Here is a 55287-nt window from a genome sequence, read left to right on the forward strand (position 1 = left end):
TCACTTCTTCCCTCCAGGGACACACTTAATGAATCAGTCCGCTGGCCACCTGGGACCTGAGCCCCATCGCTGGCTGCCCCACCTCCACCCCAGTCTCTCCAAACCCCGCCAGAGCTCAGCCGGTCAAGGAGGCCAGAGACAATTTCCCTTCTTTTCCATTCTTATTATCTGCATTTGCTAGCTCCAAGGAGCCTGAGGAGGGGGAAGGGGGCGAGGGCAGTCAAAGTACAAGTCCTGTGAAGGCCAGGAAACAGGGACTCACCCACACTGAGCAAATGTTTGGAAAGTCACTTGTTTTATTAGTGGTCAAAGATCCGAGGGTGGGAGGAAGCTAAGTTCTAAGGGAGAGGAGACTGGAAGAGTGTGGGAGAAAGGTTCTCTTCAAGGGCTCTTCAGTCTCTGAGCCCCATCCCCGGGATCAGAGGGGTTGGACAGGAGATTCTCTCACAAACACGGGTGGGCAGGATGGGCACTGGTCCAGGAGAAGAAGCTGCTGTCTCCGCCTTCGGCCCCCACCTCCTCACTATACGGTCACTTCCAGGCCACAGCTGCCTTTCTTCTTGCAGCTTAGCTTGCCATTTCTACCGCCCTCAGGGCCCTGGATGACCTTGACAGTCACACTGCTCTCCTTGAACCTCACTGAGAAACTGGAGGGGGAGCAGGCAGAGGGGCAAAGCTAGTACCCCCATCCCCTCACCCTACTCCCGTATTTTCATGATGGCCTCCCCTCCCCTTCTTGAAGGAAGCGCATCTCTCCTCCCCTTGCATCAGAAGACTCAGGGCCCCAGACAGCTTGGGTGGGGAGACTAAGAAGACCTTCGAGGCTTGCCCTGACAGAGTGTGCTTCGGTTTCTGACTACACGGATTTTTCCGGTCACAATGACCAACAGCTTGGTCATCTGCCCCCAAGATGGCCCTCAGCCCCAGCTCATGGCCTTACTTCTCAGTCACGGTGACTGGAAGCTGCTTCTGTGTGGCATGCAGCACAGCCCGGGACATTCTGGTTAGCAGTTCAATCACATGTTCGCTGACCAGCAGGAAGTCCCCTTTGGAGCCCACTGATGATATCTTAGGAAGGGGGAGAAAGAGTGAGGACGGGATTCCTTTTTCCTCCATGGGAGCAGCCTGAGAGGCATGGAAGGCCCAGAGTGAGAGGTCTGGGCCCCATCGCACCCAGCCCACCCCAACTCCATGATGCCCACCGCCTTCTCCAGCCTAAGGGCCTGCAGCCAGGGAGCTCTGATACCTCACTCAGATGTAAGCTGAAAAGCCCATCCTTGAAGCTGGTGACTGACACCCCGGCCACACTGTCCAGCCCAATGACAATTTTGGGCTGGGACTTCTTGGTGTCTATGAGAATCACATGCCCCTTGGTCAAGAGAAGAATTCGGGAGGAAATCTAGGGACAGAAGAGGAAAGTGTGAGGAAAGGCAAGGATGAACCCCCACCCTTCCAACTCTGGAGCAAGCTCCGGGGAGGGGTTCAGGATGCGGGCCTTCACCTTGCCATTGCCACGATTGACCTTCTTCACAGTCTCTGCCATCAGAACAGGCCCATCTGATCCGTTCGTCAGCTTCTGCAGCTTGGGGTTCCCTTGCAGCCCAATGTAGTCACCATGGAATGGGATGGGGACACTGAGGACACATAGGAGGTACATGGTGGAGACCAGGTCCTTATCACTGACCCCCAAGGCCCTGGGCCTCCCCGCAGTGAGTTCCCCTCTTAGTCCTCCCATGCCCCTTTCCCCATCCTCCACCATATCTTCTCTCTCAGTGGTTCTCAGAGCGTGGGCCACGACCAGCAGCAGCGTCCCCTGGGTACTTGTCAGAAAGGCAAATTCTTGGGCCCACAGCCCCAGACCTGCTGAATCAGAAACTCTGAGAACAGGGTGCAGCCATATCTGGGTGTTATCAAGCCTGCCAGGTGGTGCCTACGCACACCCAAGTTTGGGAACCACTGCCCTATCCCACCTGGGGGATGCTCCTTTGCTCGTGATGAGACTGACTGTGTGGGGTCTGAGGGGCTCTCACCTCTGGGGGTAGGAAGCCTTCTTGCCCTTGAACAGTTCACTGGCGCAAAGCTTCTCCCTCAGAATCTCTACCTGCTTCGGGGACAGCCGGTCCCGGAATTTCTTGCACTGTGGGGGGAGGGGCAGGGGCTAAGCTCCCGGAGGCAGGGGGCAGGCCTGGGGAGGGTGGATGGGAAGAACACTGAGAAGTGGAGAAGCAGAGAGACAGCAAACAGAACAGGCTGGAGGCACTTCAGAGAGGGCAGGGGCTGGAGGAGCCCTGGGGCCTGAGGGCCTCTGGGGGAGAGGGTTGGAAACAATCAAATGCCAGCCCTAGGAGGGAGGGCTATATGCCCAACACACAGCGCAAGGCCTAGTCTAAACAGGTGGTCAGTAGGTATTTCCTGAATGGAAGAACACTGTGCTAAGTGAAATAAGCCAGACATAAAAGGACAAACGTATGACTCTACTTATATGAGGCCCCTAGCACAGTCAAATTCACAGGGAAAGTGGAGTGGACATTCCGGGGCTGGAGGAGTGGAGAGCGGGGAGTTATTGCTTAATGTGTACAGAGGTTCAGTTTGGGATGATGAAAAAAGTGTGGAGATGGAGATGATGGTCTTACAACGATGTGAATGTGCTTAATGCCGCTGAACTGTACTTTAAAAATGGTTTAAACAGCCAATTTTGTTATGTATGCTTTTCCCAATTAAAAAAAAAGCGGGGGACGGTGACGGGGAGTGGAAGAGGAGGCAGACGAGGAAAATCAGGAGGAGGAGGGAAAGAGAAATGAGAGGTGCCACGCTGGGCCCCGCTCACCTTCCAGCGGTAGAAGAGCTGCCGCAGCTCCTGGTTAGCTGCGTGGAAGCACCTGTAAGGGGCAGCCGGCCACGTGCTGTCCAGGACGTTGGTTGATGGCAAATTGTCCTTCAGCCCCAGCAGGAACTTCTGTGTCTACGTGGGGAGGGTTGGGAGTGGACTGATAAGAAGGAAGTTCTCCCAAGAGGCAAACTCTCCCCTAGATCCTGCCACACAAGAGGAGGGAGACCCCCCCGCCCCCAGAGCAAGAAGCACCAAGTGGAGTGAGGAGATGGAAGGGAGTCCCCTCCCCGATCTCTTTTGGTGTCAAGTGTAGGCTGGAGGCTGGCCAGTAAGAGTGTGACCGGGAGACTGAAGGGAGGGAAGGGTTGGTTCCAAGCAGAGATTTGCTGCCCAGGGTAGGAGAGGTGAGAGGAACCAAGGTGAAAACTGGCCTCCATGTTTTGACAGTTCGCTCCTGTACCTTCCTGTTGTCTTGGTTCACAACTGCCTACCGTTGGCCACCACTATCAGCGGGGGCCGCCTCCCCTCCTCTCTGATCAGTCCAGCCCAACACCTCCACTTGGCATTCAAAGTCTTCCACTTAGAGCCCAAGCTCGTGCCACAGGATCCCTGCACTCTGCTGGCACACCTCTCAGACAGGACTCCTTGTCACGCCCTCTGCCCATCCCACGTGTTAGCTCTCTGTGCCTTAGTCCATGCTGCTCTCGGCTCAGCTCTGCCCACTCAGACCCTACCCATCCTTTGAGATGCACCTCCATACCTAAAAAGACTAACATTAATTAGATACACTCATCCAACAGCAATGCATACTCAAATTTCTCCTAACGTCCTTTATAAACTTCTAAAAATGTTCTTTTTAGCTTTGCTTTTATTTTTCCTGTTCTGGGATCCAATCAAGTTTCACCCATGGCATCTGTTTACTCTCCCCAAATAAAGAACAAGGATTTTCAAGTCTTTATATCCGAGGGAGCACCGAGCACCCTGTTTGTTTGTGGGGTAGAATTATTGAAGATATGGAGAATGGCTTGATGTTGGGGTGCCCAGATGGCGCCATTGGTGAAGCAGCTGACACCAGCTCAGGTCATGATCTCAGGGCCTTGAGATCAAGCCCCACATCGGGTTCCTTGCTCAGCTTGGAGTCGGCTTCAGGATATTCTCTCTCTCTCTCCTTCTGTACCTCCCCTGCCCCCCTCCACCTCACTTGTTCGCACTCTCTTCTTCTAAAATAAATGAATCTCTTTAAAAAGATTAGCTTGATTTTGAGCACTTCTAAGTTTTCAGAATATTTTTTTTAAGATTTTATTTATTTATTTGACAGAGAGAGATCATAAGTAGGCAGAGAGAGAGAGAGGAAGAAGCAGACTCCCTGCCAAGCAAAGAGCCGGATGCAGGGCTTGATCCCAGGACCTTGGGATCATGACTGGAGCCTAAGGCAGAGGCTTTAACCCACTGAGCTACTCAGGTGTCCCAGTTTTCAGAATTTTTATGGAAAATTTTTATTAAGACATTAGGTTAGAAAAATTTAAATAGGAAAAGGCAGTGTACTCAGTATATTGCTGTAACTCTGCAGGAATTATCCCAGCTCTTTGATATTTCCACCACAAAGGTCTAGCAGCCTTGGTCTAACCGTTAAGTTCCCGGTCCTTGGTCAGGTCTAGTTTGATTTAATTCAATGAACGTTCCTAAGCATTTCCCACAATCCCCCATGTTCTAACTGATGTGGAATCTCTGAGTATTTTCTCTTTTTAATTATTTTTCTCTAGATCTAGAAAGTCTTGCCTTTCCCCTTACAGCCCTCCTGCCCTGGGTAGGCCGGGGACCGTGTGGGGAGACAGTCTTAGGCAGGCATTGAAACTCTGGAGACAAACAGTGTGTATCCCAGCTCTCTTGCCCTTACCACCTACAGGACCCCTCACGAGTTAGTCAGCCTTTCTGGGCCTACCAAACACAGGAAAGAAAAGGGTCTACCTCAAGAATTTTGACAGCATTAGAGTCAATTCATGTAAAGGGCCTAGGGCATAGTAAGTTTTCAAAAAATAGTAGGTATTCACATTAGTTACAGGCAAAGCAATAGCAAAATACAAACTCGTCAGAAACACTGAAGGGATCCATGCCATCTGGCCCTGTACACATGCTTCTGTAGGGGCTGTGGTTCACTGAAATACTGGTCTAAACCCAGCAGCTGCTGGGGTGACATTCAGCAGATGCCTGATAATATGCAGATAAAAGAAAAGGTAGAAGAGGGGCCAGTCAGGAGATAAGAGTTGAATCAGATTACTGGCCTCAGGGATGCAGCGAGAGAGCACGTACTCTAGGAAAGCAGACAGTCTGGGGCCATCGTGATGGAGCCCCTCTAGGGCAGGAGAAGGGGGACACAGCAAGGGCTCAGGGAGACAGTGAAGAGGCCCAGTAAGGATCCCACCTCTCCAACAACAAAGGGGAGCTCCAATGAGTGTATCCCAGAAGCATAATTAGTAAGAGTCCTAACTGTCAAAAATGGAATCAGCAGAGGTCAACTCTGCTTTACCCCAGCCCTCTGTCCAACATGTCCTGCTCTCAGTCCCTCTCTTTGGCTTTTTGCAAGGCGTCGCTGGAAGTGCTACTCTCTCCCTGTCTGCTTTCCCTTGCCGCTCCTCAGAAGCACCATTGCTGTTGGATGGACGTCTCTGGAAAACACTCTCCTCTGTTCACTTTCCTCTCCCTGGAAGCTGCCCAGAGTTTGAATGTCCTGGCTTCTTCCTGCCACCTGGACCCAGATCCTCCAGAATTAAGATCTCTCCTGAGATTTAATTTTGGACTCACTTGCTATGGTTTCAGAAGAGGTGGAAGGGAGGATTCCTCCACTTTCACCCCAACCCTAAGATGGATCTTGGAAGGCTGAGTTAGTTAGCCCTGTGTGTGTCCTCATGGTGCTCTTCCAGAAGGCTCAGCCTCTTCCACGGCTGTTAACCACCCAGCCCATCTCTTCCTGAGCCTATTCACCACGGATCAGTCAGTGAGTGTGCTGGGAGCCCTTCTGGCCACAAGGTTGCCAGCCGTGTCCGCTCAGGCCAGAACACCCTCCCATTCTGTCCCTGGGCCCTGGGACGCTGGGGCCTGCTTCCTGCTGGTGGCTGCCCCACTGTCTTTTACCCCCCGACTTCAACACTAAGTAGGAGCAGATGGAAGAAGCCCATTGGGGGGCAAGCCTTCTCAAACCACTCATCTTCCTTTTCCAAACCTGTGCCCTCCCCACAACCCTCCACCTTCCACCCCCAAACCCACCACTTACTATGCTGTTATAGATGAAATTTGACAATGTGAGGGCAGCCCCTGACCGGAAGTACTTTCGATAATCCTTGCGGGCCTGGCAGGGACATAGGAGAAAGGAGTCAAAGTAAAAGAGAGACAGTTAGACCTAGATGATAGAAGACAGATCTAGAAGAGGTTCTATATTTTTCTCCCACACAAAGAACACAGTAAGATAGAGCTGCGACTGTGCTGCAGGGAGAGGCAGACGGGTTGGCCAAGAGGAGGGCCCTCCAAGCTACAGGCAGAGCTCTGTTACTAAGTCAGGGACACACCCCTGCACACAGACACAACCCCCCCTCCCCACCGCGGCCACCCTTCCAGACCCACGGCAGCAGATCGCACAACGCGCAGGTGCAGACCTGACCTCACAATGCACTCCCTGCTCCACTTTCTGCCCTGTGCTTGGCACAATCAGGGAGAAAGCATGTGGGGAAGGACCTGTGTTTGGGGAGGAGGCCCCTCTGCCCTTCCTGGTTACCTTCCACCCTCTCACAAAAGCCTGGATCAGCAATACCGATGCCTTTATCTTCCCGTATTGTTTCTTTTGCTGCAGAAAACAACAGGACTGTTAGAAAGAAACTCCATCTCCTGAACCAGCTGTCCCGCTTCCCAGTCTCTTATAAGAGCCAGGGGGTGACCCCTGGGGAGGGTGGTGGTAAGCGGTACCCTGCTGCCCCGAAACCAGGCGGAGATGACGATCTGACTCTTGCGCATGAGCTGGTAGTGGGCCCGGCAGCGCCAGCCCCGGTAGGTCTTCTGGATGAGCGTAGCGAGCTGCTGCAGGCGCAGGCGCCGCTGCTCCTCCAGGAAGAACAGCTGTGGAGAGTGGAAGGGGGGTGTGTGTGGCGAAAGGCTGGCCTGGTGGCACCCAGGGCACCTGGCCTTCCCAGCCAGTGGTGTCCTCATTGCTCAGTCACTCCCCGAGCACCTACTGAACTCTATCTCAGGCCTATGCTAGGTTTGGACGATTGGACACAAGGGGCACATCCCCAGGACCCCCAGGAGTCCCACCCCAGCCAGAGGCACTCGGAGTGGGCTATGCAGGCCCCTATCTGCCAGGGCTCAGGACAGGGGCGTAGCCCAAGGATTCAGGTCCCAGGCATGAAGTCCCGGCTGAGAGCAGACTACCTTACCCACCATCCGTCCCTAGTTAGGGATGCTTCCCTAAAGCCCGGCCTCTCACTGGGGGGCTCTCCAACCCAGCTGCCTCCCACCCCCTGCCAAACACAACTGCCTCCTCCTACTCACAGTCTTGGGGCTTCTAATGAAGATCTTCGTCTTCCCAAAGGCCAGCTCCTCTGAGGACAAGCTCAGCTCCTCCACGACCTTCTCAACCCCCTCCCTACAGGAACAGATGGGGAAAGCTGCCCAGGTGCATCCCAGGGAGGGTCTTCTTTTACCTTTCCCCAACTCCCTCTACCCAGGGAGAGGAGCTCTGGGCTTGCACAGATTTCAGAGCCCCTGAAAAGTGAGAATTCATTTCCCCAAGTATCCATTCATGGACCTTTGGGGATTTCCACTGTCTGCTCCCTCCCTGGCCCAGATGGTCCTTGGCTGCCCTTCCCTGCTCCCCTGTCTCCCCTAGGGGTCTTACCGGTCTTCCCCATTCCAGCGAGGCCAGGTGCTCCGGCTCAGCAATCGGTATCTTTCCAGGAAGGGCCCGTACCTCTGGCGGTAGGCGTAACCTGCCCGTCGCACCCGCACGTTCTCTAGCAGTCCCAGGTACCGAGTCTGGATGGCCACCAGCTCCGATGAGAACTGACCTTGCTGCTGATGCTCATTGGGCTTTATACACCTTGGGGTGGAGGGGTGCAAGGCACAGGCTTCAGGAGCTTCACCTTTGCAAGTGTGACCCATTCTGGTCTCCAGAACCCTGTTCTGCACACATTCCCCCGAGTAGAAACATTTCAGAGGAAGTGAACACACTGGCCTTCCCAGCTTCACTCACTGAAGCACAGTTCCTACCAAAGTCTGATGCTCTCCCTGCTCCAGGACTCTCAGCAACTCATCTGACTTTGTTTTTTATGAGGGAGGGGCCTCTGACAGCCCTATTCCGGAGATACCCCCCAAAAGGACATTGTGCATGGACACTGCATGTGTCATCACATACAGTGCATTTCCTATGTGCCCAGCATGTCACCTGATGTAGTTGGGGTTTTTGGAATACAGGTTCTTCATGAGTATGGCCACAGAATTCTTGAACTGGGCCCCAGCAGTTGGGGGGCGTTTGAGAGATGTCTGCTTGGGATCTCCCTCAGGGAACAAGGACCGAAGGAGGGGGTGCCGGGCCTTCCACATGGCCTCAGACAAGTCCCGGAAGAGTAGGTCATTGTTCTTATCAATGAAGCTGTTCACGTTGTAAGTCACCTGTAGAGAAACAGCTGTTGGTCTGGAGGGCCCATGACCTTGTCCCAGCAACTGGTGCTCCCAGTCTCAGCATGACGTATTCCCAGATCTCATCTCCCCGTAGTTTCTCCCCCATTGCCTTTCACCTACGCCCAGCCCTGGTCTCTACCCTCCAGCCCTGCCATGTCACCTTGCCCGCATAGTGGCAGATACGGAAACTGCTGAGGCCCATGGTGTGGTCATAGTGGCGCTGGGCGTTCTGGGTGACTTTGCTCTCATAGTGATTGTGCTTGGAGAAGAGCTGGTTCAGCTTCGCTAGGAAAGTGGTGTCACTGACCACCCCAGGCCGTAGGCACTCCTCGTCCAGCATGGCCAGGATGCCTCGCTGATTCTGGTCAGGGAAACAAGATCAGCCCAACCTAGGCCAGGGCCTCCAATATGTCCACATCCTCACTGCTGTCCCTCTGCCCCTCATCCTTTGTCTTGTTTACCATCTTTACCAAGTGGGGCAGGGAAAGGCAGGTGGGAGAGACAGGGCAAGGATATTCAGGCAGTCTGGAAGAGGAAGGAGGTCTCAGAGATGAGAGAAGAATAACTCACATGCTCAATGAGGTTGCAGATAATGCCATTATCAAAGTAGTCCACCTTTGTCCACGGTATGCCCTGGCAAGAGGTAATGCGACAGGTCATAGGAGCAGGTCCAAGACAAGTCTCCGAAGAACTCATGGGACTCAGGCTCCCTTCAACCCATCCCACAAAGGACTCAGAAAGCCCCATAGTTAAGGGGGTGCCTGGTGTGATTTCTGTTTAGGTCCCCATCCCTCCAAGGTTTTGATGGAGAATTTGTGGGGTGGGTAGCTGGACACGTGGGAAGACCCAAAGCAGCTGTGAGGGACAGGGAAATGCTTCAAAGTGCCCTATAGGCACTGTGGGCTGGAGAGGGAGGTGTCATATGTTGAGTGAAGGCTGGGCTAGGGGTTACCCCACTGTGGCAGTAGGGAAGGGTCCCCGAGTATGTGGAAGAGAGAATGGCTACGCTGCTCTCACAAAAACCTATAAGCCAAAGTGCACAAGCCAACTTCATCAAATAGCAGACCTAACTTAATACATCTTCAAAGACTTACATCAGTGCTTCCCGAACTTGGATCGCAGTCATCTGGAGGGCTTGGGAAAACAGACTGCTGGACCCCACCCCCAGGCTTTCCGACTTAGCATGTCTGGGACAGAGCCCAGGAATCTGCCTTCCTAACACCTGATGCCCCTAGTTTGAGAACCACTAATCTACCTGATACTTTGGGATTGGGTAGTTTTGTTTTTGTTTTTGTTTTTTAAAGCAAGAATGGGGGTGCCTCGGTGGCTCCATCAGTTAAGCTTCTGACTCTTGATTTCTGCTCAGGTCTTGATTTCAGGGTCACTTGTTCTGTGCTCAGTGTGAAGTCTGCTCGAGATTCTCTCTCCCTCTGCCCTCCTCCCCACAGCCCCCCACACACGTGCACACTCTTTCTCTCAAATAAATAAATAAAATCTTTTTAAAAAAAGATTTGTTTATTTGAGAGAGAGAGGAAGTGAGAGCAGGAATAGGGCAGAGGAAGAAGGAGAAGCAGACTCCCTATTGAGCAGGGAGCCCAACACGGGGCTCGATCATGACCTGCGCCAAAGGCAGACACCCAATCGACTGAGCCACCTAGGCGCACCAGTAAATAAATCTTTTTTTAACAAAGGCAAGAATGGTACAGAAGAAGACCCAAAGATAATTGCTCCCCACCCATCAGGTGTGGCTCCTGATTCCAGGGCCACACCTCCCAGGCTCAGGCCATTCCCGGGTATGGGCATGTGGCAGAGGAACACAAGCCTCTCTTTCTTTTTAGGGATCCTTAGGGAATCACAGATCTTTAGGGAACGCGTAGTAGAATTAAGTAGAGTTGCCCTCGTACTTCATCCCCAATATGCCTTCCTCAACTAGTTAAATGAAGTATGAGATCCTTACAATCCTAGTAGCAATAAAGATGCTTCTTTGTTTACCGATACAGAAAGATCTCTTGTCAACTGAGAGCACGATGTGCAGCAGATTGTATTCACTGCCATTTGAATAAATTCTGTGGGCAAATGTACTTATGGATTTGCTTGATTACATATGAAACACCTGTGAAAAAAGGGCCCCTTCAGTTGGCTCTAGATGGTAGGAGTTCTAGGAGGCTGGGGACAAGCTGGGAGGGAGCTGAGCTCTTCTTTATGAGCTTTTTAAAGAAGTTTTTGAATTTCGAAGCATGGGAATGTGTTCTCCATTTGATCATTAAATTTTTAAAATAAAAATATACAAAACAACTAAGAAAAAAAAATAAAACCTTTCCCACACATTGTGGCCACATTGCCTGAAATTCTGCCACAGCGGATCCCTGACGGCTCCCGGGCAGCATCCCTGGGAGGGTTTTGACGAGTGAGACTCTCAGCCATTCACACTCTGGGGTGGGTTAGCTCAATCAGATAGCTTTTCTCACACCTAGCCACAGAAAACAAGGGTTCTGGGCAAACAGGGGAAGGAGTGTGGAAATGTTGAGCCATGGGGCACTTCTGGGGAGGAAGTCTGGGATCAGAGTGCCACAAGAGGGGAGAGTGACATCAGCCAGGGCCCCAGGAGACAAAGAATTCTGAGATGTTAAAGAAAAGCACCAAAAGGGATGTGGTAGGGTGATGAGGGCAGGAGAAATGGCCCTTCTAAATCTGGTTCACAGTGCGCTGCAGGCCACGCACAGTTGTCACCGCACCCGCGTGAGGTCTCCCCACACACACCCCTCCATCCCTCTGCCCCTTCCCTGCATGGCCTGGGGTGGGGCGCAGGGGGCCTGGGGGATGGAGAGCAAAAACCAGGGCTTCTCGGTAATGCTGGACTGCACCTGTGCAAGGGATACTTGTTGTCCTTTGTGTTCCCATCTGGGGACAAGTGAGAGGAAATTGTGATGGGGGAAAAGGACAGATCGGGCACATGCCCAGAAGCAATTTCCGAGAGGGTAAGCAGGGGAAGGCTCGGCGTACCTCCCTCTCATACTCCTCTTGCTCCTCTTTCAGCGTCATCTCGATGAACACCTGCTGCAGCTTCTCGTTGCAGTAGTTGATCACAAACTGCTCGAAGCTATTATCCTGAGGGAGGGGCCCCGGGCAGAAAGGGAGCCACTCAGCCCAAGTCCCTTTCTGCCTCTCTGCCCTACGCCTCCCCTCTCTCACCACCCCCTCCCCAGCCCCGAGTCTACGTGCCCCAACCCCGGGGAAGCAGGGTGCTGTAGTTGGGCAAAACTCGCTCACCTCTAAAATTTCAAAGCCATAGATATCCAGGACCCCCATTACCTTCTTCTTCTCCCCAGTGCCCACCTGAAGAGGAGGAAAAGAGAAGTCTGAGGACGAGCCTCCTCTGCAAACCAGGCCAGGCCCTTCTGGGGCAGAGGCAACTGGAGCAGAGGGTGAACAGAACTCAGGTGAGCTTGACCATGCTGGGAGAGGACTGCTGTGATTTTATCCTCCTTCCTCCTCTGCATGGTAGAGGACAAGTAGAGGGAGGAATTGAGGGAGGAAGGGAGAAGTGAACAGATTCTAGGCTGGTGCTCCCAGGGAATGAGGCAGGAAGACGGTAAGATCCTCTCTGGACAATAGCCATCTCCTAGATTTGTAGGGCATTTTACAAAAAAGTCTACGTTCTTACTTCAAGAAACCTCACAATAACCCTAGAAGGTGTGATTATTCCCATTTTACAGATGAACAAATCAAATTTCAAAAGAGCTAAGCATTTACCCAAACCTAGATTTAAATCCTATTTTTCTCAGCTGCCTTTCAGTAATAGCTTCTGAATTGATGGCATTTCATGTACAAAAAGCTTTGAATACTAGCTCCATTTTGATCTAATTCACATTCCATAAAATTTACCCTTTAAAGGTGTATGATTCAGTGCTTTTTTTTTTTTTTTTTTTTTTGGTATATTCAAAAGGTATATGACCATCCCCACTATCTCATTCCAGAACATTTTCATCAGCCCCAAGAGGAATCTTGTCCCCACACCCATTAGCAGACACTCCCCCCTTCTCCTCCGTCTACCCCAAGCCCCTGCTAAACATTAATCTGCTTCCCATCTCCATGGATTTGCCTATTCTGGACATTTCGTATAAATGGAATCATACAAAATGTGACCTTTTGTGTCTGGCTTCTTCCACTTGAATGTTTTCAAGATTTGTCCATGCTGAGCATGAATCAGTACTTCGTTCCTTCTTAATCTCCCACTGGATGAATATACCACATTTTGTTTATCCACTCATCAACTGGGGGACATTGGAGTCGTTTCCACTTTTGGGGTAGTATGAATAATGCCTCTCTGAACTTTTGGGTACAAGTTTTTATGTGGACATCTGTTTTCAAATCTCTTGGATCTATATCTGGGAGTGGAATTTCTGGGTTATATGGTAACCATGTACGTAATTTTATCCAGTCCTCACTAAGCCCTGTGAAGCAGGTAGCCATTAGTGTCCAATTTTCCAGATCAGGAAACTGAGGCTCAGAATCTCTGAAACAAAAAGGTCACACAGGCAGTAAATAGGGGATCCAGAGAGTCAAACCCAAAAACTAGAGATGTTTCCACAACAACACACTACTGGAAGGAACTGGACCCTATGCTTTTTCCTTCTTCCTCTGCTCATCTCAGAACCTAAAGTATGGGGATGGTGACCAGGGCAAGAAAGGTGAGGCAGACAGGAGAGTGTTGGGAGCAGAGAGCCACCTCTCACCTTGATGCTCTCATTGATTCGATTCACGATCCAGTTGAAGAGGCGGCTGTAGATATTCTTGGCCAGAGCATCGCGAGCATACTGAGCCTGCGGGCAGGGCCAGCTGGTTAGGGGAGTAGCCACAGAAGAGTCCCCAGGTCAGACTCACCCCATAGGGCTCTTACCTGAATGACATTCAGTGCAGTGACCACCTTTTCTTTGGCTGTTTTCATGGTCCTTGAGCACAAAGCTTTCTCTAGTTCCTCTGATTTCAAACCCATCATTTCCCCAATCTCCTGAATTCCTAGAGTGAGGAGGAAAACACAACATGGCCTGAAAAGAGGGCTTTCCTCCCAGGGGAAGAGGGCTGAGAAGTGACACTGCTGGGAGACAGGGGTCCCTGGGTCTTGCTGGGGATATCCTTATAGCCCATCCAGAACACAGCCCAGGAGGAATTTCTGGGGAGGAGGAGGAGGACAGAGGGAGCTCTGGACACTTTGAATGCATTCTTTACTTCAGTAGGACAATCTCCCGAAATGCTTTGTAAAAACTCCACTGAGATTCAGAGAGGTCCCAGAATCTAGAACTATCGAACTTCAAAACCTCATTCCAAAGTGTCTCACTGGGAATCTCCAACAGTGTGTCTAGGGAAGAGCTCGGGAATGGGCAGAGGGGGACAGAATCAGAGTGAAGTAAGTGACATGGAAGTTGATGGAAGAACAGAAATCGTAGTAGAAGATTTGGGAGCTGCTTGGGGTTACCAGCAGGGTGATGCAGACCTCTCCCATCCCGAATGCCACTTGCTGATATCCCATTGGCCTGGAACTCATCTGCCAGCTCCACATTCCCCAGCTTCAGCACGAGGGCCGTCACCTCAAGCACCTGATGAATCTCCTCCTCCGAGAACCCAATCACAGCCATTGCACTCTTGATGAGAGAGCAGAAATCAGAAGCTGAACGGTGGTGGCAGTTCAATGCATCCCTTCTCAAAGCCAAAGCCTGGGCTCAGGGGCTGACCTAAGGGCCCGCCCCGGGCACCCACCTGTACGGCCTTGAAGTTGGAGGTGTCGTCCATGCCGTCCACTCTGGACACTTTCTGGTTTAGATAGGTGTATCCACTTGTGTCCCGCTCGAGCTTCAGGGCCTCTGGGAGGGCCAGTGCGAGGGAAGAGGGTTAGTACGCAGGCTCCCAGGAGGCTCTGGCCTTGACTCTCACAGCCCCTGACCTAGCTTGGTATACTCATTAATTCAAAAGAGCCATTTTTGTTTTAGACTTTTCCCCTGCCTCCTTTGTTTGGGGATCACTAATTCCCATGAGAATAAATGAAAATTTTAAGCAGTATTTAGGGTTTGGGTGTTCTTAATCCAACTTTTATGATTTTATTTCTTTCCAACTTTTATGAAAGAAAAGACTCACTCCATTCCTCGTCTCACCCTCAGGGTTCTAAACAATGAAAACAAGCAAACTCTCAATCCTGCTCAGTTCTCAGTGTCTCTGAGAGGACAAAGGTGAGGAAAGAAGGGTGAGCACCTATGTCCCACCCACTCCAAGCCTCAACACCTCACCTAGGCCCGAGTTGGCCCATTCATTATTTGTTCATTCAGCACGAACAAAGTGTCAGATGCTCTGTTCCCCAAACCTGACCCCTCTTCTGGACGCTTCTCTCTGACGTGGGGCTGAGCCAAAAGTCTCTCTTGTGTTCCCCCCATGGTGAGCCTCTATCCCAGCCCACAACATATGGGCTAGGTTTTGCTTTCTTCTGTCTCTCCCACAAATGAACAACTTGTGCGTTGGGACTGTGTTTTTCATCTTCATATCCTGTGTGCCTGGCTGCCATATACAAACTTTTTTCTTAAGAAGAAATGAATCAAGGGAATGGTCAAAGCTGTTCACCTGAGGCGGGAAGGAGTAGGTTAGGCATGGAGCTTGAAAGATACCAATTAGCTATTATTTACCCGATCTGAGAATCAGGGAATATCCCTCAAACCAGAGTGTAAGGGCAGCTTCCCCTGAGATACAAATTTTGAAACAGGAACCTGCTAAAGAGGGGTGTCTGGACAAAGAATGAGTCAGAAAGGCCCTGGGATGATGACACCAGGGAGGCCCTGTCCAGCCTTGGCTTCAATCAATCGTTGAACCAACCAGAACAGGACACTAGTGCCTATGATTCAGACAACCCGAACACAACCAAGACTATGGAGCCAGGAAGGAAGTATGTGAGCTATAGGGGCTCTTGAACCAGGGAGACCTCCCCAAGGGGTAAGGAGAGAGTCACAAGTCGAGTGGAGAACAACCAGAAACCAAAAGGGTAGGTCCTTGGGGGCCAGACACCCACAATGCTCACAGCTAGAGGCTGGATTGGGAGGCAAACACTGGCAAGGCCTGAAGTCCCACCAGACTCCATGGTGCTCCCCACCCAGAGCCACCTCGGGTCGATCTAACAACCAGGGCTCCCCTGGACAAGGCAGGGTACTCCATGACTAGTGCTCTGACAGCCTCCAGCACAGGCCTGTGACACTGATCACACTATATTTTGCTGTGTTCCTGTTCAAATAGCTGTCATCCCTGGGAGACTGTAAGTTCTTGAGGACAGGGTCCATGTCATCTTACTCAACTCTGCACCACTAGAAGCCAGCACCATGTTCGAGCACAGAGTTGTTTGATGAATGAATTCATCAAAGTTCAAGAGTTGTTTGATGAATGAATAAGTGAAACCTCCATAAAACCATCTAAGAAGAATAAATCAAGGACAGGGCCTGGGTGAGGCAGATGTAGACCCAGAACAGCTTCTACTACAGCTCATCAAACATTCTTGAACACTTAGAATATCTTGCCGGATTTTCTGCTGAGCTATCGATAAAGCCCTTTACACTGAAGATAGGAAAGGATGATAGATGGAAATAAGTGTTCCATTTTTGAAGCCAGCCTGGGGAAGCAGGAACCCAAGCAGGACAGAGGAATAAGAGGCCAGAAGGTTTATTCCTAGCAATACAATCCCAGAAAAAGAAGAGAACATAGAGGTCAGGAGATTGCTCCCAGCAACGAACGAGTGGCTGAGATTCAGAGTGAGGAATGCAGGGAGAAGAAGCCTGAGGGCTGCAGAAGCCCAGAGGGGATGGAATGGAAGTTGGGCTCTTCGGCCTTGTCTCTGGGACAAACACATACTCAACAGATGGGCATCTGCTCCGGCCAGTAGCTGATAGAAGATGTGGAAGTTCCTTTCTCCTTCAAGCTGCTTCACCACTCGGGATTTCTCCAGCAGATCTGGCAGCAGATTAGAAAATAACATCCTGAGGGGCTGGGAGATGTCACAGCTTCCCTCTAGGTCGACCCTCATCACTGGTGTTCTGAGGACTTGGGCAGTCTCAGTGGCCGACTATTCCTTCCTAAGGTAGCAAATCAGCAGAAAGGGACACCGTGGGGTGGGGAGGAAAAAGAGGTGGTGAGCAGAATGGGGATACATGTTCGGGGAGCCTGGGTTCAGTCAGTTAAGAGGCTGCCTTCAACTCAGGGCGTAATCTCAGGGTCCTGGGATCGAGTCCCACCTGCTCAGCAAGGAGTCTGCTTCTCTCTCTCCCTCTGCCCCTGCCCCCAGCTTGTGCATTCTCTCTCTCTCAAATAAAAAAAAATAAAATCTTAAAAAAGAAAAAAAGGAATAGGGAGACACGTACAGTTTGTGATGACGCCACCAAGGGGGGATCCCTTGAAGTCGAACTCGATATCCATGTATTTTCCCTTCAGAGACCAGAGAGAGAGAGAGACTTGGCTTCCTCCTCTTCTCACCACCCTGTCCGGCAGGGGTCTGTGCCTCATTCCTCCATCTCAAGCCCCCACACCCTCTCCTCCCAGGCCAGGGAGATGGTCACTCACAAATCGAGAGGAGTTGTTGTTGCGAATGGTCTTGGCATTGCCAAAAGCTGCAGAGATGGGGAGAGGGGAGGGGAGGTGACTGAGGGGAGGAGAGGGGCTCTTGAGAAGGGGAAGGAGGAAGGTCTTCCAGCCATCATGCCAATCCCGGACTTTTCAGGGTGAACAAGAACAGGGTAAGAGGGTGTAGGTCCAAGTGTCTCTGGGGCCCGTGGGGAGGGGGTGCGGGGGCAGAGAAGGCAGAGACCGGAATCCTCACCCTCCAGCACCGGGTTTGACTGAAGCAGCTGCTCCTTCACAGCGTTCACCTGCTCCCCTTTCCCACAGACAGCCGCCACATAGGACATCACCAGCTTGCTAGCCTCTGTGTGAGGGAAACCTTCACATGGATCCCCACCCCCCCTTAACTCCCCTCAAGTCCAGCACCTCACACCCCTCACAAGCAGAAAAGCTGGGGAGGCATTCCTGGGGTGGGGCAGGGCCTGGCCTGGCTGGGAAAGAGATGAGCGGGGAGCTGGAGCAGTGACTCCACGCCCCCTCCACCCCCCCCCCAGCCCCCAGCCAAGGCCCTCACCGGTCTTGCCGGATCCGCTCTCGCCGGTGATGAGGATGCACTGGTCTCGGTCTCGGTCCCTCAGTGACTGGTATGCCACATTTGCCAAAGCATAGCTTCGGGGGGGAGGAAGCAGGTGATGACTAAGGTGGGGCTAATCCAAGACCCAAGAAAGATGGAGAGATCTTTCTCTCCATCTCCAGCCCCCACAGTCATCTGCCCTCCTCACTTGGATTAGACTGAGCAAGGGATAGGTCTAGGAAGGGGCTTCCTGGGACTGGGGTGGGTGGGGGGTAGGGAAGCTGGAGAGCCTCCTTCAGGAGAAAGGATAGAGGAAATCAGGGTGTCTCGCTCTCAGGAAGTGGGGGCCCTCTCAGCCTTCCCTCGGTCCCTTTACTTACATATGGGGCTTCAGCTCATAGAAGGTATAGTCCCGGTATTTGGCAATGAACTCCAGGCCATAGATGGGCAGCTGTTGGTAGGGATTCACTGAGATCAACACATTACCAATGTAGGTCTGGAGGCAAAAAAAAAAGGAAAGAGGATGAGCAGGGCTGGGGTAGGGGATGCTGGGAGGGGTGGTGGGAGCACAGGACAGTTCTAGCCACACCCCCGCAGCCAGGGGCACCCACACCCACTCACATAAATCTCCTTCTTTTCATAGCGCAGCTGGAGGTTCCTGAGCAGAGGCTCCTGTTCCAGGGGTTCCAGGAGCACCAGGTCCTCCACCCCCACAGAGCCTTCCAGTAGAGTCATGTCTAGAGGGGCTGCTGGTCCTGGGAATAAGGGAAACAGTTGGCTGAAGTCTGCTCAGCTTTAGGGGCCAGTAACTGTGTGAGGGGAAGAGGGCAGAAGGAGCTAAGAGAGCCTCCCCTCCAGCTCCTGGCCATAGAGACCGTCCTCAACCCAGGGAGGCCTCTGGACTACGCCAAGCTAACTGTGGGAAGCTGTGAGAACGCTCGCCAAGTGGGGAGAATCCCCTGCTCCCTGGGCCAGGGCTGGTGGGGGTGCGGCAGGGGTGGGACAGGACCACCTGCCTTTGACTGGGGTAAGGAAGGCACCCAGCAGGCAGCAACCAACCCCAGGGGAGCACGGCTGCGCTTCCAGGAGAGCAGCCTGGGGAGGAATGGTAGGCTCTGAAAGCTCACTCCCTGTCTGTCCACCCCCAGCACGGAGGCCCTGGCCAGGGTCCAGCCTCCCTGACCCTCTGCCCCCAGTTCTCCTTCTCACCTCCTACCTCTTGCAACCTCTAGTTCAGTCACCCAGCCCACCCACACTTAGTGCAAACATCCTTGCGTAGGTCCCTCTCTTGGTGATGGTGAGATTCACCTCCTTCTTCTTCTTTTTTTTTTCCTTTCAGATTTTATTTATTTATTTGACAGATAGAGATCACAAGTAGGCAGAGAGGCAGACGGGGGGGGGGGAGCAGGCTCCCTGCTGAGCAGAGAGCCCAATGCAGGGCTCGATCCCAGGACCCTGAGATCATGACCTGAGCTAAAGGCAGAAGCTTAACCCACTGAGCCACCCAGGCACCCTGAGATTCACCTTCTAAATGGGGGCCAGATGAGATGATTGGTGAGTTAGAGGACATGACTTAGAGGAGTTCCTCCAGCAAAGATTAGAATACCCTAAATAAAAGTGAGGTTGGTTTCTCCCACATCAATTAGCTGTCATGATCCCTCCATGTGCCTCCATGGCTATCCCTGTTTCCATCTCCGGCTTTTACACCCATTGCTGTAACCTTCCGGCATGGACTTTGCCCCAGAGGGACACTCCCAGCTTTTTAGTAGCTGGTAGGAGTGGGCAAGGAGGAGCAGAGTTATTGTGGGGCTCTGCACACAGTGAGCACATGGCAGGGGCAACCTCGGGAGGAAGCCCGGCCCTCCTGAGTCTTTCCTGCGGGGCCAAGTAGGTGGGGTGGCCTGGTGCAGGACAGAATCATTAGTATAATGGTCAGGGCTACTCCCCAACAGGAATAAAAAAGCCACATCCTCCTAGTCTCCAGCAATGCTGAACCTGGGCGGGGGAGGGAAGGGAGGTAGAGATGGAAGGTGGGGCGGGAGGAGAATGCAGGCGGCCTTCAGCCTTCGCTCTGCTTTCCCCAAGTTTCAGAAAATGAGAGCGCTTGTCACTTCCTGGAAGGACACAACTGCAAGAGAGCAGTAATCATGACAAAAGCAATCTCTAACAATCAGATACCACAAGCCAGGCAGGGCTCCAAACCCTACATACCACGAATTCATTTGATGCTTACAAACAATATCCCCATGAAATAGGTACTATTATTATCCCACATTAAAAAAATAAGTTTTTAAGTAACTTGGCAGGCAGGGGTGAGCAGGAGAAATGGGGCTGGAGGAAAGCATCTTCTTTGGATTTGGATTGGAGGGGAGTGGGAATGTGATGGGGGGGGGAAGGAAGCTGTCCCCAGATAGGGCACCCCTAGATGGGCAGAGCAGTGACAGGCCAAAGCAAGACTCACCGAACACTGGAACTAGGGTATAACTTCAGTGTCTCTTGGAGAATGGTGAATGAAATCCCAGTTGGACGGGAAGGGGGCATAGGAGTCCCAAGGCCCCAAGGGTAGAGAGGTGCGTTCGTTAACGGGAGCTGTCCATGGTGTTGGAGAGGCCAGGAAAGAGGTTGCCCTCCTCTTGCCAGTGTCCACTCCTCTGACCTTCTACAGTGCTGCCTCCTCTCGCCAAGGCTCCCTATGCCAGTCAAGCCAGGAGAGGCCAGAGACGGCTGCTCAGCACAAAGTCCGAGGCCGTTCCTGCTGAGGGTGTGGCTCGATTAACTCTTCCCAGGCCTGGAGCCCCAGAGGGAGATGCTTAGTCACATGAGAAAGCCCCCTCTCACACACATACATATACTGTAGGTAGGAAAGGGTATCTGGCTGGGCTTAGCTGAAGGGCTCAGGTAGAGCTGTTGCCCCACCCCCCACCCCAAATTTGGAAATAAGAGCAGGAGTGGAATTTATAGCCAAGGAAAACTTCTCCAAAAGTCAGGAATTTTGGTCAAAGAGGAAGGCAGGCTGGAGTGTCTTCCCTAGCAAAGAAACAGTACTTCTCTCAAACCTACCTATCTTATTGGGAGTCAGAGGGTATTAAGGACATTACTTGGGGAACTAAGCAGACAAAATCCCCAAATTCCCTTCCCGCTGAGTCAGCCCCCCACAAACAGACCCAAAGACCCAGGTAGTGATACCACCTGGCATTTGTGTACATGTCAGTTTCATGGACTCCCACATGTACCAGTCATCTCCAGGAATCACATCACCCTGTCAGTTAGGCAGCACAGCTACTCACTCCATTGAAAATGAAAATTAGAGGCAAATACTGAGGTCCCCCAGACAATATGTGGCAGAACCAGGAATAGAATACAGCTCCCTGACCCTAAGTCACCCATAGGGTTCAGCCCAAGTTTTGGTATTTCTGATTTTTAACCTTCTGGAACCTGAATGAGACCCTGAGACGCTGCTTCCCAGCACTAGCCCAGCTGTAAACAGCTGCCTCCAATAGGTAAGAGGCTTATACAATTTTCCTGGGTACCCTCTCAGCCACCCAGGAAAATTCCTCAACAACAGGCTCCGTCTGCCCACCATCCTCTCTCCCAGGCATGCACAAAGAGCAAATGGGTCATTACACACACTTAGCTGGAAAGAGACTCGATCCTCCAACTCCCAGGCACAGCTGCTTGGTTCAAGGTCCAAACTCTACTGCTCTCACAGAAGCATTCTGCATACGCCAGGCCCATCAGCAGTTCCATTATCAGCCTCCCCGTACATGATTTATTGATCTACTAGATATACCCAAAAGGAGAAAGAGGCAAGGGAGAGAGTGAGCAAGCCAAGCGGAAGTGCCATCAGCACACTAATCCAGGTGTATGTGGACCACAGACCCCCTCTTTTCTGTGGAGGAAACAGAGCTAGGATGAGAAGCCACTTTCCCACGGTGTGATCCCAGGAACCTCAGTCTGGAATCCAGGTCTCTGTTCTCCAGGCCAGGAATCTGTAGCTGCCCACAGTGAAGGGTTTATCTGTGTGTCCACCCACTGACTCATTTTCTGAGTGCCTCTTATGTGCTCCATGACAGAAGGCATCACACAACGGCATCAACATCACAGCTGGGGTGACCAACCACCCTAGTTTGTCTTGGACCTAAGGCAAGTCCTTTAAACATGGGAACTTGAAAACTAAAACTAGGAAGGTTCTGGCCACACTGGGATGAATGGGTCACTTTAAATGGATGAGGTATGAATACACTTCCAAGTCCGTGGGGATTTCAAAATCTGTCAAAGCATTCCTGGGGTGATGGAGTGGAGGCGGCCTGGGGGATGCAGGACTGGGATCTGATCTCCAGGCAAAATTCAAGTAAATGGAGCTGCTGGTTTTCCTCCACCGCGATTCTGAAACCCCCTTCCTCTTCTCTCCATTAAATTTTCTAGTCTGTATAAGGGGCATGAGGGAACTCTGGGGGCGATGGAAAAGCTCTATATCAAGACTACGGTAGTGGTTACACAACTGTCAATTAACTCCTTTTGTCAAAAGCCAGCAAAACCTAAACCGAATTTTATTATATATAAATGATATTTCAATAGAGCTGGCAAAAAGAAAAAAAAAAAAAAAGAAACAATTCTAGATCCTTTAGCACTGATTACTGGCAGGGCTGGGAAGGCAGTAATCTGATTAAACTAATTCATACGCAGAAGTCCTCCCAAGGATATTCATTTTTAAAAGATGCTACACAATAAAAACAGAGAAGTTTTCAGATATAGTGAAGATGTTTGGTGGTAAAAGGTCTTCTTGACTCTCACAAATTATTTGGGGTCAGTAACATTGACTAAATACTTACTGTGTGCAGGCAACAAGCTAAGTGTTTTACACCCTTGCTATTCAAAGTGAGGTCCACCCCACATCTGAATCACCCGGGAGCTTATTAGAAATGCAGAATCCTGGGCCTCAACCCAGACTTATTGTATCAGAAGTCTGCAATTTTTTAAAAGATTTTATTTGAGAGATAGAGCACAAGCAGGAAGAGAGGCAGACAAGAGGGAGAAGCAGACTCCCCAGTGTGCAGGTAGCCGGATATGGGGTACGATCCAGGGCTGGATATCGCGACCTGAGCTGAAGGCAGATGCTTAACCGTCTGAGCCATCCAGGTGCCCCTAGAAATCTGCATTTTAACAAACTTCCCAGACGATACTATGCATGTTCAAGTTTGAGAAGAACTTCTTTACATACTTTATCTTTTCTGTCCTTACTAAAACCCTATGGTGTTGCATACCTAGCAATAATGCTCTTTTATTAATTCAATGATTAATAATCACCTCCATCTCTTGTTTACCTAGTATAGTTATAGAAGGGAGAGAAGATGCCATTATTGTGTTCATCTACATAAATTTACATATGGTCTCCACCCTGGTTCTTCCTATTTTATGGTCTTTGAAAAACAGACAATAGATTTCCATGTAGCCTAAATAACTGGGAAGAGAGGACACAGGCAGAGAATTAATGCAAATGCTCCAAAGGATCCCCAGAGCAAAGGAAATAGCTAAAACATAAAAGAAAATGGAAGGTACCAGACTCCTCCCACAGAAGCCGGGCCTACACATAATTGAAGTTTTTATTCCATGGCCCTAATACTCACTGCAGCCCTGCCCCCTCTCTCCCTACACAAAGCTCTTGGCAGACATCCCACAGCTGGATCCGAGGTCCATCTCTCATCCCAGTGGAGAAACATAGGATATTTTTTATTTTTATTCTTTTAAAGATTTTATTTATTCTTTTGAGACAGATAAAGCATGAGCAGGGGGAGAGGCAGGAGAGGGAGAAGCAGACTCCCTCCTGAGTCAGGAGCCCTAAGTGGGGCTCAATCCCAGGACCTGGAGATGATGACCTAAGCTGAAGGCAGACGCTTAACCATTTGAGCCACCCAGGCACCCCACAAAAGATACTTTTAAAAAAGAAAGAAGTAAGGATGCCTGGGTGTTTCAGTCAGTTGACCAAGTGACCAAGTTGACCCAAGTTCAGTCAGTTGACTAAGTTGACCAAGAGTGTCTGATTCTCGGTTTCCGCTCAGGTCATGATCTCAGGATTGTGACATCGAGCCCCAAGTAGGGCTCTGCCCTCAGCAGGGAATCTGCTGGAGATGCTCCCTCTCCCTTTGCCCCTCCCCCCTGCTCAGGCTTTCTCTCTCTCTCTCTCTCTCTCAAATAAAAATAAATAAATCTTATTTTTAAAAAAAGAAGAAGAAGAAGAACTAAAATACAATCAGAGTAGCTCCCTGAACTAGGAATAGCCTATACATGTTTTTTGCCTGTGAGACTGCATGGTCACACCCCATGACTCCTGCAGGAATAATTCCCCCTTGAGATCGGGCATGCTGAGAAATCATCTAGTCCAAGGATGGAAGCAGACCAAGTCAGACCCAGGGTGGGCAGTGGTGGGTAAGAAAAAAAGGAAAACAGATGGCTTGCAACACCGTCTCATCAGAAAGATGAAACTTAGAAGCTAATTGCCTCAAGAGATCCAAGTAAGAAAAGTACACATTCATTAAGACAGACTACTACATAGTCTATAAAACTTTATTAAAATTGGCATTACTTACAAACTTGTAAAATAAAAATGAAAAATATATAATAAGACATTGTTATTTTTTCTTACAGAAAAGAGTGAAAATGAGACCCATGGCAAAGAGCCATCCCTGATCGTTTTGTTCTTTTGAAACATTCATGAACATTTATTTTAAATATAAATGGCAAATCTTTTAAAACAACACTAAGGCATTACCCACAGGTTAAAACTTACCTAGGAATTCCTCAGCCCTGCTATTTTACCACCAAGTCTACAAACATGGGAAGCAGAGACCATGGCAGGCTCTAACAGTTCTAACACTCACATTACGAGCTACCTAGAATGCTAACATGACACGAATGTTGCCCATACTGTAGGAGAGTTCACAGAAGATGATTTCACCATTTTCAAGTTACTGTCAAGAGCGTGAAGAGGAAGATGACACACGCAGGCAGGGAATATGGGAGCCCAAAGTCCCAAATGTGGGGGAGGCTGTATGCCATTCCCACCCCCCACTAAAGCTGAGTGTTGATGTGGACATGAATCTGCCTTGTCTATTCCTAGCAGGCTCTGGCTCCCATCACATAAGGCACCACACACCTTTTCAAGGTAGTAACCACCTAGAATCTAACTCAACAGCAACTGGGGCCATAAGCTACGTTACCAAGAGATACTACTGGCTCACCATACTGCATAGGTTTCCTTAAACATAATCATCAATTTCTGCTACATCAAAACATAAACAAGAGGTTTTAGGTGCATCTGCCTTGTGCAAATGGCTATTTTATATGTTTATTACTTGGTTTCAGTGCCTATGTAACATGAAGGCATAATAAATCTGTCAAACAGTCTTCTCATTGGTTGAGATAAAGTTCTTGGCATTTCAATATAGGTTATTATCTCATATGTCAGACCTGAGTCCAAAGGAATACTAGAAGGACATTTAATTTCCTTTCCTCCTACTTCAACTTTCACTACTCAATTCAGAGAAAAGTTATGAGTACACAGCTAAGAACCATTTTTACGCAGGCATCCATCTGAGCCCATCCTTTTTTCTGGAAGAAAAAGATTGAGGGCAATTGCATAATCCATTTCCAAGCTTTTTATGGATATCAGGGCCGGGGAGGACTATCTGGCCTATTTGGGTCCTTTCATTCATCAAATCTCTAACGTATATGCCAGTTGGGAATGGACTGAAGGGAACACAGTCGGTGGAGAGAGGGCTAGGCCCCAGATGGGATGTATCTGCACAAAATAGAACACTGGAACCCAAAGCCTGTGATCAGCAAAACTCCCTTTGTAACAGACATGAAAGTCATGAATCTGGGGGAGAAAATAAACTAGTTTTGGTGGGATGAAGTGGCTGGTAGGACTTCCTTATTAGAAGACATCCAAGTTGCTAAACCTGTCCTTATTTTTGGTAATTGGCTCTGCAGGTCTCATGAAAGCAATCTGAGTGGGAAAGTGAAGGGGGCAAGGTTTTAGGCCAGCTGGCTCTCATATTCCCATTAATGGCAGTTGTGCTCTCCATAACTTGGTCAGATCAATTAGGGGTGATAGATTTCCGATGCTGAAGAGACCCTCAGCCCTGGGGCCAATTTACAGCTTGGTATTTGCAAGCAAGACGCTGAGACGTGGCAGGAGATGTGGCTCCAGTGTCAGTTCACTCCATGGTTATCCCCTCAATCCTTTTGCATGAGATCAGTCTGAGAGACAAAACTATGCTGAATTGCAAGAGCTGAAACTGCCAGAGAAAATTAAGTGGGGGCTTCAAGTAGTGACGGAGCCAGCAGACTAAGTGGCCAAGAGGGAGACAAGAGCGGCTTCCGAAGAGGGCTTATGGAGTCAAGCAATCTGTGGGCACAAGGAGGCACTGAAGCATCTGGGGCAGGGCCACACGGGCAGGCAGAGCAAGGACACACAGCACACCAAAGGCACCGTTGTCCTTCCCAGTCTCAGAGCAGCTGTCACGCTGCGGGACCCACGGTCACCTCCTCTGCCTGCAGCTCCGGTTTCCGACTACACACACACACACGCACACACACACACGCACACGCTCACGCACACACACACAGAGTAATAAACTGGGTTTGACTATACTCCCCCCAAGTTCAAAGTCGGTGAAAAAAAGTGATCTGGAGATGGAAACGAGATTTCATGAGGAGTTGAACAAAACAGAAAAAATGTTTCTTAGCGCTTTCTCATCAAGATAAAGATAAGAGGCGGGGCAGGGAAAGTCACCCTGGAGGCAAGCCACCGCCTCCGGAACAGGCTCTCTGGGGGAAGGCACCAAAGTCTCCAGGTAATCCTGAGACCACTTGTACAGATGAATTATTTTTTCAAATTAACAGCTGCTCAAATATGCTGGATCCTGATTTCTATAAATACAGAGCAAAAAATAGTATATTCCAGAGGCCCTAACAGTTCTCTGCAGAGGGATAAAATTTTACCATGTACATAATTTACAAAGGCATTAAGGTTTCCCAGTATAAAGCTCCTTTGCCCGGCAACTTTAACCCACAGCATCTTCCCAAATCCTGCCCTTTCACTTTCCACTGTATTTGCTGCCAATTGAGGTAGTTGTCACTTTAGGACAGTGTAAAGCTATGGAAAACACTGGTGGTAATAATCAACTGGCCACCTGGATGGGAGTCTCAGAGCTGACATTTTGGAAGTCAGCACTGAGCCCAGGGCCCGACAAGATTATCTGCTAAATGGCTAGCCTGAAGGAGTCATTACAGTTTTTTAAAAAAAATCACCTGCCTTCTCAGGGATCCCGGTGGACCAGGGCACCTGTGGCTGTGCTCCGGCCGTCAGTGCCCATATTCCTGGCTAGAGTCATTATGGCCTCTTCCAAGGTACGGGGCTGAAGATCACTGAGCCAGAACCAACCAAATGACAGAGACTTGGGAATTTGCTCCCTCATAAATGACATTGCTGGTTTATAAGGGTACTTTCCAATGGCAAAAGAATCTGAAACTAATGCCACTGTAATAAAAGGCAGCATGAATCTCTGATCAGAAATGGAACTGCAAGTAAGTATACTAAGTTCAAGGAAAACTGTGTCTGATTCTGAGAGGTGAATAAACATCCGGAGGCATAAAGGTGACCTGGAGGACTATTTCGTGGCAATGCAACTTGTGGCCGCTACATAGCTACAGTTTTATGTTATATTAAGGAAATTTCACAGACAGCCTCAGGGCTTGCAAATTAGCCAGATTATGGCCGGGGGAGCGGAGTACAGGTGGTAAGGAGAGGCTGAAAAGAACAGGTAGAATGGGTAGACAAAGGAAGAGAAAGGAAAAGGAGAGTTTCTTGATTCCACAGCAACTCAAAGATATGTGTCCCACTGACAGGAAAAATGGAGGACGCGTAAAAAATTCTCTCAAAAATGAGCACTTCTCCCAACTTGCAGGAATAATACTACAAATGAAGGGGAAGAGAATAAGAAATGAAACGAACTCAAAATTGTACATACTTCACAGCTGAGGAAATAGACACTTCCTGGAAGGGCAAAGGGGGCTGGAGGAATGACAAGGAAAGAACGCAAATGTCTTAAGATAGAATTAAAACTTGAATATAATAAAAGCCTGACAGACCTCCCCTACAGAAGAGTTCACAGGCATGTTTCTTAAAAACAAGCAAGACTTAGAATATCGTATGTGTGAACTAATTCAAACCCCACACAACAATTCTGGGGCTTTAATGGCTGACCCATACTAACAAACACGTAGGGGCCCATGGGCTTGTCAATCTGGAGTACTCCCTGGTTCTGGAACATGAATTTGTGACATTTAAAAAAATATGTTCATTTCAAAAGCAAGACAGAAATAAAAATCTATATTCCTCTTAAAACAGCTAAAACATGGATTATTCTAAAGTCACTGAAAGAAAAGCAGAAGTGAAGGAGGCTCAGATTTGTGGATTTCTCTCTGGAAGACGCATCCTAAGGTCCACAAAGAGTTACCACACATGTAACACAGTTCTCACTTTTGAGTGCCAGCTGTGGTGGCAGAAACGCCACCACCGAGTCAATCTTTAAGAGGAGCTAGAACACCGTGCTAGCTGTGGTCATCTGGTTTTTTGTTTTTGAAACATAAACATGGGAAGCATTGAAAGCATTCACTGCTTTACCCATCCTCCCTCAGAGATCCCACGGAGACCACCAAGACCATTTCCAGAGGGAGGCCTACTTCGGCTTCTAATTTCAGTGGGAGAAGTTTTGCACTATCTCACCCTGTTTCAAGGAGTTGAGAAGCAATGGTGCACACAGGCAACATGGACCACTGAGGTGCCAAGCCAGTCCATATAAAAATAACGAACCACCACCTAAGTCAGGATGTGATCTGTTGTGTGATAGCAGGATACGGAAAATCTGAGTCCTCCTCCTCAGTGGATGTCTCCTCATAGATTTCATCCTCAGCAATGATGCTCCCTAATCCATATTCCTGCTCATGGACGGAAACCTCATTTGGTGTGAGGTGAGAAGAACCTTCCACAAAGTCAGCAAATCTGGAAGAGAGAAGATAATACTTATTAAGAACCTGCCTTATGTCCTTTCTGGTTTTCTTTCAAAAATAAGAACGAAGTGAAACCCTCCATATACTCACAGCTCAAATTATACAGAGCCTGCCTTACTCTGGCAGGGAAGCAGACTAAAAGCAAGAAATAAGGAGAAAAGGAAAGCTGGGCTCAGAGGCCAACATCCCATGAAACCCTATCCTGCTTAATAAGCACTAGCCTATGCTTTTAGTTAGGAAAGTGCTAAGGTTCCTTTAGTCATCTGTAATCCTGATAAGAGAAGATTATGGGGCATTACACATTTATTCACGTTTATGGCCTTATAAACTTTATGCCATCAGGATTCCAAATTGAAGCTTCACATACTCACCAGTACGGTGGTGCCCAAGTAAAAAGGGAACACCCCCCCCCACCCCACCAAAAACAAAAAACAAAAAACAAAACAAAAAAACCCACCCAGAGAGCAATGGGAAACTTAATATGGTACTGGAGTACTGGAGTCTTCTCCTCTCAATGCTGCCATCAAATCTAGAGTAGATGGTTCCTTGAGGAAGCAGAAAACAGGCTACTGCTTAACATATGATGATACATTTATCTTTTTCCCAACTACCCCTCGATGAGCAGGAAAACTAAGCTATGAATACAAAATGTTTATCTAGAAGTATGATCTCTGTTAAAACTCAAGGTCACAATCAACCTGATAGATTCCTGGCATAGATGGCCAAGAGTTTACCTCTTTGGAGACTGGATTCGAGAAACAGTCTTCCAAGCAGAGCAGTCTGGACTGTTACAATATTCTCGAAGCTCCTCTAAAGCCTTTCGCGTCTCCACTTCTCCTTGTATCCTATATTCTTCTTCTGTCAGGAGACGAGGGGGGACAGTCTTTTCCGCTGCCTTACACATCTTTCTGTGCTCACCAAAATAACATCATGAATCATTAATCAGTAATTTCTATCCAGCCTGCCCTCTAGCTTCCTTCAGTGTGCCAAGTACACAGCAGAGAGCCTGGACATTAAGAGTCATCACCCCACCTTTCTTCTAGAGACATCTTTACCTATAACATACTCCTGACATGTTAGACTAGGAATGACAAGTCAAAGTAATCAATAGTATTCACTAATGTGAATAAATTCACTTATTTTCCTATAAATGATAGACAAAATATTTGGAAAGTGGAAAAATGACAAGAAAAATGGTATAAGATTGTGGTCCATTAACTTGAGATTCCCCAAACTGATGGCATCACCTTGACTATGTATAACAGAACCACCACTGACAACCTCAGAATCTATGACCACTCCATGTTCACTGTGCAAGACGATAACACACTTTGAACTACATTTTTAAGACTAGAACTCTTGAAGCAATCTGAGAGCCAGTGTGAAATAATCCAGAACCAGGTGACCAGAGGCATGTGGTATAAAAGTCTATGCTTTGCACCACCTAGTGGTAACAGGAACACATGACACTTTACTGGATGCTTTTATTTTAGATAAAATGACGAAAATAAAATGAGAAAAATGCCTTGAGAGAGTCTAAAAAGAAAGACTTGGAAGGAACAAAAGCAGAAGCATAATAAGATCAATTTCCATGAACAAACAGGCTCCCAGGTCAACGCCTCTGTACCCTTTTGCCGCAACTGCATCCCACACGGTGTGTTTCAATACAAAGTTATATTGTGTTTCGGTCACCTGTAGGTGATGAACAGCCACTGAATAGGGTACTCCAGGTTCTTAGTACACAGTGCAATGATGATAATGGCAAGGGCAATATGTGGTATCTGGATACCGGAATACATGAAAAATAGGCCCATCAGCTGCAAGGTCCAAGTCAGCAGGTTGATGCTCCGCTCATTCTCCAAGGGCCCGTACTTGTAACAGACTGCGAAACTTATGAATCCAACTGTAAGGACATAGCCTAAGAAAAGAGTTATCAGAAAAACATTCTTTCTGATCTATAACTGGTAAAAATAATTTGTGCGGGAAGCAGCAGTGCATGCGCTATATGGCGCCTACTGAACTAGGAACATGGATAAGATCTTTACCCAGGATTCACGCTTTTTTCACTACTCAAACATATTTATCTCTTGAAGTGTCTACTCTTTCTGTTGTTTCCAAATTTATCTGGTTCAAATGGAGGATTAAAGCTACATGTTGAACAACGCTAGAACAGTCTGTTTAAAAAAGCCTAACATATGAAAATCCAGATTAATCACCTCTCAAAAGATAGATTAAGGGTTATCAACTATATAACCAAAGGATCTTCACTTCATAGAAAAATTTATGGCAGAGTCCTTTGCTTCTTAAGGTCTTCAAGTGCATTTAAAATAAGACACTATTAATAAAGTCAATTTATAACTTTTCAGAAAGATGCCTATTGTGTAAAGAGAGGTATACTTATAAACACCAACCAATTAAAGTCTTTTCCCTGGCAGCACCATTTTCATTTAATGTGTCGACTACACAGGGTTAGAAATAAAGCAAAGAACTATGATTCTTAAAGATTAATAAAAGGGCATGGACTATAAGCAGGCAACATCTTTTCAGGATCAAATGAACTAAAACAACCTATAAACATATAAAAAGGAAAGCAAAACCGACAACACTTACTTAAAAGATACTGCCAGTAACACCTCCAGATCTCTTGTAAATTTTTTAAAACTAGCTGAATGAGGTACAGAGAAAAGGACCAGCCTCCCACCAGGATGACGTAAATGGGACTTTTCTAAGACAGAGTAGAAGTGAAAACAAAAAGTTACAACAGGCTTTCCATACATAAAAGCAGCAAAATGGAACTACGATTTTTAAAAAATTCAACCTACTGAAAATGCACAAAAACCACATCCCTTAAGAAGACATCCTTTATATTTAAAATGGTACAGTGTGCAAAGAGCACTGGGAAAACGAGGTGCTAAATAACTTAAAAGCCTGGCTATGTAATTAGCAAACAGGAAGGAGACTTTAATTCCCCACTGTGCACAGGATTTTCAATAAGAAAGGGGAGTTTGTATGCAATCAGACTCCAAGTTTCATCATGGAAAGTACCTTTCTGAATCAAGGAAAAGATCAGTGAAAAAGGACATTAACTTATCAGCCACAAATGCAAATTCTTAGAGCTATAAGATTATCCAAGAAAACAGTCCCTCAACTTTCCAAGTTCCTCCTGACTGCAGATGAGGATTCTGCTACTTACCTTGGGCATGAACTTGGACAGTACGAAAATGACGATTAGTAGAGAGGCTGCAATTCCCACACTCATCCCAGTGGAATAGTAGAAAATTTGGCTTCTGCAGAGAGAAACATTACTTCATGACCATGTACGCGGTCTTCACACACGGCATTGTTCGAACAAGAACAAGTAACCCAGGGGCGCCTGGGTGGCTCAGTGAGTTGGGTCTCTGCCCTTGGCTCAGGTCATGATCTCAGGGTTCTGGGATGGAGCCCCCTTCGGGCTCTCTGCTCAGCGGGGAGCCTGCCTCCCCCTCTCTCTCTGCCTGCCTCTCTGCCTACTTGTGATCTCTCTCTCTGTCAAATAAATAAAATATTTTTAAAAAAAGAACAAGAAACCCAGCCGAAAGACAGAAAAAAGCTATCAGACGAGAGCAGGTGTATGTCTAAATCTTGAGGTCTGAACACTGACGGGACTGGTACAATGCGGTTGCTGCCGGCTCAGGAGGATGGGTATCAGTAAGACCCCTCAAACATATGCCGACAATAAGCCTCGGCCTAGCTGTGCAATCCCATCACAGCATCTCTCCCAACCTAGTTTTAAGGAGAATCTTTCTTCTAAAGAACTGCCCGGCTTCACTGGGGAAAAAGAAGGTACAAGGACACTGCCTGAGTGGACACTGGAAACTGGAACTGGACTGACTGCCCAGAAAGATAAATGTCTTTCTAGGCCAGACGCAGGGCCTAGAATAGAGAGCTCCAGCTCCTACGCCGGGCTCTTCCTGCCAGGCATTCCTCCCTCACTGTGAGTTTCTCTCAGGATCCCCAAAATAAGGAACCACTTCTACCAATCTCACTCCAGCCCAACTTCAAACTCCGACGGGTAGCTTTCATTCATTATTCCACAAATACTCTTTTTACTTTTGTACAAAGTTAATGTCGATTCTACATTTGCTCAATGTTCAGTTACCTGTGTTTTCTTCTTGTTTGTACATGCCAGTTTTACCTAGCTTAGCTGGGAGGTTCCTAAAAACAGGAAATGCATAAGTGGTTGGTGTTTGTTCCTCTACCTCTAAATGGCATGAAACTCACCAACACATGGCCCTGGAAAAAGGAGGACTTAACATGTTATTCCAAATGGTGGAAAAAGTGGTGATGTATTGGCTAAATCCCATCACATGATGGCTCAACCTAAAAGGAGACTTTCATTCTTGCCAATCTTATTCAATATAAGAAAAAAGCAAAAATTGTAACATGTATTAAAGTATTGAAAGATTTTTTTTTTCCCAAGCAGGGAATGGCCTAGCCATAAAGCTCATGGAAAAGGGAAGGGCAGCTCTTTCCCCATGATAAAAGTGAAGCAGGGTGGGTCTAAGCCTCGTCATTCTGCACTCCAACCTTGGAACCTACCTGCTCAGCAAATCTCCACAAAAAAATAGCACAAGTCCAAGGAGGAAAATGAAGAAGAGTTTGGGGTCAAATCCTGAAACAAATAAAGACTTCTATTTGATCGGGAAAACAAACAGTATAAAGGATTATAGAATGAAAGACAATGATTATAGAATGAAAGACAAAATAAAGTACAATTGGCCCTTGAACAACATGGGTTTGAATCGCACAGGTCCACTTACATACAGACTTTTTCTGACAAATACATCACAGTACTGTAAATGCATTTTCTCTTCCTGTGGCTTCTTAGTAACATTTTCTTTTCTCTTACTTCATAGTAAGAATACAGCTATATAATATGTATAACATAAAATAGGAGTTAATTGATTGTTTATGTTATCAGTGAGTCTTCCTATCAACAGTAGACTATTAATAATGACATTTTGGGGAGTCAAAAGTTATATGCAGATCTTTGACTGACGGGGTAGAGTAAATCAGCGAGCATCTCAACCCTGTACTATTCAGGGGTTAACTATAAACACAAACAACCTACCTAAACAGCATTGTAAATGCCACACAAAGCCTGGGAATCCTTCCAAACAGGAAATATAAGTAGGTCTCTGTCTAACCTCTACTTTTTTGGAAATATTATTATTATTATTATTTTTTGGTTACCTGTGCTAAGGCTAAAAGAAACTAGGGCTTTGCTTCAGATAGAGCTAGGCCTAATGCTCTCAGCACTTCATGCGATCGCCCACAAGGGGTCTCTACCACTCCGGCTTTCACTCAAAAGTCTCTCGGGTTCCGATTCAGCAGATTTGCCTAGAACTTTGGGTCTGGGCCCTCTGTTGTTCTCTAACTGGCTGCTTTTCTTGCCCAATACCACCACCTACTTCCTTCTGCTACACAAGCACTGTGTTGGAAAAGCCTACACTCAAACACATCTCACCCAGGACCAGGGGGCGCCCCCAAGCAGAGGCCTCTCAGTGGCATACCAGACACTCCCACAGCATTCACATTCAAGAGCTCTGAGTCTCAGGGAGGCCCTCAGAGCAGGAGCAAGAAATCAGTACATGTGAAAGGGGCACAAAAACAAACAAACAAACAAACAAAACAAACAAACAAAAAACCCCAAAAGGCAAATTCTATACAAGCAAAAAAGCCTGTGGAACCATAGGGCAGTTAAAAGAGCACAACCTATTTTGTAGCAAAACCCAGGGATGTTTCTGCTATTCACAACATCCCAGGACCCTCGGTAATAACCAGGGAGAGACCAAAAGTCAGAAAGTTCAACAGGACACTTATTCTAGTCCTCTATGAAACCTTCTCATACATATTCAGAAAAGGGAAAACTTCTCCCGGTTCCACTGAATAAGGCTTCAACTGCAGTGATTTTCATAGTTTCTTATGGTTCCACAAAACCTTTTTACTTGTGAAATATTATATTCAGTTCTGCTTGCCTTCAGTTTTTATTATAGCAACTCAGGTCTTCAAATATAGGTCTTTATATCCAGAACACCTAACTTTGTCTAGGAGTGCCCAGAGAGCAGGAATAAACGTGTCTTACCCTGAAGAACACTAAGCATATCAGCTCAGGGCCTCTGGAAGTATTAGGACACAAGTCTTCACAAACCTAGGTAAGGAGGTCCTCCGAACCACCTAAGTGAGGTCTTTATTCTAAGCCTAAAGGGTTGTATGTGGGAGAGAGACTCTCTTAACTATTTGGAACAGTGGTATACTCTGGTTATGATCAGAATCAAAAGGGAGCTGTCTTGAGCTAACTTCTTTGTCTCGCTAATTACACTCTCCAAAGCCCTTTTCACGATAGAATCCACCAGAAAAAGAGGAAAGACTTACTCCGAGTCACCGTGACATTGTACTGGGTGTCTTCCTCTATAATCTCAACTTTGAGGCAGGTTTTTGGGCTGTATAGACCCACGTTTACATAGGTGTCATTCAATTTCTCTTTTAAAAAGGAGGAAAAAAAGTTCCAGATACTAAACTGCTCTAACTCTTTCAGTTTCTCTTCATTCTCCACCTGGGTGACTCGTACCAGTTTGGAACTATTTACCCGGATCTGTAACACAAGTAAAACCAGCATGAGAAAGAAGTAGGAACTTTAAATTTTCATAAATACTAATTTAAAAAAACCTTTAGAGTAAATAGCTAAATCAGTAATAATGCCAGTTTTCCACAAGGCTTACAAGAAATATAGAGATGCAATGGCTCAAAAATAATTGGGCAAATAACACTGCACATAGCACACAGAGGCAGCTGTTAGAATGTCTTGTTGTTAACATGATCTGAATCTACTATTAAGCAGAACAACACAGGAGGAAAAAAGACTTCCGAGCTGAGTTAGCCCTATAGCTATTTATGAGAAATCATACAAAACAAGGCTCTAGAATATTAAGAAGATTGCCAGGCAGAAACAGCCCCAGAACACTGAAAATGTTTCCCGTAATGACAGACTGAGAAGTTCAACCCTTTGTCACAAATCACTGATTATGGGTAAATGCTGGTTATAATGTGTCTCAGATGGAATATGATCTTTATATCAGACAATAAAATAAAGAAAAATTTAAAAACCCACAAGCCCACCCTTAGGTTTCTGATGTGAACAACAAACGCTCTTATCAGTAACTATGCTTACAGCAGCAGCGGCATTTCCAAAAGAACTCATTTTGTTCTATTATTATTATAGCCAGACGTTCTCGCTTGCCAGGTGGCTTAATAGTGTTATGAAATAAATGAAACCAAAGCCATTCTATCAAGGGAAAACTTCAGGCATGGGGTTTATGAAACATTTCGTGTTGAATCAAAATAGAGTAAGAACAGCAAGGCAAGAGTTTACATCCTGACAGGCATGCAACAGTTTCCAGGCCAAAGAAGGCATAAGGCCTGACGGGGGGTGGGGCATGCATGTGTGTTCATGTACGCATGTACGCGCACGCGTGCACGCACGCAAGGAGAGAAAGGACAAGAAGGAAGCTTCTTTGGGAAAAAGAGGAAGGAAGGTTACCTCAGGGTCAAGTATTATAAGCCACTTAAAGGAACAGAGACAGAGAGGGAAAAAAAGTATAAATGCTAACTGATGAAAATCCAATTCAGAATAATCTGAACCCTACACCAAGGTTGCTGATAGGGGACAATGTATCAAAGTACTCACTACTCACATACAGACAAGACTCACAGAAGCTGCCCCAGTCAGGGCCTCCAAATTATTACCTGTATCCGTGTCCACACATCATGCCACTTTGGGATAAGCACATTTTTATAACAGAACTGTTGCCTGTGATTCGAATTATGAACTTCGGATTCCTGAAGCATAACCACGCTTGCATTGATTCCGGCTTTATGCAAAGAAAAGAAACAAGAACTGAGTATAACAGAACAAGTTAATAGCTACAATTCATTCCATAAAAAAGAATTAACCTGACCACTGTTTTTGTTTTCTTTTTTTTAAAGAATTTTTTTTTTTTTTTTTTTTTTGAGAGAGAGATCACAAGTAGGCAGAGAGGCAGGCAGAGAGGCAGGTGGGGGAGCAGGTGGGAAGCAGGCTCCCTGCCAAGCAGGGAGCCCAATGTGGGGCTCAATCCCAGGACCTTGGGATCATAACCTGAGCCAAAGGCACTTTAACCCACTGAGCCACCCAGGCGCACCAATGTTTTCTTTTTTTAATTCAAGTAGAGTAGACACACAATGTTACGTTAGTATCAGGTGCACAATACAGTGAATTCATCAAGTCTATCCCTTATGCTGTGCTCACAAGTGTAGCTACCACCTGTTACCAGGCAATACTGTTACAATACTGTCCACTGACCACTTTCCTAAAATTGGGGTTAAAATGTGAAGGACTAAGAAACAAGAAAACTGAAATGAGAGAAGAAATTAGATATTATAGGCACTAACCCTGAATAAGCAATAATAAAAGCTACTAGAAAGTGCTTATTTTTTAAAAATTTTATTTATTTATTTGACAGAGAGAGAGAGAGAGAGAGATCACAAGTAGGCAGAAAGGCAGGCAGAGAAAGAGGATGAAGCAGGCTCTCCACTGAGCAGAAAACCCAATGTGGGCCTCGATTCCAGGACCTAAGACCATGAACTGAGCTGAAGGCAGAGGCTTAACGCACTGAGCCACCCAGGTGCCCCCACAAGCTAGTAAGTGCTTATTAAGACAGTATGCTTTCATTTCAACTCTCCAACAGTGCTATGAGGCAGGGACTCTCATAATCCCTGTTTCACAAATTTAAAAAAAATAATGCTTAAGGGGTGCCTGGGTGGGTGAGTGGTTAAGCATCTGCCTTAGGCTCAGGGTCCTGGGGATTGAGCCCCCCATCACGCTCCCTGCTCAGTGGGAAGCCTGCTTCTCCCTTTTCCACACCCCCTACTTGTGTTCCTGTTCTCACGGTCTCTCTCTGTCAAATAAATAAATAAAATCTAAACAACAACAACAATAACAACAAAAATTGATGCTTAAGGAGGATTAAGCAACTTGCCCAAAGTCACACAGCTAGTGAATAACTTAACTGAGATTTACATCCAGGTCCTGCTTCTCTTATAAAGGCACAGCCAAAGAAATGCCATCTACTTATTTCCTCTACCCTTTTTCTGAGTAGGATGAACAGACTTAGCAATGTTTTTGCATATACAGTACTTTAAGAAGATACTAAAATATCACAAAGTTCCTTTTTTCCAGCTGCTTTGTTTCAGGTTTTAAGAGCAGTCATTTAATACATGCACTCCTTTGATTTTTGCCAAGACAGATGAGCCTCTATTCAGAAGTCTATATTCAATCCCAGCCAATGCAAGGCTTAAAAGTGACCCCTCTCATACCTTCCCACCCAAGTTTGCACAAGCTACATTTTTTTCCTTTTAAGATTTTATTTATTTATTTGACAGACAGAAATCACAAGTGGGCAGAGAGGCAGACACAGAGAGAGGAGGAGGCAGTCTCCCTACCCAGCAGAGAGCCCAATGTGGGGCTTGATCCCAGGATCCTGGGATCCCAGAGGCTTTAACCCACTGAGCCACCCAGATGCCCCCACAAGCTACATTCTTTACCACAAAATAGTTTAATAACTTTTTCCTTGAGTTCTATATTGTACTAACTTATTAAATGCTATTGTAAGTGGAAATTAAGTTATCACTCTGGTCTAGGTACAAAAATAGGTAAATTTAATAATGCTTAAACTAAATATATTAAATAATAAATAAACTGAATATAATAAATAAACAAAACACAAAACACAAAAAAACTCTCAACCAAACCTTAAAATACCAAAGTTACACACACAAAAAAGGCAAGGACACTTGCCAGTCCAAAATGGCTTTGTGAAGCAATGACTAATTTAGAAGTTAATTTCTGCCTTAAACCTAACTAGGAGAGCAAAAACTACAAAACTCTTAGAAGAAAACACAAGTTGAGTCTTCCTGACCATGGATTAGGCGATAGTGTCTTAGATATGACACAAAAGCACACGCAACCAAAGGGAAAAAAACAGACGAATCAGAGTTCATAAGTATCTAAAACTTTTGTGTTTCAAAGAATCTTATTGGGACACCTGGGTGGCTCAGTGGGTTAAAGCCTCTGCCTTCAGCTGGGGTTGTGATCTCAGGGTCCTGACACCGAGCCCTGAATCGGGCTCTCTGCTCAGTCATTGGGGAGCCTCTGCCTTCACTGAGCAGAGAGCCTGCTTCATCCTCTCTCTCTCTCTCTCTCTCTCTGCCTGCCTCTCTGCCTACTTGTGATCTCTGTCAAATAAATAAATAAAATCTTAAAAAAAAAAAAGGACCTTATTAAGAAAGTAAACAGACAGTAAAATGCACAAAATGGAAAACAGTAAAATGCACAGAATGGGAAAAAATATTTGCAAATCATATATCTGAGAAGGGTCTACTAGCCAGAATATATAAAGCACTACAACTCAACGATAAGAGGAGAAATAATTCAACTGTAAAAATAGGCAAAGAATCTGAATAGGTATTTCTCCAAAGAAGATACACAATGACCAAGAGACATGAAAAGATGTTCAACATCTTTAGTCCTCAGGGAAATACAAATCAAAACCACCAGGAAATACTATCTTATATCCATTAGGAAGGCTAAAATCAAAAAGAGGACAGTAACAGGAGCTAGCCAGGATGTGAGAAACTAGAACCCTCATAAAGGGCTGCTGGGTATGTAAGATGGTGCAGCCTCTTTGGAAAACAGTTTGTCAATTTCTCAAAAAGTTAAACATAGAGTTATCATATGACCCAGCAATTCCACTTTACGTATATACCCAAGAAAACAAAACAAGCTCACCCAAAAACTTGTACATGAATGTTCATAACAGCAACATCCACAATAACTAGAAAGTAGAAACTCAAACATCCACCAACTGATGAACTAATGGATAAAACAAAATGTGATATACCCATCTATACAGTGGAATATTGTTCAACCATAAAAAGAAGTACTTGTTTCATTTTTCCTAACCCCCAACCCCCCAGTCTTGCCTCTCAAATTCCTCACATCAGAGAGATCATATAATTGCATCCACATAGTTGCAAATGGCAAGATTTCGTTCCTTTTGAGGGCTACATAGTATTCCAGTGTGTGTGTGTGTGTGTGTGTGTGTGTGTGTGTGTGTGTGTGTATGCCACATCTTCTTTATCCATTCATCTGTTGATGGACATCTAGGTTCTTTCCATAGTTTGGCTATTGTTGACATTGCTGCTATAAACATTCAGGTGCACGTGCCCCTTCAGATCACTACATTTGTATCCAGTAGTGTGATTGCTGGGTTGTAGGGTGGGATTGGGAGGGAGAAAAACCATAAGAGACTCTTTATCTCAAAAACAAACTGGGGATAGCTGGGGGGAGGTGGGGTAGGGAGAGGGTGGTTGGGTTATGGACATTGGGGAGGATATGTGATATGGTGAGTGCTGTGAAATGTGTAAGCCTGATGATTCAAGACTAGTACCCCTGGGGCAAATAATACATTATATGTTAATAAAAACAATTAATTTAAAAAATAGTAATAAAAAAATAAATAAAACTTTTAAAATCCTTAAAAAAAAAAAAGGAAGTACTAACACATACTCCAATGTGGATGAACCTTTAAAACATTCTCAATGAAAGAAGCCAGTCCAAAAGACCATATCGAGTGATTCCATTTATATGAAATGTCCTGAATACACAAATCCAGAGAGACAGAAAGATTTCTCCTCACTGCGAGAAGTGAATGGTGAGTGACTGCTAAAACACATGGGGTTTAATTTTGGAGTGATAAAAATACTCTGAAATTGGTGGTGATGGATGATGCACAACCTTGTGAATATACTAAAAACCACTGAAAGGATGAATTTTATTATACATGAATTATATTTTAATTTTTTAAAAAATTCAGTCTTAGGGAACCTGGGTGGTTCAGTTGGTTAAGCATCTGCCTTCAGGGGTGCCTGGGTGGCTTAGTTGTTGAGCATCTGCCTTCGGCTCAGGTCATGATCTTGCACTCCTGGGATCGAGTCCCGCAGAGCTCTGCATCAGGCTCCCTGTTCAGGCTCCTTGCTCGATGGGGAGCCTGCTTCTCCCTCTCCCTCTGCTCCCCCTGCTTGTGTCTCTCACTCTCTCTGTCAAATAAATAAATAAAATCTTTAAAAAAAAAAAAAAAAGCATCTGTTCAGCTCAGGTCATGGATCCCAGGGTCCTGGGCTGGAGCCCTATGGGCTCTCTGCTCAGCAGGGAGTCTGCTTGTCCCTCTCCCTCTGCCCCTCCCCCCACTCATGCTCGCTCTGGGACTCTCTCCAAGAAATAAATAAAATCTTTTAAAAAGAGAGAAAAGAACAAACCATAAGTGACTCTTAATCTCACAAAACAAACTGAGGGGGAGGGGGTTTGGGAGAAGGGGGTGGGATTATGGACATTGGGGAGGGTATGTGCTTTGGTGAGTGCTGTGAAGTGTGTAAACCTGGTGATTCACAGACCTGTACCCCTGGGGATAAAAATATATGTTTATAAAAAATAAAAAATTAAAAAAAAAAGAGAGAGAACAGAAAAGAAAAGGGAAAGGGGAAGGAAGAGGGAAAAAGAAAGGGAAAGGGGAGGAAATTCAGCCTTCATATTGTAGGGGAAGAAAAAGTTTTCCTCTATCCTCTTAGGATCCCTGGCTGGGTCGGAAAATTTAAACTGACAAAGATTAACAACAGAAAACCATACACATTTAATAAAAGTTTTACATGACATGAAAGCCTTCATAAGGAAATGCAGACCCAAAGAAACAGTTTGCTTCATTTCATGAAGAGTAGACACTTGGGAAAGAGTGTGATGGGGTAAAGAAAACTGTGCTAATGGTAGTAAGCTGGGGGAAACTGAGTGAGGCTTGTTTGCTTGGATTCCTCTTGCCATTCCCTTATCTGCATTTCCTCAGGTAGAGGGAGGGAGGGCGCCTCTCACAGGGTTTTACGGTCTGTTTCACAGAAGAAGGGTGAGGTGGGGAGATCAGAGAGACCTTCCTGTTTCTACTGTTTCTTAAACTCCCTCAGCTTAAAACATTCAATATGCCAAGATGCTGTATTTTGAGGTAGCATGCCCTGATTCCCACCCCTCCCCCCATCTATCAGCTTCTCACTAGGGTTTAGTCCAGTAGTAATTAGGATTTCCTCCTAGACTATCTTTTATAAAATGAAACTTTTTAAAGAGGTCTCACTAGGAAGCCCACAAATGTACTGATAAAATACCCACTCATAAATATGGCTCAAGAGTTTATTTTTCTGGGGCGCCTGGGTGGCTCAGAGGGTTAAGCCTCTGCCTTCGGCTCAGGTCGTGATCTCAGGATCCTGGGATCGAGTCCCACATCAGGCTCTCTGCTCAGCAGGGAGCCTGCTTCCTCCTCTCTCTCTCTCTGCCTGCCTCTCTACCTGCTTGTGATCTCTGTCTGTCAAATAAATAAATAAAATCTTTAAAAAAAAAAAAAGAGTTTATTTTTCTTGGAGCACCTGGCTGACTCAGTGGAAGAGCATACAAATCCTGATCTCGGGGTTGTGAGTTCAAGCCCTATGTTGGGTACAGAGACTACTTAAATAAATAGAACTTTTTTTTTTTTTAAGATTTTATTTATTTATTTGACAGACAGAAATCACAAGTAGACGGAGAGGCAGGCAGAGAGAGAGAGAGGGAAGCAGGCGCCCTGCTGAGCAGAGAGCCCGATGCGGGGCTCGATCCCAGGACCCTGAGATCAGGACCTGAGCCGAAGGCAGCGGCTTAATCCACTGAGCCACCCAGGCGCCCCTAAATAGAACTTTTTTTAAAAAAGTCTTATTGGGATGCTTGGGTGGCTCAGTCGGTTAAGCCACTGCCTTCAGCTCGAGCCATGATGTGAGGGTCCTGGGATTGAGCTTGATGGACTCTGGGCTTGGCAGGGAGCCTGCTTCCCACCCCCGCCCCACCCCACCCTTCTCTGCTTGCCTTTCTGCCTACTTGTGATCTCTACCTCCCTGTGTCAAATGAACAAAATCTTTAAAAAAAAAAGAGAGAGAGAGAGTAAGGTTATGTGTATGCTAAAGCTACTATACTGAAAAATTCACTGAGGTATATAAAGGCACTGGATGTATTAAAAAAAAGATGTACAGAATCTATCACTTCCTTAAAAGAACATCCAGTCTGTGTACAAAGCCCTAAGTAGGGGCACCTGGGTAGCTCAGTCGTTAAGTGTCTGCCTTCTGCTCAGGTCATGATTCCTGGGGCCTGGAATTGACACCTCTATCCAGCTCCCTGCTTGGCAGCAGCCTGTCTCTCCCTCTTCCACTCCCCCTATTTGTGTTCCCTCTCTTGCTAGCTCTCACTCTCTGTCAATTAAATAAATAAATAAAATCTTGAACAAACAAACAAACAACAAAGCCCAAAGTAAAAACATACACTTGTTCAATAAAAAAAAAAAAGAGTCACACTTGGTAACTCCTTCTCTCCCACAGCACCAAGTAATAGAAAACTACACATTTTTAAGCCCACTGTTATTTTCAAAAAGATAGAAAGATACAAATAATGTCAATAGTACAAGGCATTTAAAAAACTTAATGCCAAGAGAAGGCATCACTGTTTTGAAACTAATTTTAAAATTCTCTGATACCATTTTCTTAAAGAAATAAAATGGCTCTATAATAAGCAACATCTTTTAAAATCTAGTTTGTCGGGACCCCTGGGTGGCTCCGTGGGTTAAAGCCTCTGCCTTCCACTCGGGTTATGATCCCAGAATCCTGGGATCGAGCCCTGCATCAGGCTCTCTGTTCAGCAGGGAGACTGCTTCCCTTCCTCTCTCTGCCTGCCTCTCTGCCTACTTGTGATCTCTGTCTGTCAAATAAATAAATAAATAAAATCTAGTTCATCATTTTCCCAAGTTACAGAACACTCTAGGGAAACAATTTCAAGTAAATTAATTAATTAATTAATTAATGTCCTTAGTAGCAACCCCCTATGGAAATCAGCACCTTGGCCAGCCACATCTTTGGAAAGTTACTGAGCGGTCAAATACACCAATTCAGTCAAAAGGGATACTCTCTCTGTGAAACAATCACCACTCCAGCTCTAGGTTAAATTGTTAACAACACAGAACTAAACCAAGTGACCTTAAACATATACAAGTTGTCAAAATGCTCACTTAATTTGTGCTTCCTGTAGCAAAAGGATATATACCACCTTTCTTCCTCTCCCCTCAAAAGCCAGCATGTTAAAAAGCAGAACAGATTAAACATTCGAGAAAATGCCTTCTGAGCCCAAAGATTTTAGAAAATGCCTTCAAGGAATGTAGTGAATCATAACTTGCTTATCACATTTACCCATAAAGCAGTTCTTCAAAGGTTAATAACTTCATATTTGCTTACAGACATTACAAACTAATCAATAGCACTAATCACTTAACGTCTACAGGTAGAATTAATAAAAATGATTCAAACTATCTGAGGACAGGAAGAAACCCTAAAGTCATTAAAAACCACCTCTTAAATAGCCTCTGTTCATTTCTTTCAAGAGGTAATTCAGCTCATACTTAAAAGTCTTCTTAAAAAATAACATAGTGGGGCACCTGGGTGGCCTAGTTGGCTAAGCCTTTGCCTTCGGCTCAGGTCATGATCTCAGGGTTCTGGGATCAAGCCCTGCATCGGGCTCTCAGCTCATCGGGGAGCCTGCTTCCCCCTCTCTCTGCCTGCCTCTCTGCCTACTTGTGATCTTTCTCTCTGTCAAACAAATAAGTAAAATCTTTAAAAAAATAAAAATAAATAAAGAGAAGAAATTTCCAAAAAATTATAAAAAAAATAACATCTTAAACAGTGCACTTAGCAAAGCATCATTCGATGGGATGCTGGGACAACTGACTGGTTATTTGGAAAATAAGACCTATGTAGATCCTCACCTTACACCAAATACTAACATTAATTATAGATTAAAAAGTAAAATAAAAAAATTAAAGAGTAGCATAAAAATGATAGAAATTCAATTTTTGAAAGCTCTCTAAGCATAAAGTTATGGAAATAACTCTAGAGAATAAAATTAAGTGACTACATAAAAATATAAATCTATTTGGGGCGCCTGGGTGGCTCAGTGGGTTAAAGCCTCTGCCTTGGGCTCAGGTCGTGATCCCAGGGTCCTGGAATGGAGCCCCGAATAGGGGCTCTCTGCTCAGCAGGGAGCCTGTTTCCCTTCCTCTCTCTCTCTCTGCCTGCCTCTCTGCCTACTTGTGATCTCTGTCAAATAAATAAATAAGATCTTTAAAATATATATATATATATATATATATATATATATATATATATTTTAAAAATCAAAAAAGGGGCACCTGGGCGGCTCAGTCGGTTAAGCTTCTGCCTTCAGCTCAGATCACAATCCCAGGGTCCTGGGATCAAGCCCCACATCAGTCTCCCTGCTCAGCGGTAAGTCTGCTTCTCCCTCTCCCATTCCCTGTGCTTGTATTCCCTCTCTCACTGTCTCTCTCTCTGTGTCAAATAAATAAATATTTTCAAAATAAATTAATTAATTAAATTAAAAAATAAAAAGGAGGGTGCCTGGGTGGCTCAACCAGTTGACGACTGACTCTTGGTTTTGGCTCAGGTCATGATCATGATCTCGTGGTGGCGAGATCAAGCCCAACTTGGCGCTCACACTCGGTGTGGAGTCTGCTTTGGATTCTTTCTCCCTCCTCCTCTGCCCCTCCCCCCTCATACTCTCTCTCTACCCTAAATAAATAAAATCTTTTAAAAATAATAATAGGGGCGCCTGGGTGGCTCAGTGGGTTAAAGCTTCTGTTTTCAGCTCAGGTCATGATCCCAGGGTCCTGGGATCGAGCCCTGCATGGGGCTCTCAGCTCATCGGGGAGCCTGCTTCCCTCTCTCTCTGCCTGCCTCTCTGCCTACTTGTGATCTCTCTCTGTCAAATAAATAAATAAAATCTTAAAAAAATAATAATAAATAATAATAATAAATAAATTAAAATAATAATAAATAGGGGCACCTGGGTGGCTCCATGGGTTAAAGCCTCAGTCTTCAGCTCAGGTCATGATCCCAGAGTCCTGGGATCGAGCCCCTCATCAGGCTCTGTGCTCAGAAGGGAGCCTGCTTCCTCCTCTCTTACTACCTACCTCTCGGCCTACTTGTGATCTCCGTCTGTTAAATGAATTAAATAAAAAAAAATTTTAAATAATAATAAATAAAAATTTAAAAAAATAAAAAGGTAAAACAGGGCTACACCTATTGTGGTGAGTGAGCATGGTGTAATGCATAGGTTAGCCAAATCACTATGCTGTATTCCTGAAAATAATAACATTGTATGTCAACTATACTTCAATTTAAGAAAATAGGGTAAGGATGCCTGGGTGGCTCAGTAGGTTAAGCATCTGCCTTCAAGAGGGGGGGGGGGAGCGTCTGCCTTGGCCTCAGGTCATGATCCCAGGGTCCTGGATTGAGCCCCAAAGTCAGCTCAGAAGTGCCAAGCCAGCTTGGTCATATCACTGTCCTTGAGGATCCCTGCTCCCTCTACCCCTCCCCCAATGTGTGCTCTCTCTGGCTCTCTCTCTCTCCCTCTCAAATAAATAAAATCTTTTTTTAAAAAAGGTAAAAGAAGGGTGCCTGGGTGGCTCAGTATGTTAAACCTCTGCCTTTGGCTTGGGTCATGATCTCAGGGTCACAGGATCAATCCCTGCATCAGATTCTCTGCTTAGCGGGGAGCCTGCTTCCCCCTCTCTCTGTCTGCCTATGCCTGCTTGTGATCTCTCTCTCTGTGTCAAATAAATAAATAAAACCTTAAAAAAAAAAGTAAAAGAGGGTAAACAAATTAAAGAAAAATTTTCAATAAATAAACAGATTATAAAATATATATACCCTTAATATAGTAGAACGTTCATACAAATTGATCTTTAAAATACATAAAAATTCCAGGGCCATCTGGGTGGCTCAGTCAGTTAAGCATCTGCCTTGGGCTCAGGTCATGATCCTGGAGTCCTGGAATCCAGCCCCATCAGGCTGCCTGATAGCAGGAGCCTGCTTCTCCCTCTCCCTCTGTCTGCCCCTCCCCCTGCTTCGTGTGCTCTCCTTCTCTCTCTGTCAAATAAATAAAATCTTAAAAGAAAAACTCCAATAAAGAGTAATTACAAGTACACCAAGAACAAAAAACACACACATTCCAAAAAATCTTAGTCTAAAGAAAAATTAAATAGCTACTAAAGGAGATGCTCCCTCAAAATAGTGCAAATGTAAAGAAATGCCATCTTAAAACACTACTTTTGGTCTATCAAATTAACAAAGGTGTATATATCCAATGCTGAAATATCCAATACTGGCAAGCATATGGGTCACAAGCAAATAGTGCTGTTAGTGGTGTAAACAAGCACACCTTTTCAGGAAAATATTTCAGCAAGGTGTTTCAAGGGTCTTAAATATGTTTTGGTTTTTGATATAATAAATCTATTTCTGAGAATCTATTCTAAAAATATAATCTAAATGCAGTAAAAAAAAAAAAATTATACACAGGGACGCCTGGGTGGCTCAGCTGGTTAAGCGGCTGTCTTCGGCTCAGGTCATGATCCCAGCGTCCTGGGATCGAGTCCCACACTGGGCTCCTTGCTCAGCAGGGAACCTGCTTCTCCCTCTGCCTCTGCCTACCACTCTGTCTGCTTGTGCTCACTCTCGCTCCTCTCTCTCTCTGACAAATAAATAAAATCTTTTTTAAAAAAAATTATACACAAAAAGTTCACAAAGTGTTATCTACAATGAAAAACTAGAAACACAACAAGTGTCCAACCAACAATAGAAACACCACACATTTACTTCAGAAACATTAAATGGTCTGTCCAAAAAATAGAATACAAATAAAAATAACATTTAAGAAGAATTTTAAATGATATAAGAAAATGCTTATGGGGGCATCTGGGTGGCTCAGTGGGTTAAAGCCTCTGCCTTCGGCTCAGGTCATTATCCCAGAGTCCTCGGATAGAGCCCCGCATCAGGCTCTCTGCTCAGCAAGGAGCCTGCTTCCTCCTCTCTCTCTGCCTGCCTCTCTGCCTACTTGTGATCTCTGTCAGATAAATAAATGGGAAAAAAAAGAAAGAAAATGCTTATGTTACAAAATCAAATAACGGGTGGCTTACAAGGAGAAGTGGCTTGCTGACAGGTCTATGAATGTATTATCAATAAAAAAAAATTTTTTTAAGATTTTATTTTTAAGTAATCTCTACACCCTATGTGGGGCTTGAACTCACAACCATAAGATCAAGGGTCACACGCTGCACCAACTGAGCCCTCCAGGCACCCTCCAATTTTTTTTTTTTTAAGATTTTATTTATTTATCTGACAGACAGAGATCACAAGCAGACAGAGAAGCAGGCAGAGAGAGAGGAGGAAGCAGGCTAGGCTCCCTGCTGAGCAGAGAGTCCAATTTGGGGGCTCGATCTCAGGATGCTGGGACCATGACCTGAACCAAAGGCAGAGGCCTTAACTTACTGAGCCACCCAGGCACCCCTCCAAATTTTTTTATTAGCAACACATTAAAAAAAAAAAGACCAGGAGAAAGTGTGCTACAATGGATTGTCTCTTAAAAGAATAAACAGTGAGGGTTTTTTCTACTTCTTTATACTTAATTGTGCTTCCCAAATAGTCTAAAATAAACTCACATCATTTTTATAATGAAAAACTTCCAATGAGAAAATACTACCTACCTTTTGAAGTACTGCATTTTTTTTTTTTTTTTTAGGTACATCTGGCTTTTAGAAAGTTCTTCTGTACTACATGATCAGCTGTTTGTAGCTGCCACACACATGATCTACCTAGTCACACAGAACATCAACCTAAGTCTACTCTCCTCCAAGCTAAGAAGTCCCTGTTCCTCTCATAAAAGTGTCTCATTAAAGTGTCTGCTCATTGAGCACTGACTAGACAGAGACATTTTTGCATTTATTTTTCTCTTTCAACCCCACAATCCACTACCCCATTTTAGAGGTTAACCATCTGGCCCAAGTTCATTCAGACCATAAGTACCCTTCAATGTTACTCTGGCCCTCTCCTCTGGAAAAGTACCTTCCTGCAGACCTACTACGTTCTCTCCACTGCCCCACACCCCCACTCCGGGGTGGGGGTGGAGGGACCCAAACCATTGCCGGAGGACGTTACCTTTGGAACTAGATCTATGGATTCTGAGACAAGCTTAAAGCTGCAGCTACGGATAATCTTAAGTGACAGCATGAGATAGGCAGCAAAGGATGGGAGAGGTGACAGCATACTGTGTTTCCAAGATACGATTATCCCGAACCTCACGTTTCAAACTCTCTCCAGCAGAACTTGGAAACCTCACTTATTTTTGTGTTGTGCATTTGATAAGAGGGTAGGAGGTTTTTAGAAACATTCTAGGTTTTATGAGTTAGAGCGTTAAAGGGAAACAGTTTCATTTCAGTCCAAAGCCAATCATCCACCAATAGGTAGATAGCAGTAAGTTTGCTTGAGAAATGATGTTTTTTGTTGTTGGTATTGGTTTTTTGTTTTTTTGGAAACGCGAATTTAACAGTGCCAGGATCTTACAAGGACAGAAGACATTAGATAGAACTCACTCCAGTTCAGTGAATTAAAATGATCTGGACAGAACAGACGCTCAGAAGGTGTTGCTAACTTGCTCAATGAATGGGATGCCCCCATTCCAGTGGCAACTCTGCCCGCCAGCAATGGAACTCGGGTCCCCTCACTTTTAACCAGGAAAACCAAGGAGGCCCAGGCAGCGCGACGCAGCCCTCAGGACCGCATCTCACCCAGTCCAGGCCTCCCTTCCAGTCTCTGCCAAAAGGCTCCAGGCTCCTCCCCACTCTAGTAGCTCCCCCAGGCCATCCCATAGCCCAGAACCCTCAGTGACGACGACGAAGCTGCTTTTTCCGCACCACGTCCGCACCCCACTGCGGAAAAACGGTCCGCACCCTGGGGACACTCCCCCACTTTTCTAAATATAACCCTCTCGGCACCCGCCCCCAAGGCGGCGGCTGCCCCGGCGGTACCTGAGCCGCAGGCCAAGCAGCCAAAGATGATCAGGAGCAGCCGCACTACCCCGCCGCCCTCACGGCCCCCAGCCCTCCAGCCCCAGGGCCCGGCACCAACTGCCGGGGAGACCGCCACTTTCATTCCTCCCGCCGTGGTCGCCTCACGCCGCCTCCTCTTCACGTGCCTCTCCCCGGCAACTAACCGGAACAGGCAGGGCCAGCAGCCTATCCACTGCAAGACCTGCCCCCTACCCACCAATCGGATGGGTGGAGCTTCGAGCCCTCAGTCCTCTACGAACTCTATAATCCCGCCTCTTAGCAACTGCTGCGAGAGGGCGGGAAAAGCAGCTTCCAGCCTATTAGAGAACGGACCCTCCACCTTAGCAATGGCGACAGGAAGGTCCCACCCCTTAACAACATGCTTCCGTATCCAGTTTATTTACAACTGGTGAGATTGATGGTAAGCTTAGCCAATAGAAAATCAAAACGGGCGAGGCCCTCTTGACCGAATTTGATATTTCCATCGAAACTGAAGTTTCTTTTCTTCTCTTTCCTTTTTAACCACGATCTGCTTGTTATGGGAGACTTACCCTTGAGACCTCTTTATAAGTAGGAGTCCCAGACGGGACAATTTTTAAAAGACTACATATCCTCCAAAGTCCTATGTGATTTAAAACAAGTCACACAGAAAAAATTGTGTCAGTGTTTTATGGCAAAAAAACATTAGCATTTAAAAATGTAGGACTAGAGGGGCGCCTGGGTGGCTCAGTGGTTTAAGCCTCTGCCTTCGGCTTGGTCATGGTCTCAGGGTCCTGGAATACAGCCCCGCATCGGGCTCTCTGCTCAGCAGGGAGCCGGCTTCCCTTCCTCTCTCTCTCTGCCTGCTTCTCTGCCTACTTGTGATCTCCGTCAAATAAATAAATAAAATCTTAAAAAAAAAAAAAATGTAGAACTAGGGCGGTGCCTGGCTGATTCCGCCCCTCTTGATTTCGGGTCGTGAGTTGGAGCCCCACATTGGGTGTAGTGATTACTAAAAAAAAAAAACAGTAATTTTTTAATAAATGTAGGTATAGGGTTTTGGGGGTTATTATTATTATTTTTTAAATCTCTACAGTCCACGTGGGGCTTGAACTGCACCCTGAGATCAAGAGTGGCATGCTCTTTAGATTCAGCCAGGTACCCATGAAGATGAGAGGATTGGAAGTGAAATGAATGTGAGGATTAGGAGAAAATTTTTTATTCCTTGCAGCAAGATGCGAAACAAATATCTCCATTTAAGAAGCCAAGGCTAGGACACAGAACCTGCCCAAGATTGCATAGTTAATTGAGCTGGGCTAAGGTTTGAACCCAAGTCTTACCCAAAAGCCCAAGTCCTTCTATGCATCAGGCTGCTTCCCCTTAAATGATTTAACACAATGAGGGCCTAGAAGAATGTCTAGCACATAAACAGATATTCAGTTAATGTTAGTAGAAATTGAAGCATCTGACTTTTTTAAAGGATCTGAGAGTGGTGGGTGGGAGCACTAGAGATTGTGGAGCCCAGTGAGCTGAGAGGAAGTTCTGGGAAGGAGGTTACTGATGGGGAAGTTTCAAGCTTTCAAATACAAAGTATTTTTAAAAAGTCAAAATGGGTCTGAGCTATGCTCAGGAGAAGAAATTTCATCCTCAAAGAGAAAAGTCTAGGTTACCCCTGCTGCAGTAGTCATCGTGTCTCTCTCACGCACATTCCCCCGGCTGACCTGGAGAGGTCAGTATCAACAGTACTAAATCACATAGATACTATGTATGCCTGATGTCATGCAATGAAAATGGCATTTAGTGTCTGTGGTTTTCCTCCCCCAAACCCATAAAACTAACCTAATCTTGAGGAAAAAAATAAATTCCAATAGAGGGTCAAACTAAAAAATACCTGACAAGTACTCCTCAAAACTATCAAGGTCATCAAAAACAAGGAAAGACTGAGAACTTGTAACAGCCAGCTATTTCTAGATAGAAAAAATATTAGGTAAAACTCAGAAAATCTGAATAAACTGTAGACTTTTCATTAATAATAACATAAGAATACTGGTCCATTAATGTTGGCAAATGCACCACACTGGTAAAAGGCAACAATAGTGAAACTGAATATATGGTATAGGGGAACTCTCTATATTATCTTCTCAATTTTTCTGTAAATTCAAAAGTTCTTTTTTTTAAAGATTTTATTTATTTATTTGACAGATCACAAGTAGGCAGAGAGGCAGGCAGAGTGAGAGAGGAGGAAGCAGGTTCCCTGCTGAGCAGAGAGCCCGATGTGGGGCTCAATCCCAGGACCCTAGGATCTTGACCTGAGCCAAAGGCAGAGGCTTTAAACCATTGAGCCACCCAGGTGCCCCTCAAAAGTTCTTTTTAAAAAGATTTTATTTATTTGACACAGAGAGAGAGATCACAAGGAGGCAGAGATGCAGGCAGAGGGGGAAGGGGAAGCAGTTTCCCCGCTGAGCAGAGAGCCCTATGTGGGGCTTGATTCCAGGACCCTGAGATCATGACCTGAGCAGAAGGCAGAGGCTTAACCCACTGAGCTATCTTGGTGCCCCATGTAAATTCAAAAGTTTTAAAAAACAAACATGCACACACACACATGCACACACACACACACACACGCACACACACCTCATTTTCTACTAGGCCCCAAATTGTCACCATTCAGAGCTCACTCTTTGGTTTTGAATAAAGGCCAGAGAACAGAGGAACTAATTCCAGATTTGGGAACTAATTCCAGAAGATCACTGACCATTGACTTTTGCAATGGAGATATACAATAATGAGACTGTATTGCCCATAAAAACATTCCACCTTACCATCCAAAAAAGTTCTGACACTTCAAGGTAGTCACAAAAGAAGCTTTTAGCTTTATTTTACCATGAGGACACTGCTCAAAACACTTTAAAGAATCTGCTTCTGGGGGTGCCAGTCTGGATCAGTAAAGCATGTGACTCTTGATCTTGGGGTTGTAAATTTGAGCCCCACATTGGATGCAGAGATTACTTAAAAATAAAATCTTAAGGGACACCTGCATGATTCAGATGGTTAAACATCTCTCCTAGCTCAGGTCATGATCTCAGGGTCCTAAGGATAAAGGCCCCCAAATCCATGGGGAGTCTGCTTCTCCCTCTCTCCCTGCCTCTCCCTCTGCCTGTGCTCTCTGTCTCTCTCTCAAACGAATAAATACAATCTTTAAAAATAAATAAAATAAATAAAATCTTTTAAAAAGGAGTCATTTTCAGAGTCTATAGCACACAATGCAATGAATATTCATTATCTGCAGGTGGATCTGATGTATGCAAATAGCCAAAAACTCAGGCCAAGACTGTTGAGTAAATGGAGTGGAAAATCTGGATAGTAAATGTGTTTTAGAATATTTTTGGATTTTAGAAAGGTAATATGGTGCATATACAACATATAGGGCAACAATCCCAATGGGGCCTAGGACAGCACCCTGTAATCAAACAAATTAATTTTTCTGCATTGAGACATAATTATTCACACTGGGATAAACAAAAGTGGGATAAATGAAACTATAAACAACTTGATATAAATTTCGGAGGTGTGCCACAAGTAAGTTCGGGTCAGATTAGGTTGTGGTGTCAAATGAGTTAAGAAAAAGTTTTTGTTTTCACAATTATTATTTTTTTACTCTAGGAGAATTACAGACCATAAAAATTTGATGAAGACACTCCATTTCAACTCTTCAGTCGCCCAAGCTAGAATCCCAGCTACTTGAGCTATTTGTATACATCTTACCACTTGAACCACTTTAATTTTCTCCAAGCTGGTTTCCTTGTGGTTTTTGCAACCATAAAACCCTTCATCCACACTACTCTTAAATGCAGATCTGCCTGTGTCACTTCCATATTACAAAGTCCTTATGATTCCCTAGTTTCTCCAGTGATGAAGCCCCGGGTCTTGACTGTGATCTAAAACATAGATGTAAAGAAACTAACTACAACTGGGCTGTTCAAAGTTTGTTACCAATCTGCAATGGAAGTATTTCAGAAATTAAGTGTAAGCATTTAGAAACTTTTCTTGCAGTTTGACAGAGAATTTTTGTATTTGTTGAATCTAATAAAAATATGGACTTTGTTTTACTTTTCTTTTTTTTTATTTTTTTAAGATTATTTATTTATTTATTTGACAGAGAGAGATCACAAGTAGATGGAGAGAGAGGCAGGCAGAGAGAGAGAGAGGGAAGCAGGCTCCCTGCTGAGCAGAGAGCCCGATATGGGACTCGATCCTAGGACCCTGAGATCGTGACCCGAGCCGAAGGCAGCGGCTTAACCCACTGAGCCACCCAGGCGCCCCTGTTTTACTTTTCTAACAATTCATGTTTGGTGTATTTTACAGAAGTAGGGAACAATAGATTAGAATTTTTAAAAGGTTTTATTTATTTACTTAAGAGAGAGAGAGAGCACAAGCAGGGGAAGCAGGAGAGAGAGAAGCAGGCTCCCTGCTGAGCAGGGAGCCCAATGCAGGGCTCAGTCCCAGGACCCTGGGATCATGACCTGAGCTGAAGGCAGACACTTAACCAACTGAGCCAACCAGGCGCCCTGGAATTTTTTTAATTGGTCCTTTGCCATAGTTTGAGAAAGCACAAGTCTAAAATACACTTAATAAAATGGACTTCTACACCTCCCTGGGCTGGTTTTCTTCTAAAGATTTTATTTAGTAGGGTATGTGTTGTAATGAGCACTAGGTATTATGTAAGACTGATGAATCACAGATCTTACCCCCTGAAACAAGTAAGACATTATATGTTAATTAATTGAATTTAAATGTTAGAAAAAGTAAAAAAATATATTTATTTATTTTTAAAATTTTTATTTATTTACTTGACAGATAGAGATCGCAAGTAGGCAGAGAGGCAGGGAAGCAGGCTCCCTGCTGAGGGGAGAGCCCGATGCAGGGCTTGATGTGGGGCTTGATCCCAGTACCCTGGGATCATGACCTGAGTGGAAGGCAGAGGCTTTAACCCACTGAGCCACCCATGAATCCCTTATTTATTTATTTATTTGAGACAGAAAGAGAAAGCGCACACATAGGCATGGAAGGGGAGGGGGTGGAGGACCAGAGGGAGGACAACTTGACTCCATGCTGAGCACTGAGCTGGTACGGAGACAAATCCTACAATCCTGAGATCATGACCTAAGCTGAAACCAAGAGTAGGACACTGTAACTGACTGAGCCAATCAGGTGCCCCTCCCGGGGCGGCCTATCCAGCAATAATGAATAATTTCTTTATTTTTTTAAAGATTTTTATTTATTTGACAGAGCAAGAGAGACCTGAGCCAAAGGCAGAGGCTTAACCCACTGAGCCACCCAGGTGCCCCAATAATGAATAATTTCTAGTTTCTGAAATATATTCTGTTTCATATCTCCATGTAAGTTTCCATTCTAATCTGACTTGACTGGCCCTAGAAATATTCATACATCAATATCCTAGGCTACATCAAGTACTTTGGATGCCTGTCTAAACCAGTTTC

General features: G+C 45.8%; 2 protein-coding genes across 4 annotated transcripts; both read right to left on the bottom strand.

Annotated features, from left to right (window-relative positions):
• Positions 1–276: 276 nt before the first annotated feature.
• MYO1A (myosin IA) lies at positions 277–20378 on the bottom strand. Of its 2 annotated transcripts, XM_004773169.3 has the most exons (28): positions 20116–20366; positions 18276–18409; positions 18035–18150; positions 17655–17749; positions 17340–17444; positions 17084–17130; positions 16885–16948; positions 16379–16477; positions 14255–14358; positions 13992–14139; positions 13398–13516; positions 13234–13320; positions 11768–11833; positions 11501–11605; positions 9068–9130; positions 8658–8858; positions 8262–8488; positions 7716–7916; positions 7370–7463; positions 6788–6937; positions 6600–6668; positions 6102–6176; positions 2828–2962; positions 2031–2137; positions 1502–1634; positions 1247–1399; positions 941–1068; positions 277–647 (listed from the first exon to the last, which is right to left on the bottom strand). In XM_004773169.3, exons 2-28 carry the CDS (start codon positions 18387–18389, stop codon positions 524–526), a joined length of 3129 nt encoding a protein of 1042 aa, XP_004773226.1. In that variant the 5' UTR covers positions 18390–18409; positions 20116–20366; the 3' UTR covers positions 277–523. The 2 variants fall into 2 exon arrangements, with proteins under 2 accessions (XP_004773226.1, XP_044927623.1); XM_045071688.1 differs by lacking the exons at positions 277–647; positions 941–1068; positions 1247–1399; positions 1502–1634 and adding an exon at positions 1717–1860 and having other exon boundaries at positions 20116–20378.
• A 3826-nt stretch (positions 20379–24204) lies between these two features.
• On the bottom strand, positions 24205–50062 carry NEMP1 (nuclear envelope integral membrane protein 1). 2 transcript variants are annotated; one of them, XR_001176510.2, is made up of 10 exons: positions 49787–50062; positions 36513–36637; positions 35142–35361; positions 33306–33378; positions 31921–32014; positions 31338–31452; positions 30420–30645; positions 29462–29635; positions 29185–29272; positions 28626–28719 (listed from the first exon to the last, which is right to left on the bottom strand). XR_001176510.2 is itself a non-coding variant. In XM_013046213.2 (9 exons), the coding sequence occupies exons 1-9, from the start codon at positions 49908–49910 to the stop codon at positions 28542–28544; spliced, it is 1329 nt and encodes a 442-aa protein (XP_012901667.1). In that variant the 5' UTR covers positions 49911–50057; the 3' UTR covers positions 24205–28541. The 2 variants fall into 2 exon arrangements, 1 of the variants encoding a protein (XP_012901667.1); XM_013046213.2 differs by lacking the exon at positions 29185–29272 and having other exon boundaries at positions 24205–28719; positions 49787–50057.
• Positions 50063–55287: the final 5225 nt, after the last annotated feature.

This window comes from Mustela putorius, unplaced genomic scaffold (assembly GCF_011764305.1).
Source record: "Mustela putorius furo isolate JIRA1106 unplaced genomic scaffold, ASM1176430v1.1 tig00003988_pilon_pilon_pilon, whole genome shotgun sequence".
Classification (NCBI taxonomy): Eukaryota; Metazoa; Chordata; class Mammalia; order Carnivora; family Mustelidae; genus Mustela; species Mustela putorius.

What these genes read in the sequence shown, in the direction of transcription:
- MYO1A (XM_004773169.3), bottom strand. Translation starts at nt 18,389, where the DNA reads ATGACTCTACTGGAAGGCTCTGTGGGGGTGGAGGACCTGGTGCTCCTG. An exon ending in TATGAGCTGAAGCCCCATAT is followed by an intron (nt 17,750 to 18,034) that starts GTAAGTAAAGGG and finishes TCCCCCCCGAAG; the next exon opens with CTATGCTTTGGCAAATGTGG. An exon ending in ACAACAACTCCTCTCGATTT is followed by an intron (nt 16,949 to 17,083) that starts GTGAGTGACCAT and finishes TGGTCTCTGAAG; the next exon opens with GGAAAATACATGGATATCGA.
- NEMP1 (XM_013046213.2), bottom strand. Translation starts at nt 49,910, where the DNA reads ATGAAAGTGGCGGTCTCCCCGGCAGTTGGTGCCGGGCCCTGGGGCTGG. An exon ending in TTACTGGCAGTATCTTTTAA is followed by an intron (nt 30,646 to 31,337) that starts GTAAGTGTTGTC and finishes CTCTTTTCTTAG; the next exon opens with GCTATGTCCTTACAGTTGGA. An exon ending in CGAATCCAGTCTCCAAAGAG is followed by an intron (nt 28,720 to 29,461) that starts GTAAACTCTTGG and finishes TCTCTCTTCCAG; the next exon opens with ATTTGCTGACTTTGTGGAAG.